At 38.1% G+C, this 72089-nt stretch overlaps 2 protein-coding genes across 3 annotated transcripts; both read left to right on the top strand.

The window, feature by feature from the left end:
- The first annotated feature begins 22708 nt into the window (after positions 1–22708).
- LOC121316128 (galectin-related protein A-like) lies at positions 22709–30762 on the top strand. The gene is made up of 5 exons (XM_041250926.1): positions 22709–22969; positions 23561–23641; positions 23761–23849; positions 24470–24647; positions 26523–30762. Exons 1-5 carry the CDS (start codon positions 22937–22939, stop codon positions 26664–26666), a joined length of 525 nt encoding a protein of 174 aa, XP_041106860.1. The 5' UTR covers positions 22709–22936; the 3' UTR covers positions 26667–30762.
- A 7856-nt stretch (positions 30763–38618) lies between these two features.
- Positions 38619–69290, top strand: LOC121316127 (aftiphilin-like). Of its 2 annotated transcripts, XM_041250924.1 has the most exons (10): positions 38619–38827; positions 44688–46587; positions 57803–57954; positions 58770–58896; positions 59172–59228; positions 60645–60767; positions 61090–61150; positions 63546–63629; positions 67065–67188; positions 68167–69290. In XM_041250924.1, the coding sequence occupies exons 2-10, from the start codon at positions 44710–44712 to the stop codon at positions 68309–68311; spliced, it is 2751 nt and encodes a 916-aa protein (XP_041106858.1). In that variant the 5' UTR covers positions 38619–38827; positions 44688–44709; the 3' UTR covers positions 68312–69290. The 2 variants fall into 2 exon arrangements, with proteins under 2 accessions (XP_041106858.1, XP_041106859.1); XM_041250925.1 differs by lacking the exon at positions 63546–63629.
- Positions 69291–72089: the final 2799 nt, after the last annotated feature.

Below are 72089 nucleotides of genomic sequence, written 5' to 3'. Positions count from 1 at the left end.
GCCACCTGAACATAATAAACCCAGGCAGGTAGGGGAAGTTAACCCCATCCCTGCCAATTTAAAGGGCAGAGCTTTGCTCTGCCACACGTAATTACTGTATTCAAACACATTTTGTCAGGCTTAAAAGCATTAGTTCATCTAGTGACTTGTTTAATGTATGCACGTGCCATTCATTTTATAGCTAGGGATTGGTTTTCTAGTGAATGCAATTACAGCCTCTCTAGGGAGGCACACAATGTAAAAGACCAGAGCAATGCTGTATCAGTGCCTCACAATTAGGGGCAGGAAGTATACAGAGTACAATACTGTAGCGATAAACAACAGTCGGTATCAATGTAAAGCCTGTGATTGGTGACTTTGCCAGCATTGTCTGGTGTTTCATATTCCCAACAGACTTTGGAAAGAACTCCCCAGCTAAACCAATAGCTGTTTCCCTTGTGACTCGCATGCTTCCAGTCTGTGGCAGCAGGCTGTTAAATGATCTCCTCAATCAGGAATTGTCAGAGAATTCAAGTAAGAAAAAAAATAAACAAAACACCTTCTGGATGAAAGTTGCTCAGAATATAGCAGCCTCCTGTGGAAAACCAACTGCAACGCAAACAATATATAGAGCGCAGTGCCAGAGCACTGTGAACACTTCAGCACCGACTCGTAATGCAGGCAAGCTTGTGTTTGCATCAGTATAGCTAAAACGTGTCTCACACAATTAGTCACGTTATGCTAAAATGGTGTTTAATGAATTTTCTGAGTAGAATTTTGTTGAAAGCAATTTTAGCCAGAACCGTTGTACTAAATGCGCACGCGTTTAACTCTTAAAGCTGAAGCTGGTAACACACTTTAATAACAGCCCCAAGTGAATATTGACTGTAACCATGATGTGCACGTCTTTCCTATAGAAAGATGGGAGACATATGTAGGAAATGGCAACATATTAGAGCATGGCATTTCTGCAGTTTTTTTTTTTTTTCCATGCTTATACTATGTAATTATTTTGCCTTGTCAAGGTTTACCGTATATATATATATATATATATATATATATATATATATATATATATATATATATATATATATATATATTTATATTTATTTATTTATCATGTTTTCTGTTTGATGTAATGTGAATGCTTGTATTTTACCATACTTAGACTCAATGATATGCCTTTTCCACATATACCACAATGGTCTGTTTGATACATTCCCAGTATACCACTGTGAGAACTGTTCTTAATGAAAAATAGGTCGGATTAAATCAAAATGATGTAGGTGTGTGGCAAAGTGTTAGGGTTAACAGATCACTTTCACTATGTCCCTATTTATACCCTCCCTCACGACCCCTTGGTTAAAGAGCACATCTGCTCCTCCAATCCGCTGATGCCACGCCGTTTCTAGTCCAGGTCATTGAGTTCAGGTACCGTAGCTTCGCCCCTTTTCTAGATGGCCGACTTCCACCTAAGCCTGGGAATAAACTGTCATGCCATTTAGTCCAGGGTACTCTGTTCCCTTTACACAGTGCCCTCGCAGGTCATGAGGGAGATGTAACACCAAGAATCATTCAAGGTCTGTCACAAGGTGTCATAGTCATTGTACAGCTGTGGATGCATCATAAACTTTGATTTATGTCAGGTCTGAGACAAATGTTTAGACAATGTTTTGTCTTTAATTGTCTTTAATAACACTTCATTTTTTGGAATCACTGAGACAGATGTATGCTACCACTGAGTGTTTTATACTTACGCAAGAGCTGTTTTTACAGCTGATCATGAGGTCTGGAGAGAAGATCCCAAAGGAAGCCTGGTTTGCTGATTGTTCGTCGATGGCTGCGGACAGCACCAGCCCCACTGGAATGCCAGTTACACCTTGGAGAAAGATGAGGGTCACTAGAAGCACCAGGGACCCTTCACAGGGAAACTAAAACAGAATAAACAAAAACATGGAGGCATCATACAACAGGTGTTCATGTTGGGACTATCATTGTCTTTAAAGAGATTTCAAGATTTGAAAATGTGGTCATGTTTTAATAAACTAAAAATGGGGTTCATTTTTACTTTATTAACTATTAACAATATTTTACAAATATATGAACAAATGTTAATGTCTTGGTTAGTTAATATAATAACCTACTTTTACATACACACACACTCACACACACACACACACACACACAGAGTGTACAAAACATTAGGAACACCTTCCTAATATTGAATTGCACCCCTTTTGCCCTCAGAACAGCCTCAATTCGTCGGGGCATGGACTCTAAAAGGTGTCAAAAGTGTTCCACAGGGATGCTGGCCCAAGTTGACTCCAGTGTTTCCCACAGTTGTGTCAGTTGGCTGGTAGTGGATCTCTGAGTAGCTCGTTCCATATCATCCCACAGATGCTCAATTGGATTGAGATCTGGTGACTGGACAGGCCTCTGCAGTAAGCTGAATTCACTGTCATGTTTTGGAACCATTTCTGGACAATCCTAGCCTTGTGGCATGGGGCATTATCCTGCTGAAAAAATCCATTAGCAGACTGATACACTGCTGCCATGAAGGGATGCACCTGATTGGCAATGATGTTCAGATATTCTAGGGCATTCAGACCTTGCTCCACTTTTATCAAGGGGCCCAATGTGTTCCATGAAAACACACCCCACACCATCACACCACCACCAGCCTGCAATGTTGACACGTGGCATGATGGATGCATGTACTTATGTGGTTTTCTCCACACCCTAGTCCTCCCATCAGTGCGAAACAGCAGGAACCGGGATTCATCAGACCAGGCAATGTTTATCCAATCCTCCAGTGTCCAGTGTTTTCATTCCTTAGTCCACTGCAGCTGCAGTTTCTTTTGTTTTGCTGAAAGAATTGGAACTCTGTTAGGTCGTCGTCTGCCATACCCCATTTGTGTCAAGGTACGACGAGTTGTGCATTCTGTTATCGGTCTTTCGGCACCAGTGTTGTACTGGACTGTCAGTTGACTAACTGTAGCCTGTCTGTTGTTCTGCACAATTCATGTCAGCCTCCTTTGGCCTCTTTCATCAATGAGTCGTTTTTGACCACTGGCCTGCCGTTGGCTGGATGTCCTTTGGGTGGTGGACCATCCTTGATACACACAGGAAACTGTTAAGCATGAAAAATCCAGCAGGGTTGCAGTTCTTGACACACACAAACTGGCGCGCCTGGCACCTACTACCATACCCCGTTCAAAAGCACTTAAATCTTTTGTCTTGCCCATTTACTCTCTGAATGGCAAACAAACACAATTGTGTCAAGGCTTAAAAATCCTTCTTTAACCTGTCTCCCCTTCATCTACACTGACTGAAGTGGATTTAACAGGTTACATCAATAAGGGATCATAGCTTTCACCTGGATTCACCTCGTCAGTCTATTTCTTGGAAAGAGCAGGTGTTCCTAATGTTTTGTACACTCAGTGTATATAAAGGCTTAATACCACAGCAGTGATGTAAAAATGGTATATTCCTCTAGAACCCTGGTCCTAGAGAGCTACTAGGGCTTCTGGTTTTCGTTTCAACCAATTTTTCAGTTACTTAATTGAACCAATTATTGGCTTAATTAGTCAAGATTAACATGTGTTCCAGATCTTTAGCCACTGATGATGTAAAGACACCTAGAAAACCTGCTGGATAGGGACTCTCCGGGACCAGGGTTGGAGACCCCTGCTCTAGAAGAATATACTTGACCTTTGACTCATATTTGACTCCTGTGCTCCCCGAGACCACTTTCAAACACAAAATGTCTTGTTTTCATCACTCGACAACACCCACAGTTCATGTTTTTTTGGCACTTTTAACAAATCTGAGATCAGGTTCTCTTATTTTTACCTTTGTAAGTATATAAATAGCTTAATGAATGTGAAGACATGAGTACACATCCCTGAATTTTAGACAGCCTCTATAATAAGACTTTGTAACTATTGTTTTGTGTACTGTTGCTGCATGCTAGTCATTGAATAGCCGTGTTTAAATATTTAAAGTGGAACTGGAGTAGAGAAAGCAGTACCGGTAGACATTGGCACAACTTATAAATTATGTGCAAGAAGTTGAATTGGAGTTCTATTAATATAATGAAACAAGGCTTTTGCATTAAACAGAGCACCTGAAACAATGTGTGTGCCAACTTTATGGCTGTCACGCTGACTGTTGCTGCTTATTTAGCCCAAAGGATCGTGAGCCATTTTGCAATTTCTGCTGATTGGACCAGAGTAATTGAGGCTGTTGGGTAAACTGGAAATGGAAATCTTATCTTTGTCTGCTGGGCTCAAGGTTGCAGGGTCGTTTCTAACAGTGGTTGCTAGTGATGAATATCTAATTGTGGGCCTGTGTGTGAAATAAGATCTGGTGGTCTCAGCGTAGCTTCTTGTGAACAGTTACATCACAAAACACAGAATGGCACCACCAGTGACGTAGCCAGGATTTTGTTTTGGGGGGGGGAGATTTTTGCAGATGGGTAATAATTTAGCTACACTCCAAACCTGCAATGAACTTGAAATCACCCTGAACTGTGATGTTTCACCTCATAATAACATTTAGAACCACTACTATGCAGTTATCAAACACACAAATGAAATAACAGAAAAAATAACCTACCTTACCTGATGTTTCGATCCCCATCCTACTGTTGTTCATTGCAAACTTATCGAGTACTTATAGGTCAAAGTTTTACAACAGCCATTTAAAGCATGGTTCGCACGGGACTAAAAACCAGGTGTCCTCAGAGTTGGTCAAAAGCAAGAGGATGTCTAGTAATCTCCCAGACGTGGATTACTTTTTATCAAGAAAGGTCGGTACATTCAAAATGAAATGCCATGTTGTGGCCAGTGAAGGCGCTTTTGTGCACAATTTGTAAACAATAAACCAGGTTTAAATAACTAATTATGTTGCATCTTCGTTTCCAGAGGCTGCAATAACAATTTCATTCTTTTTTTTAATTAATTTTTTTAAATATAAATTTAGTAGTCGCCAATTGATTTTTACCCCGCTTTTCTCCCAGTTTGAAATAATGTATTATTTTAGGCTAAGCTCACGGCTACCACCCCCACGCTGACTTGGGAGTGACAAAGACGAACACACGTGTGCCGTCAGCCAACCGCTGCTTTTCACTCTGCAGACCTGCCATGCAGCCACCTCAGAGTTAGAGCATCGGAGGACAACACAGCTCAGAGCAACTTACAGGCAAGTCTGTAGGCGCCTGGCCAGTCTACAGAGGTTGCTGGTGGGCGGTGAGCTAAGTACACCCTGGCCGACCTAAGCTCTCCCCACCCGGGTGATGCTCTGTGTGGTGCCCCTTGGGAGCTGTCGTCAACAGTCGGCAGTGGAATAGCCTGGCCTTTACCGCATGCGCCACTCTGGAGCCCCCTTCCATCCATATCTTGAAGTCTGCCCAATCTGCACTGTGAAACTGCTGCATTTCCCACTATCCTTGATCTAATACTCTTTTGGCAGCTGCTGCTGCTCAACAGGAACATTATGTTGTGGCAGTATAACCTCCACGAATCATCAATTGGCTGCTCCTTGCCTTCACTAATGGTAAGGAATCTTTCCAACAAAGGAAAGCAGAACACAGGCCTAGCAGAAGAACTTGTGATGGGCTTAGTAGTTCTAGCTTGTTGGCTATAAGGTGCTGGTTGGCAACCTTTGCTTGTAAAGTTTTGGTTGTGGTCTGAGTCATTTTGAAGAATACATTTTCAGCAAATTCAGTTCAGACATCTGAACTTTACCTTGCTGAAGATTTGCCTTTACTTTCTTCATGTACACTATGCCAAGGTAAACAGACTGAGCAGGATCTTCTGTGACACATCCTTTTGCCAGAGGTCAGCTCTTCAGCGTACCAGGGGAGACTACGCTTATCAGAGTATGCAGAAGATCTTGTTTTGCACGGAAACTGACTAGCTCTACAGTCAACCTTCATATTATGTGTATTTATTATATATATATATATATATATATATATATATATATATATATATATATATATATATATATATATATATATATATATAACTAGAGAGAGAAAATGTAGTTTGTGATGGTGTATTTCAACTGTTTCCTTTGCTCCATGATTGCTCCAAGGCTCCAACAGACTTTTCCCAAATTTGAGCACGGAGCAGCAATCTGGGAACACTGTTTCGACGTCTCATCTCATGTCGGTTTGAACAGTACGTGCACAGGCTTTATCCAATCAAAGGAGTCAAAGGCTGAATCTGGTGTAAGAATGACAGAACTCTGCCCAATCACAACTAGATATGTGTTTGACTCTATTTATTTTTATTTTTGTAAGTGTGCTTAGACGGGTAGCGAAGCAAACCGCTCACGGGTCAGAGCTTACATTGGTTGGGACGGGTTTACAGTGTCGCAGGTAGCTGCCATTTTTTTCTCTATCCCACGTCGTTGAATAATGAATAAAAACTACCCCCTAGCTACGCCACTGGGCACCCCTTATCTATTTGGCAGCATTCACAATCAGGTAAGAACAGAGCTGAAAACAGACGCGGATAGATAACTTGACTAGCAAAGTACTATATACCATATATATATATATATATATATATAAAATTCTATGCCTTTTAGGAACATTCAATTCTTGTTTCATAATAGTAACATCAATCAATCTTTATTTTATATAGCGCCTTTCATAGTGGATCACCATCAAAAAACAGAAGTGATAACAGTTCTTAAGACGGTTTTCTTGTGAGAAGTTGATTCCACTGCCCAAAATCAAGGTGAGAACAGACTGAACCCTTTGGTTCCAACAGTAGTTTGCCAGACTGCTGTGGAGAAAAGCCCAACACTGCATGCGACTACTTGTGTTGAACCTGCTATTGGTTACAAGGAGACCTTTAGTTTCCAATAGTTTATTTGAAGAAACACAGTGAGCGCTAAGGGCCTGCTACCCTGGGCAGCAATAGGTTATTCTTCACACTTGTATGTATCTTTTTTAATATGATCTGTTTACACAAGGGAAAGCCAACATTGTGCTATGCGACACAGAAAGAGCGACATTTGGAATGTTATTTGTTCCCATTATTCCTTTGTTATTACCTTATTGAACTGACAAATCCTGACTTCTTATTGTTCAAGTAAAACATTTAGAAACAAAAGGGTTCTTCCATTCATATTTAAGTTATACCACATATCACATCTTGAAGACGATGAAGATGAAGACCAGGAGTAGTGTTATCTGCACAGCCAGTGTGCAGAGTTGGGAAAACAGGTGAGCCAGCATAGTTTCTAGGGAACTGACACCTGCAAAACACACAAGTCACCCAAATTCCATTCCTGCACTGGCCGCCATGTATTGTACATACATATAAACTATAACAAACTATAGACACATTCCAAGTGCTGTATAGACTGCACACCACCTGCTGGCCATTTAATATACTGCATTTATATAACCCATGTGGCGAGATGGCTCAAAACAATGAAACAATAATTAAACTTCTCTGACCTACAAATATGTTATTTAAAAATTATTTCTTAGTATGTTCATATTATATTAGTTGTTTTTGTTGTGTCTCTTTTTAATAAAAAGATTATAATAAACATTTTCACTTGATTACGATCTACTTTTTTGTAGTATATTGAATACACTATTTGAATGTCACAAAGTTTGCCTAATTTTTTTTTTTTAAAAAACATAAACCATTTGGATTTTTATGTTTGAGCTGGTGAGAAACATAAAAAAAAAAAAAAAGATTTTGGCACTAATACCCCTAGAGGAAGCTGTAATACTGTTTTTACTAAAGTGATCTGATTACACTATGTAACACAATTTTTGTTCCTGGGTAGTAAGTGTTATTTCTTAATTGCTTATGCCTCAAAAGTATAGAAAATGGCTATTATTCCCCACAAACTTTGCTTTTGTGACCAGGACAGTGATATTTCAAAATATCACTATTTCCAATGGGAAAACGGGCAAATATGTGTCTTTTCGTTCACATAAAGTCAGAAAAAAACAAAAATCCAAATTAACATGTATTTATACTAAAGTAATACAAAAATGACTACAAAAGATTTAGAAGTGAATAGTTTTTCGAGATTTACGATTATACTGTAAATCACTTTCACGAATCAGCCCCCAAAGGTAGTCTCCCATCATGTTCTCGTTATCCTGCCCTTGGTAGCAGTGTTCAAAGTCCAGTATATCCTGGTGGAAGCGCTCACCTTGCTCCTCCGAGTACGCTCCCATGTTCTCCTTGAATTTATCAAGATGAGCATCAAGGATATGGACTTTGAGGGACATCCTACAGCCCATTGTGCCGTAGTTCTTCACCAGAGTCTCAACCAGCTCCACATAGTTTTCGGCCTTGTGATTGCCCAGGAAGCCCCGAACCACTGCGACAAAGCTGTAGAAGGGAGTAGTTTTTCGAGATTTATGATTATACAGTATAATCATAAATCTCGAAAAACTACTCACTTCTAAATCTTTTGTAGTCATTTTTATATTACTTTAGTATAAATACATGTTAATTTGGATTCATATGTTGTTTTTTTCTGACTTTATGTGAACGAAAAGACACACATTTGCCTGTTTTCCTATTGGAAATAGTGATATTTTGAAATATCACTCTCCTGGTCACAAAAGCAAAGTTTGTGGGGAATAAAAGCCATTTTCTATACTTTTGAGGCATAAGCAATTAGGAAATAACACTTACTACCCAGGAACAAAAAAATAAAAATAAAACATTTGTTACATGGTGTAATATACAAAGCAACAACATGTATTTGTTATCAAGTTTACAGTATTAACTTGTAGGCGTTGGACATAAAATGTATTTATATTAAGGAAATTCTGGACCAATATGTAAAGGTTTTTAAATGATTTAATCGATGGTGTTTACAGATGTTGTTTTATGTTTATTAATTTTGTCTATTGAATGATTGTATGTAAAGTATCAATTTTGAAATTTCCTGCATGATTCCGAATCCTCACCAACTCACGTCTGTAAATGAGAAGTTGCACATTAGGTATCTTTTACCTTGTTAGTAACGTGTTTTTTTGTTTTTTTTTAAATGATTACGATTTTAAGTCAATAAAGTTTATAATATAGTCATCTGTCTGCCTGGTGATGTCAAACATTGACTTACTCCTACTAGGAAAGGAAATGGCGGAAAAGCCAACGGAATTGCACATGAAAAAAAAAAAAAAAAAACATCATACCAACCTCACCCAGCCCTTGTTTACGCTGCGTTAGAAAGGACAAGACCGTCAAAGAACGTGATACTGTTAACAGAGAAGGGCGTTTTATTTATGGAATAACAGCTTCTACTACTGATTGCAAACCATGTATTTATTCGTGCATTTAATTGCTTTTGCACAGTATTTGTGTGTCTTTTTGCTAATTGTGCAATATAATAATCTAATTTTGTGTTTTAAAAAAAAAATAAAAAAGCTGTTGATACGAAAGGGTTTACAGTACTGTGTATATCACTTGGGGTCACAAATATTACCACCATGTTATACATATACACAATTAAGTTAAACGAAACATATACAAATAAAAAATAAATATAAAAATACAACAATCAAAATACATATGTTGTTATTAGTTTTAGATTTTTCTGTAGTTTCTTTCAAATATCTCTGCCATGATTGAAGTAACTTACAAAAAATGATGGTGATTAAGACTGAACAGATTCAAGCCTGTCTGAAAATGCACAGAGTCCTTTTCTTTTCAATCAGTTGCCAGGTTTACAGTTTAACATTACTTCCCTTGAAATATGCAGGGAGTCTGGTCCCAGGTACAGGTTCCCTAAGTCAGTTTTCATAGGTGTTCCTTCTCCAATTTCATCTCTCCCATATGTATTTATAATGTATTTATTTCCTGCTTGCAGTCCTCCCTTTTCTCTATTAACATGCTCATTGCCATGTGTCCTGCCCCAGTTTCTGAATCTTGTATGCTAGATCAATTTTGAATGACCGTTTGGCTGCTGCCACCGTGTATTGCCACGTCCGTCCTCTTTTTCATAATCACTCATCATTACAATGTTTGCATGACATTAAATACCCTTCTGTATAGATGGTCCACCTCCCCTTTCTCTGACACTTAACCAATTGCAAAGGTACAACACATTATTCTGTTAATTTAGTGTGTGTGTGTGTGTGTGTGTGGTCTTGTGTGACAACCTCTGAACTCAGTGCATTCTTCACACTCCTGGAGAAAAAAGGTCCATAAATCTGCCCCTTTGATCCCAGTGGCATTATCTCTTTCGATCTCTCTGAGAACCTCTGGGTCCAATGCCAGTCCCTGGGAGCCTTTTAGCCCCTTTATGCTTTGCATTCCAAAAGTCTTACAGCCTGACCCCTTCTAGTCCACAGCATTGTTATCTTTTTAGCTTGCAGTCAATGCTGGGCAAGAAACTTGTAGACACAACGTCTCTATCAATTTTAAGCAGTACATGCAATTTGAACCAAACAGTCTGCTATCTGCAATATTAGTCTCTTTTCAGAAAAGAACACCAGCATAGCTCTGCCAGTCCACATGCGTAGCAAACTGCTAATCAATTCTCAATCCATGTTTTCCAACAATGATAAAAACACTACATAGCAAAGCAACAAGTTACAACCTAAAATTAGAAACCAATTGTAAACCATCAATATTACATAATAATGTTTTATAAAAGATGTTACAAACAATATTAGACATTATTATTATTATTATTATTATTATTATTATTATTATTATTATTATTTATTATTATTATTATTATTATTATTAGTAGTAGTAGTAGTAGTAATGTAATTTAAAAAAAAGTTTTATATACGTCTGTAAAAATAAGCAATTACTATAATAATTTTGTTGATATTGCCTTGTAGTACAGGTTTTACTTATCAATACTAACTATTCTGAATATACATACTAACTATTCTTCAGTAGCACAGGGCAGTGGAGTCGCAAAGTAATCTGTATTAGAGCCATTGTGAGGGAGAATGAGCAGTCAGCATCTGAGGGACATCTCACTACAGCCATTTAGTGTTGGTGTAGTGAGCGTGCAAACTCAAGGACCTTAGTGTCTATTAAAGGCATAGAGGGATCTATGACATTAAGTCGGTAGAACCTGGTAAACATATGCTTGGTAGTCCAGCTAGCTGCAGAACATACATCATTCAAAGAGGCACCTTTGAAGAGGATCCATGATGTAGCCACACCTCTGGTTGAGTGCACTGCCACCCTCCCAGGTGGTGGTAGGCCAACATTAGTATACACAGTCGAAACTGTGTCCACAGTCGCAGCTTAGAGAGGGCTTGACCTCGGGTTCGTTCACCATGACAAACGAACAGCTGGTCAGACTGATGCAGCGCTCTTGTTCTATCTAGTTCCACTGATTGATTCAAGTGAAACGCTGTAATCACCTTAGGGAGGAAAGCAGGGTTTGTGCGCAATGAAACCATGTTTCCATCATCCTGAATGCACATAAAGGAACTGTGTATGGACATTGCCTGTAGCTCACTGATCCGCTTAGTGGAGGTGATAGCTAAAAGAAAGGCTGTTTTCACAGAGAGATATTTCAGCTCTATGGTATCTATGGGCTCAAACAGGGCCTTCGTGAGAGCCTCCAGTACCACGTCTAGACTCCATTTGGGGAGGACGTCTTTTATAGAAGGTCGTAACTGCTGAGCACCCTTTAGAAAATTGGTCACCAAAATATGAGCGCCCAGTGATACTGAGTCGATGGAAACATGGCAATCAGATATGGCTGATAGGCACACTTTCAATGTAGAGGGGGATTTACCCACCTCTAATAGATCTTGCAGAAATTGTACTAACTGCTATAGGGCAATACACGGGATCATGGCCTCTGGCCATGCACCAGTTTTTAAAATATTTCCACTTATAGGTGTATAATGCTGTTGTGGAAGAAGCCCTAGCGTTCTGCAGTGTACTCACTACTGTGTCTGAGAGCCCCAGGGCAGACAGACGGTCCCATTCAGGGGCCAGACCCACAGTTGGAGTCTGTCCGGTTCTGGGTGCTAGAGTGTGCTTTTCATCTGGAGATCCATGAGCGGCGGGATCTCCCAAGGCTCGCCTTGCAGCAGCTGGTACAGGTTTGAAAAATTGGGGGCCACCAGGAGGACAGTCGCTCGTTCTCTCCTGACCTTCTTGAGGGCGGCAGGGAGCAGTATAGGCAGGAAAGCATATAAAGGCACTTTGGGCCATTCGTGTAATGGGTCGTCTCTACTGTGGCAAAGAGATCAACCTGGGCTTCCCCGAAGCGTTCCCAAATGTGCTGCACAACCTCAGTCGTCATTCTGACAGGTGAAGACCCTCCCTCAAGGAGGTCTGCCGCCCAATTCACCACTCCCAGTAGATGTACAGCCCGGTGAAACAGGAGATGCCTCTGTGCCCAGATCAGTAGTCAAAAGACTGTGCATGTAACCCCAGGGACTGAAGCCCTCAGTGGTTCACGTACACAACCACTGACATGTTGTCTATGCGGACAGGAACATATCTGTCGTGGAGCACATGGAGAAAATGTTTGAGTGCGAGGTGGACTGTTGTCAGCTCTAGTGCGTTTATATACAGGGATGTCCAGCGGCCCAACCAGGATCCACGGACTCCTCTTCCTGCCCAGACCACCCCCCTACCAGAGTTGGCTGTGTCTGTCATCACCACTTGAAGGTTGTAAATGACTCCCATCCTTACACTTTCACTCAGGTGAGGGGCTTGCCGCCACCAGCGTAGCGCTTTCCAGCACAAATGAGACACTGTCAGGTGACAGTGTCTGTCGCGCTTGGGGTGTTGCCGAAAGGACGCTATGGTGGAGTTTACCGGCAGGAACTGTGCCAGCCCTACTACCTCTGCACCTTCCATTGAGGCGATTGCGGCTGCGCTCTTGGACACTGAGGCCGGGTGTTGCCAAGAGGATTTGACTTCCTCCAGGAAGTACGGAAACGGCAGAAAGGGCTGGGGGGTCGAAGTCTGCGCTTGCCTTCCAGGGTACCTGGAGGAAGTTGGCGGCCCTTTCCATCAGTGCCCGAACCGAGTTCGAGGGCGCTGGAATCTCAGGTTCTGAGGCGAGCTTGGAGCTGGAGGCTGTTACCTGAGTCAGGTCAGGGTCCTGAGTCTCCGTTCACAAGAAGGACTAGGGAGAGCACATCGTGTTCCTCCTCGCTCATCACCATGTCTTGTTGCTCAACCTCTGTGACAACCACTGACAAAGCGAGGGTATGCTCTGGGGCAGGCATTGGTGAAACTGGGACAGGTGCAGGAGAGATCTGTTGCCTGCTTAAGTGCTCGAGTGTATGGGCCATTTGGCCTTTTAACTCAGCAATATCCCTCACCTGGTCTGCATTTCTAACTCTCTTTCTACCCCTCGAGGGAGATCTAGAGTGACTGTGGTGGTGCTGTGGAGCCTGCGCACAAGGAATACCTTGCGTAGGGCTAGGAGGGTGGGGATGGGTGGCCTCGGTTCCCGAGACCTCATAGGCTGGCTGCAGGGTTCTCATCTGAGAAAAGCGGCAATCTTTTTTGTAGGGTGCTCTCCTTGGACCTGTCACAAAAAGAGCATGACGACCTGTCTGCCAAGGCAGCAGAGGCATGCTCAATGACCAGGCACCTCGCACACAGGGTGTGTTTGTCCTGTGGAGGCATTTTCCACCTGCAGGAGGTGCATCGGTGGAAATTAGACAGTTTAGTCAACAGCATTTTGCAGTGTAGTGGAGCACTCAAAATGGCGCCTGGACCACATGGAGCCCTCAATCGATGCAGCGTGTAGCTTTCAGCGGGGTATGCAGTCATGAACCTGGAGAAGGGAGAGAGACAGAAAAAAGAAAAAAAAAAACACCTGCTTCTCTCTTTTTTTTTTTAACACACTAACATACCACTTTATGGGTGAGTGGTGATGCTCACAGTCTGCTCAACATTAAGGCCAAGGCCTAATGGAGGTAGTGCGTGGTTGTTTATTTATTTTTAAAACTGCAATGCAGTAGAAGAGAGATGCGCAACAGCAAGCTGGAGTGTTGTCCCTTTTTAAAATTTTTTTTTTTACTGTGACAGTAAAATCAATAGTAAATCAGTGGTCTGTAGGTGCGCTAGGCCACGCACACCGAGTGGGCATACTGAGGTCGCCAAAGCCCTCGAGTCAACAATGGTTGCAGAGCAAGGCTGGACTAGCTGGAGGATGTGGGTCAACTAGCTATGCTTGAGAGAGACAAAATGCATGACGGTGGACGAAATAAACAGTCTGTGTGAAGGTTTCACTTCCGCAAGGAACGTTTTTCTTTATTTTGTTTAGTCATCTTATTTTTGTTTATTGAGACACCCCATGAGCCAGATTGCAGCAGCAATGAAGAAATGTTTGCTGTAATCAACATTTGGGCTGATGGTTCAATCTAGAAAAGCTTGAATGGAAGCTTCAATAACAAGCTGCTTTGCGTATTCTTTACGTGCGTCTGTCACCCAGGTCAAAAGCATTGTGAAATCACGTGGCCGACCTGCATGACACCGGGTCCTGACCTGGGTAGAGCAAGCCAGTGTGAAAGGGGCTTAGACTTTCCTGCAGAATACTTTGCAAAATGTGAGTCTTTGAACATGTCTACTAGAGTTGCTGAACTAGTCACAACATGTAAAGGTCTGCATATTTTCTTGATCTCCGTTTTTCCTTTGACAATAAAAGATATTTCTGAAGTGCTGGTTTTCTGAGCATCACTGCCTCTCCTACTGAAATCTGAAATGGCACACCTGGCATGGTGGCTGCCATGCCTGAATAATATTAGTTTTATTTTGAAGCCAAAACATGCCAACTTTTGTAGTGGACTATAAAACGGAATCTCAATCCTTGAGTTTGGGCGGCACCAAGAGCACCAGGAATTTAAACCCTGTTTTGTATAACTTTTGTAAGCATAACAACATTCTTACAAGTTCTTTATTATGTTGCTCCAGACTTTTCAATTGATGATAATGTATCCTGTCATCACACTATGAAGTCACCTCACATGCTGCATATACGAGCCTCACTTTCATGGTCACTGTATGCGTTAGCAAGGTCAGATGATGAGATTTGTGATATTCTGTTCAAATGTATATTTATTTATTTTCTATTAGCTGGGAGACTGAATGTCCGGGTTAGGTGGGGTCCTAATACCTGTGTGTTTTGTTCACTATGTGTGTGTGTGTGTGTGTGTGTGTGTGTGTGTGTGTGTGTGTGTATATATATACACTACCGGTCAATAGTTTTAGAACACCCCAATTTTTCCAGTTTTTATTGAAATTTAAGCAGTTCAAGTCCAGTGAATAACCTGAAATGGTACAAAGGTAAGCGGTAAACTGCCAGAAGTTAAAAAAAAGTTTAGGTTACCAAAAACTGAAAAATAATGTACATTTCGGAGTTATACAAAAATGCCTTTTTCAGGGAACAAGTAATGGGTTAACAACTTACAGCTGTTCTGCAGCAATGGAAGGAAATTAAGCCTTGAAAGTTGATGCTAACAATTCCTACAGGTGTCCCAACTTTTGCTGATAACTTACAAACCCTCGGTCTGTATAAAAGCAGTGTTGGAACAGACTGTGTTACTACACCTTCTTAAGCATTATTTGGACAGTACTGCACTGAAGGAAGTAGTATATTGCTATCATAATGGTGAGACAAAGCCAATTAACAAAGGAAGACAGATAGACCATTATAACCCTTAAAAGTGTAGGTATTTCCTTTACAGTTTCCTACACCATCAAAAGGCACTTGGAAACTGGAGGAAACTCTGACAGGAAGAGGTCTGGCAGACCCAAAGCCACAACAGAATCAGAAGACAAGTTTCTGAGAGTCAACAGCTTGCGTGATAGGCGGCTCACAGGACAACAGCTTCAAGCACAGCTTAACACTGGTCGAAGTAAGCAAGTCTAAGTTTCAACTGTGAAGAGAAGACTTCGAGCTGCAGGTTTGACAGGTCAATTGGCAATAAGAAAGCCATTGCTAAGATGGCAAAATAAGAAAAAGAGGCTTGCCTGGGCCATGAAGCAGCGCTAGTGGACTATTGAAGAATGGAAGAAGTTCTTATGGACCGCTGAATCAAAATTTGAAATCTTCGGTTCATCACGCAGGGTTTTTGTACACCGTCGAGTAGGCGAAAGGATGGTTCCTCAGTGTGTGACACCAACTGTCAAACATGGAGGAGGAAGCGTGATGGTCTGGGGCTCTTTTGCTGGATCCAGAGTCGGCGACTTACACAGAGTGAGTGGCACCCTGAACCAAAACGGCTACCACAGCATTTTGCAGCGCCATGCAATACCCTCTGGTATACGCCTAGTTGGTCAGGGGTTCATCCTACAGCAAGATAATGACCCAAAACATACCTGCTATGTCAGAACTACCTTAGAAGAAAAGAACAAGACGGTAGGCTTCAAATCATGAAATGGCCAGCACAGTCTCCAGACTTAAACCCCATCGAGCTGGTTTGGGATGAACTGGACAGAAGAGTGAAAGCAAAGCAACCTATAAGTGCAACATATTCGTGGGAACTTCTGCAACAATGTTGGGAAGAACTTTCCAAACAATATTTGATTTTCATTGTAGAAAGAATGTCACGAGTGTATTAGGCTGTTATATCTGCAAAAGGTGGCTACTTTGATGAGTCAAAAATTTAGATTAAATTTTGTTAAACAAAACGATTCCATGATTTCTTTTTTATCTCTAATTGTTTCTTTGTTCTATGCTTTAATTTCAGAGTACTATGAGACTGCGTAAATATCAATAAAAACTGGAAAAATTGAGGTGTTCTAAAACTTTTGACTGGTTGTGTGTGTGTGTGTGTCTGTGTGTGTGTGTGTCTGTGTATATATATATATATATATATATATTATATATTATATATATTTATATATAATATATCTATATATCTGTGGCTGTATCTATAGTATGTACTGCAGTATGCAGTATAGTACTCTATAGTGGTTGTGGATGGTATTATAGTATTTTTTTTTTTAATTACATAATACATTTTCTAGCACATCGACCATATCTGAGATATAATAATGAGCCTAGAGTCAGTTGACCAGATTTACACAAAGTAAAATATTAAATAAAATGTGCTGCGACATCATGAACTATTCTTTATATAATACATAATAATAATACAGTAATGTGGTTCAACCACCTGAAATTTCTTAGTTTCAGAAAGTTATTATCAGTTGACTTGTATCAGAGAAAATTGCATCACATTAAGATTAGCTGTTTAATTATTGTCATGTAATAATATTAATATTATAAGTATGGTGCTGTAAAGGAGGGGGGGGGGGGGATACATGCTACATTTCACCCCAGTCAAGTTCAGAGCAGTCAGAAAGCCCACTCTACATTCTCTGCACAGAAACTCTGAAGTCTACCTCACATTTTCCAAGCTCTATTAATTTATTGTGTTATATCATGCTTTACCATTCTGCCCGTGATTCATAATGTTTTCACTATTCTTTTATAGTGTCCTACTATGCTTTTCTATGCTTTTACCATGCAGAGTAGAACATTTTTGTAAGGGTTAAAATCCACTGAACTAGACTGTTACTTGCTCACATGCAATATCATCATTCACCAGCAGCAGGCTCAGTTAGCACAAATGATTTAACGTTTAATCAATTCAATGTATTACCTCTCATTAGATTTTACCAAGATATAAAGCGGTACACTTTTAACGGTTTAGCTAAATGTGAACAAGGCTGTTAGTTGTCATATGCAATATCACCAGCAGAGGGCTCTCTTGGCTTTAAAACTGCAGACATGTATACATTCCATGAAAGATAACTCCACTGAGAAATGCAATTTCTCTGGCCACAGCGCCGAGTTAGCGGGGGCAAAGAGGCATTTGCCCCTCTAACATTCATTTTGAAGGGGCACCCCCCCCCCCCCCCCCTCCCCCACCAATGTAGAGCCTATGTACATGAAGTGTATGCTACTGTACTAATAGTCGTATAAACAAAACAATGTCATAAACTCGTGGGTAGGGTGATAATGTGATTATTTCAAATGAAAACGTTACCCTGTGAAGAGCCATAACCGGGGAGTAAGCTATAGGTTAACTCGTGAACCTCGTCGAAAAGCGAATGACTGTAATGAAGCAGGTCAGTTTCTTCCATGCACTAGCGCGATAATGTTTCTTAAATTAAAAAAACCTTAAGAAAAAAAAAAACTCAGACGCAACCCCATTAAAAATTCATAAAAAGATGCTACGGTGGGAAAAATACATTTCCGAGAGGAATGGGTTAAAACATACTGTTGCATCTTTGATGAATGGAACAAATAAAGTAAATTGTAAATTGTTTTCTTTGAGCGAGAGATGTTTACATGTTCAACTATTTTATGATTCATGGCTTATCATGAAAAAAAGACTAAATAAGGAGACCTTCTGTGTGCAGGGCTACAGCCAGGAATTTTGGGGCCAGGACAAGTCCTATGATTAATAATAATAATCCTGTTTGAGAACAATGTTGATGATCAAAAGTTTACTGAAAGCTTTCTTCCTCAGCAACAGTCACAGGCACTGTGCAAAAGATCATATTTTCCCCAAAAAAGTTTGCAGTATAATTTTGTAGCTTGCATTCAGTAGGTCGACAACCTTTCTCTATGTGAAAGCGCCTTGTTTTTCTCTTTATTTACATCACTTACAAAATACTTTAATATAGGGTTCCTGCTTCTCAGCTCCGACTCGCTTTTATCTCTCCTTTCTCTATTTTGCTTTCGCGAGCCGGATTTATGAAGATACACTGAATCAGCCAAAAAATCACACTTTTATGCACGAGCATAGTGCATGCTAAGAATCTGTTTGCTACGGAATAACACGGGAAAACACAGATTTTCAATGCTTTTGGGGAATTTTTAGTTTTAAACTTGGGGCTGGGCAAAAGGCATGCAAGGCTTTTTGTTTGTTTGATAAGGACAGTGATATTTTGAAATTTACCTATTTTCCAGAACATTCCAGATAGATTCAGTGCTGAGTAAACTTGGAGTAACTTCTAGAACTTTCCAGTAATATAAATAGTAGTATAAATACAGGGGCCTTAAGCCCACCAGTTCAGTTTAGTTCCAGCTGCCTAAGCGGATACATATCTGCATTTTTCTGAGATGGCATCAAGAGGCTGCAATGGTGGCATTCCTGATGGGTCTCCAAGGCGGTTTTACCAAGTTTCCCTGCTATCTTTGCCATTGGGACAGCAGGGACACCAAGGCGCACTACCACAGGCGGGACTGGCCACAGCGGACCGAGTTCTCTGTGGGGAGGAACAACATCAAGTGGGAGCCGCTGGTGGACCCCCGGAAGGTGCTGATGCCACCACTGCACATCAAATTGGGCGTTATGAAACAATTTGTCAGAGCTCTAGATAAGGAGTCGGCAGCCTTCAAGTACCTTCAAGACTTCTTCCCTAAGCTGTCTGAGGCAAAGGTCAAAGCCGGTGTCTTCGTCGGACCACAGATAAAGAAGATCCTGGAGTGCAATGAATTCCCCAAGAAGCTCACTAGTAAGGAGAAAGCGGCTTGGAACAGCTTTGTCGCAGTGGTTCGGGGCTTCCTGGGCAATCACAAGGCCGAAAACTATGTGGAGCTGGTTGAGACTCTGGTGAAGAACTACGGCACAATGGGCTGTAGGATGTCCCTCAAAGTCCATATCCTTGATGCTCATCTTGATAAATTCAAGGAGAACATGGGAGCGTACTCGGAGGAGCAAGGTGAGCGCTTCCACCAGAATATACTGGACTTTGAACGCTGCTACCAAGGGCAGGATAACGAGAACATGATGGGAGACTACATTTGGGGGCTGATTTGTGAAAGTGATTTACAGTATAATCGTAAATCTTGAAAAACTACTCACTTCTAAATCTTTTGTAGTCATTTTTGTATTACTTTAGTATAAATACATGTTAATTTGGATTTTTGTTTTTTTCTGACTTTATGTGAACGAAAAGACAAAAAATTTGCCTGTTTTCTCATTGGAAATAGTTAAATTTTAAAATATCACTGTCCTGGTCACAAAAGCAAAGTTTGTGGGGAATAATAGCCATTTTCTATACGTTTGAGGCATAAGCAATTAGGAAATAACATTTACTACCCAGGAACAAAAATTGTGTTACATAGTGTAATCAAATCAATACACGTATCATATATAATCATAAATACAGGCAATTTTGATTTAAATTTGCGTAAGCATACTTGTTCAGCAAAACTGCTTCTGGTGTAAATTATTTAAAGCTTATTGTATGATTTGAATACAAACATTATTTGAAAATATTTTCAGGACATAACGAAATGTGTTTTGGCAATACAATTAAAACAATAAACAATAAAAAAAAATATACGTTTGATAAAAAAAAAAATAATCTAAATTAAAAATGTTTAGCTCATTGCTTGAAATTATTATTTTTTTTTTTACTAAGCTTTGTGTCTTCTGTATTAAAACAGTTTTCTCTTCCCGCTGGCATTTACTGTTCATTGCTTGTACATGCGCGTTGCGTCCGGTGTGAACGGCCCTTTAGGCTTCTTCAGCTGTGATCAGCGGCAGTGGGGTTGATCATCGCTGGGTGTAGGATGAGAGACGAAGAGCAACGAGCGGCGCCCGCGTCGAGAGTGATGGACTGTGGCCGAGGCACAGCACAGAAGCAGAGCAAGGGAGATACTGTATATGCGGGTTAAAGACACTGAAAAGGGAGACCCAGCCTCTGGGTGTGTGTGTGTGTGAAATAATAAGTAACCCACTCACCTGTGCTGGACCCTGAAGGTCTTCACGGTTTTGCCCGCTCCCACTGTTTTGATCTCCCGCCCCAGTTTCGGTTCGGACGCTTGAGGAGGCCTTCATCCTCGGTGACGTCACTTCATGACCCCGCCCTCGGACGACAACTATACCAGAAGCATTAACAGACATTTACGTGTATGACAATACGAGCTCAATTCTACCAGTTAAGCAGAGACTTTTGTGAAGGATGTTTTAAATAGTAATTAAAGCAAAACTTGTGCTCCGTCTTTCGGATGAGAAGTAAAACAAACAAGGTCCTATTGTAAGTGACTCTGGAGCGGCAGTGATGCATTCACCCCCAAGTCTCTGTAAGACATTTTGGATAAAAGCCTGTGCTAAATGCAAAATAACCATTTACTTTTAAGTTACTTAGGTTTTCTTTTTTTTTTTTTTTTTTTTTTTTTTTTTTTTTTGTCAGTTTAGTAAGGAATTCTAAAGATTATAACTGTTTTGAAATTGACCTTCATTTTGGTATGTTATATTAATTTATACGCTAGGGATAAAGAAAGTTCAAGAAGTAGCCCAAAGTTCTTGACAAGCTGATGCCTTTGGCACTGGCTGTAGAGTAAAGATAAGGCTATTCAAAACAGCAGACCAGTAAAAATGAGTCTAACATGGTATAATATATGTCTATACTCATACATTTTTTAACACTACAAGAAACTGAAACTAATAAATAAGTTATACTGGGGTTATGTCAGTAAATTAACTTGTAGTATTCAGAGAATGCTCATGTAACTGTATTACTGCATTGTATTAGTGCAGTAAGCTCAGAATTAAAGTGTTCAGCCACTGGGCAGTTCCTGTGTGAAGATTAGTGCTTATTAACCCTGAAGAGCTATAGCTTAACCCATTCATTGCAAATTCCACTTTTCCCAAAAGAACAATCACTGGTCACTTTTCAAATGTCATATAAGAACCACAAAATACATTGATCTCAATAACATACATATTGAGTGTAGGTGTTGTTGGGTGGCGCCAGTGAAAATATTAATTTCTCTAATGAAACCTCTTTGAGATAAATGGTTTCACATATTAAGTAGTTAATGCTAGTTTATTTTATAGGCGTTCCTGTACAAGCCCTTTATGACCAGTGGTGAGCGTTACTGAAATTGTTGCCCATTATTTTGGTGACTCCTCCTGGTGAGTCTCTTTGCTCTATGGTGAATAGTTTTTTTTCATCACTGACAACGCTACTGTACCAGCTGTAGCTAGACACAAATCATATTCCCAAAGGAAAAAAAAAAGAATTATTATCTGGTAAGAGGCTCGATGTAACATATTATTCTACTAGAAACTGGGTTTAGTTTCTATTTTACATGAACTTGTCACTTTTCAGTAAATGTATTCCAGCTCAAGCTCTCTTATAAATGAATGCCAGTTGTATGTATGTATTTTTTAATTTAACTACACATTAGTTTTACCCAAATAATAGCAAAATACAAATATTGGTTACATGTAAACATTTTAGATATGCCTGAATATACTGAACAGAAGGGCGGCTGGATTAGGCTTAACCTGCGCTATTTTAACACCCCGCACAATTAGTAAGGATGAATGGGAAGTCTTTTATTTGTCTGATATGGCTCTATGTAACCAAAGCACACGAAGAGCATTGCATTCCCTATGATTTACATTGATTATGCATTTAACTTGGAACACAATTGTTTTTACAAGAATATATATATATATATATATATATATATATATATATATATATATATATATTATATCTACTCATATATATATTATATATAAATATATTTATGTTACCATATATACACACTTCTCTGAATTTTATTATTATTATTTAAAAAAAAAAAAAGTATATTGCAACAGAATTTCCGAACCCTACATTGTTCAGATTGTTCTGCATGTAACACTGAGGTCTTTAAACAATCCCTTACAATTTTTTTTTTTTTTTTTTTTTTTTTTTGTACACATCTGTTGTTTGTAGTGTGGATCGCGCTTTTCATTGCAAGAAGGGCGATGACGATTGTGTGTCCAGACAGGGATTAAGGTTTGTAACACGTCACCGTTTGTCATTTTCTAAATTAAGAGTACAGCAGGTTGCTTTCTGCTATACTACATCTTCGCCTTAAAATAAGACACCTTAGCTTTCATACGCGCAGCGTTTTTTCCATTGACACAGTCTGGATTTGACCTGCCTCCCTGCTCAGCTGATCAATCGATTTCTCCTATGGTACACTGTACAAGATGGCGGTATCGGGCACAGAAATGGATGGAATAGTAAGTGCAAACTGAACGATATCGGTATTCAAGAGGTTTTTTTTTTTTCATTCATTTATGTATTGAACCGGTTTAACGTTATTCTGTTAGGTGCCTTCCCTCTCTGAGATGCAATGCGGTGACCGGTTTAGTTAATGCAAATACTCGCGACCCGGTTTATTTGAATGCTGCTGACTGTACTGGTATAAAAATATCAAAGTGTTTTTAATGCAGTGTACGCCGGGAGAAAGGCCCTAGATACATGTAAATTCTTCATTGTCGTACTGTCATTTTGATTGATTTATTTGGAAATGTTTGAATTTGAGTCTGTCGGTGTTTTAAAAGATGACAGGTGTTTCAATAGGCCGGTGCTATAGCAGGTCAGCAATTTCTGCATGATGAGATTCATCCCAGAACATTAAAGCCATTCTCAGATTATTTTTAATAGTTCAGAATACAGGTAGATGCCTAAATTTTGATGGGTTTGAAACCGGCATTGTATTTTACGGTTACTGTAATAATGAAAATGCATACATGTACTTACATATTATTATTATTATTATTATTATTATTATTATTATTATTATTATTATTATTATTATGCATTTTTAGAATATTGATGGATTCCTGAACAACTCATTCGGGTCATCTGGACTAGGGTCTCCAGACCTTGAAGACTTTACACGCCTGTTGGTAATATAAATATTATGGTTATTAAATATAATATGTTGCAATAAAGGCTTTATTTGATCGTTTTTAAAACAATAACACAAAACTGACACAGCAACACGCCTCTCGCTTTCTTTGACTAGACTGTTCCTTTTAGTGGCCGAATAAAGGGAGGAATGAAACCAGGCAAAAAAATTATCGTGATGGGGATTGTGGACCCTGAGCCTGAAAGGTAAATTATTATTTATTATTTTTATATGCTAATAATGCATTTGATGTTGGATATACATAACACAACCCATTCAATGGTACCATGCATATAGTTCAGGTAATATTTACAAAGCAAAAAAAATGCCACTCCTAGTTTTACCCTTTGTGTACCGATTAACTTGGTGCAAGGTTGAGCAGACAGTATTAAAGCTAAAGGGAGCAATACGTGTACAGACAAAGATTACTTCATCAGAGCTGTTTGCCACACGAAGGGTTTGGTAACATTTTTATAATGGGGATAAGGTTGCCAACTGTTTACTTTATACCACATAGTTCCAGCAAGTACGAGTTTAGGATAACATCATATTTAATCGATTATTCCAAAAACTCGTTGAAACAAGTTCAACATGCGTTTTTTTTTTTTTTTTTTTTTTTTTTTTTTTTTTGTGCCTGCAATTGTTTGTCACAAAACCAATTTATATTTGAAAAAATATAAAGCATGTCATTTTAATTATATTACTGAAGCAAGTTCATTAGACACTATTTAAAATTGAAATAATTCAAATTAATAAACAATAATAAAAACGACCCGGTTGTGAATTGGTTTATGTAATATCTGAATGGATCCTTTGTTTTGTCAAGTTTTGACATCAGCCTCACTTGCGGTGACACGGACGATTCTCGTGCTGATGTGGCTATCGAGCTGAGTGCCAGGTTCCCTGACAAGCAATTCCTCAGAAAGGCGTGTGTGTCGGGAGAATGGAGTGCTGAAGAAACGCCAATCCCCTACTTCCCGTTCATTCAGGACCAGCCATTTAGGGTAATTACCAAGAAATACTGTCAAACTCAAGCAGCAAGTGGTTTAGTTTAAAAGGGATCACTCATAATGTGACAATAATAGTGTTTGCAACATAATAACATTCCTATAAAAAAAATCAAAAGATACTTAATAACGGGGTTGTGTGAGACATACGTGCACAGAGACATTACAACATGAAACAAAAATGAAACAATAAACAGTGGAAAACAGAATTTAGTAGTTTTTATTATACTGTAATAAAAATAAAAATATACCACCTGTTAAGCAACAATGCAAATACTAACAGGTAGTGGAAAGTGCCAACATTTACAGCACTTTTTAGAGTTCTCCATGCTATGTACAACTGAATAATTAGGCTTTTGTTGGTAAGGAAAGTGCAGCTGTACCTGCTTGTAACCTTTAAGTAGAGATAGATAGCAATAGATTTAAGAATTAAAATGTGCATTCCTGAAATGTATAACAAATGATAGGACTAGTTTAGTATTGAATCAGCGGAGCTTTCCGTTACAGGGTCAATATGGCATGGTAATGGTATCTACATTGTAAGCACTTTTGTTTTGTGGAAACTAATGGTGCTGTTGTTGAATTAAGGTGTAATGAAACCTGCTTTCAGTTAAAAGGCACATTTAACTGAACATTACTATAGAACAGTTGTTACTGTGCTATTACCACTTCAAGGCATGATAAACTCAATTTTAAGTGGTATCATTTTTCTCGTATTGAGTAGCCTTTGGTCTTTGCTTTTTTTTTAAAAAACTGGGATATGTATAGACAGCGCTATACGGTTTTAATGTCTTGTTTCTGGGTACCATTTTCCTCCCACTGTCTGTCAATCTCTGTCCATTGGCCTAGCTGGAATCAGGAAGCAACAATACAATGCTTTTTATGATCAAGCAACAAATCAACAGATTTTCCACAATGAAAGGGACCATTGATAAGGTTGCTAATGCTAATAAGAACTAATACAATTACCAAATAAACTCCTTTAATACCATATTATGTGTGTTGAATAAGTAGGAGACAGAAACGCAACTGTGTGCACTTCATACTCTTCTGCAGTCCCAGAATGCAGTGGTGGAAAATTCCTTGTCCACCAACCATACTTTATAACTAGCTTGTTGAAATGGGTCACTAAAATTACCAAGTGTCAGTGATTACTCATATTAAATCAGGTTTCTGGTACACCTGCATGGCTTCCTGTTCTTTCTTTTTCAGCTTAAACTCAGTTAGACGTCTTTCTGATATTTTTGAGGAGGTCTTTGCTGCTATTACCCACAGGGTAGTGTTTTCATTGCTATATCTTTTGCAAAATGAAGTGTTCAGTTTTGTGTTGGTTTTATGCCCAAGCTGGATTTAAACTCAGGCCTTAAGAGGTGAAAGAAATGAGAAGCTAGTGAATAAGCTAGCTCCCCCACCCAGTTATTTGACTTCCTGAATGGCTAAACTACATTTAACAGATTTAATTGAAAGGCTGCATGCATTACAGTTCTAGACACCATTTCAGGTTATATACTTTAACATATTTTCATGAGGCGGCAAGGTGGCGTGGTGGTTAGCGCTGCTGCCTCACAGCTCCAGGGTCCTGGGTTTGATTCCGGCCTAGGGGTCTGTCTGTGTGGAGTTTGCATGTTCTCCCCGTGTCTTTTTCTCCAGGTACTCTGGTTTCCTCCCACAGTCCAAAGACATGCTGTTCAGGTTGATTGGTCATTCTAAATTGCCCTGTGTGTGTGTGGTGCCCTGCAATGGACTGGCATCCCATCCTTTACAGGCTCACCGCAACCCTGTAAAGGATTAAGTGGTTAATGATAATGGATGGATGGATTGATAACAGTCATATTTGCAGGTTTTGAAAATGTGTGTTTTTGTATTTTGTAGATTGAAATCCATTGTGAGCACCAGCGCTTCAGAATATTTGTGGATGGACACCAGCTCTTTGACTTTTTCCACCGTGTTGAGTCTCTACCGGCCATTGACACAATAAAGATTAAAGGGAGCCTACAGATAACTAAACTGGGCTAGGCTGGCCATCAGAATGAGGGGCTTCTTTGGGTCCATGCTAGTGGGAGAGTCATTCTTCAAAAACTACAGTCCTACAATAGTAGCACAGCTGGGTCTGTTTACACACTGACAATGCCTTTTTTTGAGTGAGCTTTGTCAGGTGAATGAACCCGCTGTTTGACTTTAACAAATATAGTGAGAGGACAATTTGCCACTAAATAGCGTGTGGATTCTTGGTGGCAATTTAAACAAACTAATGTTTGGTCTATCTTAAGGAAGTCTCTAACAAATACAGTCCTTCTTCTTATAGGGATATCACAATATAACGTTTGCAGTAACAGCAAATACATATTACAGAGATGACTATATTATTATGATAGATATGACTAAATTCTAAAATAAACAAATACATTTTTTCAATTCATGAAAATAGGCTCTCAGGAAAAGAAGTGATATGTATTTGTCTTCAGTGTAATAATATTATGGTAAGTTGCTACCTGACAAGCCGTTTTGAAATCCGGGCGAAGTTTTGCGTGACCAATAAATTATGTTATCTTTAGCCTAATTAGTAAAAATGAATTTGCAATGTGATTAATTCTAATATATTGTGATGTCTCTAATTAAAATGTAGCAGCTTATTATTATCCACTAATTTGTGAGAATGCTAACAAGTGCTAATAATGTCAAAATGAAGTGTTCTCTTTTTGCAGACAAGATATGTTGTTGTGGGTTTTTTTTTTTGTCAGTATTTTTATGCACTGAAATAAAGAAGCACAACAATAAGAATAATATATTCTAACCAGGGTGATGTCCAGAATAGAAATGTTTTGATTGCAGTGTATGTATGTAATTTGAATGACATACCGTATGTGCTCTGTCTCACTGCAAAAGTGCTTTACTTTTTATTGTAATAATCTGTGATAGTAATATTAATAGGAGGACCTGAATTTTTTGAATGTATACATTTTTTTCTTGTAGAGTGGTGCAAAGAATTCAGATTTGACTTCCCATTTTTATAGCCACATTGAAATTGTCTTTACCAATAGATATTTAAATGATTATCCACTGGGTGCTTCTCTTCTGTTGACTGAAAACAATGAGATAAGAATCAATCTGAATCCTTAAAGGGAGTTGATTTTAAGTACAAGGTCTGGATTTTTTGCAACTCTGTATGTTTTAGGCTAGTCGTGTACATTTGGCTTGTCGTTTTAAATCTAAATAGCTTATTTGTTGTCGCTAAGAGGAACATCATGTCACGGCCAGTGTATGGGATCCTCTTACATCACCAACACATCAGCCAGTCCTCATGTTAGGAGTGTTTCAACACTAGCTTTATTATAAGCTTTAACATTTTTGTGACTTAAAGATAGCAATGAAAATAGGTGAAAAAAATGTTAATTGAACATAGTCTATATATAACATTAATGTGAACCTGTCTTTTGTTGTATGTGTGAAATCAGACAGTTTCACTCTGATGCTTTTAAGGCAGCATTAAATTCAGCTCCCAGGTACATGATGATTGGAAGAATGTATACCCCACAGGGCCAATGGCCAAATTCAGAAATCATTAGTATACCTGTATATATGCATTGCAGTTTTATGCATTTCTTGGCTGACTAATGTTATTGTGAATAACATTAGTATTATTTGTGAGTTTTTTATGAAGTTTATTTGATAGAAATGCAACAGGATATTTTTGAGGTCAACAGGGTATTGTTTTTGTAGATGAGATATGTAAGTTAAAATGGATTGTCCCTGAATTTTTATGCCAACATTGAATATGAATCTTGAAAACCTATGTTCAGCTTTTTTGTACTTGAGAATTGGCAGTTAGTAAGCAATAAGCCCCCCAAAATAGGGCATTTCCCAGAACTTATTTGTGTTTGATAATCGGGGGGGGGGGGATACTTTAAAATTGACTAGATGTGCTAGATGAATGTGCTTTTTGCTTTAGAAATATACATGCTGATATGGTTGGGAAAGTAATGTGATGCAGCTGGCTGTATAGGCTACAATGATATGGATAGATATAATTGAATTGATAATGTTATGTTTCAATGTTTTGTTTTTTTTAAGATCTTCTTTCTCAATGAAAACAATATCTGTGTTTACTGATATGAAATGTTTGTGAATAATTATTCAAATAGCATAGCAAAGATGTTACGGTCAGGGTGTAACTCCTTCCCGGTTTTGTAGCTGTGCACCGTGTTGTAGTAAGTGTAAAAAAATGCCTTTGTCTTATGTGGATCCAGAACTGGGGGTGGATATGGGTTGCGATGTTGTGATTTTGGGAAACAGCTTTTTGTAGTTTTTCCTAATGCCTAGATTGGTGGCACAGTTGTGGATCCAAACCAGGACTTTGTGGTTCTAACCAGATCTATAATTACTTACTAGAACACCAAGGTTTAAATAAACAATTAGAACCTCAATGGGACTAAGTATTGGTGCTCAATTCAGTACTTACTGACCTGGCTGGAAGAAGTTCCTGGATTGGAAGAACCACAACAGAGTACCATTTGCCTAGATGGTATTCCTTTGTATGGCAGGAGAGTTTTTAAGTGCTGCTAATCATTAACCTAAAGCTGTAGAAATGATAGAGGCATATCTCCTGAAAGAAGGACACACAAAAACAAACACTAATAAAAAAAGTGTATGTCACAATGCAGGAACAGGGTAGTCTTGCACTTTTTGTAAAGTTCTATATTGTTTTCATCAATGTTGCTCTTCTAATCCTGGTATTCCTGGCAAATGCCTGTTCTATCAACTTTGTACAGTACCAACCAGCATTACTGAGATGATCAGAAAGCCTGTTACAATTACCACCTCCTGTTCTTCCACCTGGATCCACATTAGCTTCTACTTGTTTCTACTGTAATGAAATGCAACTTAGACTGGTTTTGAAAGCTTTTTGCTCCAGAGCACATTTCTGCCATTTGTTTATTCTCTGAAAGTAAATGAACTGGGAAAATTACAAAAACCACTAAGAACCACTTAAGGTATTCCATTCCGTTTGACAATGCCTGAAGAATTTTGAATAACAGGAAAAAAAAAAAAAAAAGTGCTAATTGTGAACTGGAGCAAAAAGCTTAGAAAACTTGATAATGTCAAACTGATTATAACTAGCTGTGGCTGTTAATGTATTAGTCTTTATGGTAGAGGACAATTATATATTATTTGGCAACTGCAATGTAATTAATGTTAACTATTAGGTAATTATTTTACCATTACTAATTTACATAATGAATTACTGTTATACCACATTGTAAGTTAATTGATCATTTTGAAGGGGGTAGTTAGAGTAAATAAACACAAACATGTACATTTTATAAACAATATATAAATAATAAGATACTGGCATGAATGCTAAAATAATTACCCAATCATTCAAAGTATAATGACCCTTATAACTGTAGTTGACAAACAATTAACTGTATTATATAATTACCTGTGCCCTGTAACTGGAAGCATTACAAGAAAACACATCCCAAGTAGACATTTTTTTTTTTCTCAAACCTAGCGCTGCTCTAATAAAGATAATGGTTTTACAAAGTACAGGAAACTGTGTAAAGTGTGTTAAACTGCTAACACAAAGCAATGTATTGTATGTACAATCATGTTTTGCTGGCTGTGGAAGACCTGTTATCAGAGTTCAAAAGCAGTCCCTTCCTGTTTTGGCATTTGTCCAGTGTGCATAGGTCTAATGTATGCAGAAGACAAGTAATCTGTTATCTAAAAAGAGCAGTCATTGAATGACCCTCTTTTAGACCAAAAAACCTTGTCAACAACTGTCTTATTTGAAAGCACTTTAAACATCAGAATTTTTTAATGAAACAAGAGCACATGGACTTGGTATTACAATGTCTTTAGTTTAAATAAATATTCTTTTAGTGCTTCCATTGCCATTATAATTTTGTACATGCACTGTGAGTTCCTGGCACTTTTTTTTTCCACAACTGGTGTTAATGCAGTGTCAAATACTGCCTAAGGCTACCAGATGCCAGTCTGAAGTTGGCATGCTTAAAAAGTGTATTTTAAATGTGTTGTGTTTACTTCTGTTTTTGTTTTTGTCAGTAAATCATTTCCTTGTTATCTCATGACAGGTATCATTCCAAATAAACTGGAGTTGTGAAAAGTATTGGTGTTTTTCTTTTTTTTTTTTTTTTTTTTTTTTCAGTGTTTCCAAGAGTTAACGTTTCGCTACATTGGTCTTTTTTACAAGCTTATAAAAATGTGTCCTGTTGATTTGGTGCCAGTGATTTCTTTCTCTCCATGAAATGATGGTACTGCCTTTGTCGACCAGCAAAAGAGCTTATGGTTTTGTCAGATTTGCTGTTTTTTGGGGAGATCATGTGGTAACTGGGTCACATCCTTTTGAGTGATGTTTCAAATGTAGTTATTATGTTTTTCGTTCCATTTACTATTTTGTACTTACATTGCTGCAATGCTGAGTAATTGTCATTTTCTCTAAATATACCTTTGCTTGACTTTGAGTTGCTTTGATCTTATCTTCTGGAGTAACCCTAAATTCTGAGAGGAACAGACAAGGTCAACTCTGACAATTAGGTTAGGTGGGGCAGGCAGAATCAACTGATTACACACATAATAACATAGTAAAGGCAACGTAAAAAATAAATTAAAATGTAATTTATTATTTATTTCTTTATTTAACCAGGAGAGTTACCGAATGAAACCAAGGCCTCATTTAAGGGTGTCCTAGCAACAATAAAAAGACAAATGCAAGTACATTTGAAGCTACTTTACATGCAGTTGGCTCAGGAGAAGGAATTCACTGCCAAGCCACAGTAGGAGAGGCCTCACACCAAGCTTTATTGCAGGAGTCCTGGAGATTTAAAAGAACAAATATTGGCTAAAGGATCACTTGCACGATTGAAAAGGAGGGTCACCTCTTTCATGCATGTTGATTCAAAGAAGTTAAAAAGGGGATTTGTACTCGAGAAACTTTGTCCGGTGTTTTTCTTTTCAAACCCTAATACAGTGGACCACCGTTCTGTACTATTCAGATTTTACCATTGACTGTTTCAAGTTATGAAAAAAACAAACAAACAAACAAACAAAAAAACAAGATTTGTAATATGCAAACATGTTTTATGAAACTAAAAAGCTGTGTTTTAACAGACCCTGTATGAAGCTAGTGCAATTCAAACAGTGTAAAACTAGTATGAACCATGTCTGAGCTATTCAGCAAACTTGTAGAATATACAGTAAAAGGATATAAAAAATGCATAACTCCCTTATAAGCCCTTAATTAAAAACACATGCATAAGCATGCAAGCATACAGGTAATAAAGCTGCAATGTATTTGTTTATACCGAATATGTATATTAGTTAAATATATATTGAGCTTTGAGCTAATATATATATATATATATATATATATATATATATATATATATATATATATATATATATATATATATATATATATATATATTTTAATTAATGATGTTAGTTGATGTGTGTTTCAGGGGTCAATGTGGGACGAGTTTACCCACTTCACCCTCCACGAATCATAATACAACAAACATATCATAACATGATATTAGTTGAAACCTAATAGAGTTAAATATTGTTTTCATCATTTAAACAGCATTCAGATGAATTTCCTTTGAAAACAACACACCACGTGGTAACCCTACCTCCAAATTGCAGTGTTATGTGAACGAATACACATTCCCTTTCACGTGGAATGAAAACCAGTACCGAATGGGAAGAGCCTCTCTGACCAGTTAATCACTGAGCATATATAAAAAGCTGCCCTATCAGGGCCCTGCTGTGAGGGGGAAGTCCTTCCCACCTTCTGCTGAAGAGGTACATCCTCACCATAGCATATCGCCATTTTCTCTCTCACCTCACTGAGACAACACCTAGATTGCCTCGTGCTCTCTTTGTGCTAGAAATTGGCTCATTTGTACGGTTTTTACCTGCAAATTGAATTCGTTATGATAAGCTACAATATTACAAGTGTTTTTGAGATTGCTAGTTGCCCTAGTCTTGCTTTGGTAGACACTACTCATTAGAGTTGGTTTTGACCCCTCTACAGAGATTGGCGCTAAGCTTTTATTCTCTCTCTCTTATTGCCTCGTGTAGTTATACTGTTTCTGAGCTCTTCCTCGTCGCCGACCCCATCCACCTTCACCAGAGGGGATAAAGACCCTACCTGCCCATCCAACCCATGCACGACGACTGATACAATGCTAAAGAAAGCATATGCTTCAGCAGCGTTGTCGGTGAGAGTGGCAAACACCATGTCCATCTTGGTGTTCTACCAGTCACAGCTAGCGACAAGACAGCAGGAGTGGGAAATGGAAACGGACACGGGGGAGCTTCAAGTGGTGACGGGAGCGATGACTGACCTGATGGGGGAGCTAGGTCAGGCATCAGGGAGGTCTCTGGCGGTGCTGGTGGCCTCTCGCCGACATCTTTGGCTGACCCAAGCCAAGATGGTGGAGACAGAGAAGGCTGCATTGCTGGATGCCCCTATAACACCGGGGCAGACATTCGGAGCGACTGTTGATGTGAGCCTTGAGAGGTCCCACAAGTCAACAGAGGTTGCTTCAAAGTTTTTGTGCCTTCTAGCCTATCGCCAGCGCCCTAGGTGGCCTTCCCAGCCTGCCGGGACAGCTGGGCCTGAACGCCGCCCTCCATCCCAGGCCAAACAAGCAGGCAGAGGAAAAGCCGGTGGTAAGGGACCACCACCGGCCAGGGGTAACTGGTTTTCCATCTGCAGACTGAGTCCAGGGTCTAAAAAAGATGTGCCCCCTCCCAAGCCAAAGGGAGGCCGCCCGATCCGTCCCCCACACAGAAAATATTTACACTTCGCCTTTCAAAGAAACGCATATGAATTCTGTGTGCTGCTGTTTGGCCTCTCGCTGGCGCCCAGCACATTTTCAAAGTGCATGGATGCAGCACTGGCTCCACTCAGGCTGCAGGGTATTCGGATCTTGAACCATCTGGACGATTGGCTAGTTTGCACACATTCCAAAGCACGTGCCGAGGCGCACACCAGACAGGTCATAGATCATGTGACAAGGTTAGGGCTCTCCATACATCAACAGAAAAGCAACTTCATACCGTCTCAGTCCACAGTGTTCCTGGGGATCAAATTGAACTCTGTGAGCATGCTTGCCTCACTGTCGGAAGACAGGATTCGGTCACTGGAAGTCACACTCTCCCAATTCAGAGAGGATGCTCTTCTACAGGTCAGAATGTTTCAAAGGTTGTTTTCAAAGGTCAAGAATCCTTCCCCTAGGGCTGCTGAGAATGCGCTTGGTACAAGCTTGGGTGAATACGCTCAAGGTGCACCCAGTCCGCAATCGACACCGGGACTGTCCAGATAATGCCAGAAGACATTGGAGTGGTGGCTCCACCCTGGCAATCTGCGCCTCAGATCTCCCCTGGGCTGGGGGTGGTCTGGAATGGGAGGGGAATACGAGGTCAGTGGAAGGGATATTGGCAGCAAGCGGATAGAAATGCCCAAGAACTGCAAGCAGTAGCCCTGGTGCTATCTCATTTTTGCCAGCAGTTAGCACACAAACAAGTGTTGGTCCGGACAGACAACAAGACAGTGGTAGTCTATATAAACCACCAAGGTGGCCTGTGCTCACCTGGCCTTCAACATGCAGCGCAAAGACTCCTGTCTTGGATGCACAGAAACTTACGTTCGATCAGGGCGGTTCACCTCCCTGGTGTAGACAACAGAGCATAATGGAGATATGCTACTGTGAGGACGTCCCTCATCAGCAGGAGGTGGGAGGGACTTCCCCCTCACAGCAGGGCCCTGGTAGGGCAGCTTTTTTATATATGCTCAGTGATTGACAGTCAGAGAGGCTCTTCCCATTCAGTAATGGCTGTCATTCTTTTCAGGGAGCCAGGGTTATGGTAATAACCTAATGTTCTCCACTGTATTTGAAAGGAGAGAGAGAGATGTTGCTGGTATACCTTGTATTGTTAACTGAGTGTGAACATGGGCTGCTACTGTCTTTCAGAACCTTAAATGAAATGAAAATCTCGTGGGTCCTGGCAAAAAAAAAAAAAAGAAAAAAGGCTTAATGGCCCTGAATATCAAAGCTTTTCCAACTGTCTGGGAGAGCTTTTGTGGCATTGTTTTAACTTTCTGACAGTATGAGGAATGTTTTTTAAGTGGGTACCTAATTAACATACCTCTGTGCAAAAATCAAGTGTTGATGTGGTCGGTGTATTTTCTGTTTCTCCCTATCTCCTGAAATCTGTTTTGTTTTTCTCCATCTTTACGACCTTTCAATCCCACCTTTCCATTGATTGAAATCGTGAAATTAAATAAAAACTGTCATTTGCATTGTCACGGTGAATTTGGTGCCCCATGAAAATTGGTACTCCCGGACAAATTTTCATAGATTGTCCTATGTAAAATGGTCCCCCCCCCCAGACATATTTTCACACATTACAATTAAGATTAGAACTGCCCCAGTACCAGTACCAAACACTTAAGGAATTACTGGAAGAAGCAGGTTTAGTTAAAAAAAAATGCATCAAACAGCCATTTTGGTTTCAGGTCAACACCATTTTTTTTAAAAGTCAGTTGAATTACTACAGTGTCAAGGATGATGCTTGTGAAGTTTGGAGTTAGTCAAGTAAATTGTTTGTCAACTGACGCAGGTTTAAATTTCAAATGTAAACGTATAACTGGTGGCCATCTTGTTTTATAAAACATCACCATTTTCACATATTTGTATCCCATTGTTACTAGGACGATAACTACCAAGTTTGGAGTTTGTTCGAGAACGGTTTTCAAACAGCAACAGTTTGTTGTTGGGGCAGCCATTTTGCAAACCTGATGCGGGTTTGGATGCTGATGATACATGCCAAGTTTCAGATCAATCGCTTCACCGGTTCCCAAGATGAAGATTTCGAAAGGTTTTATTGAAAAATGCGTCATGGCGCCAATTGCAAGGACCCAGCAGTAAAAAAATTTCAGCATCTGACAGGCAGTGTATCCAGCTTGTTAACTGCCAAGTCACAACCTGATCAGTCACACAGCTTTGAAGCAGCAGCAGTTTAAAGTTTTGGAAATAGTAGTAATAATAATAATAATAATAATAATAATAATAATAATAATAATAATAATAATAATTACAAATATGTGAGTAGGGGGGTGCTGAGCAGTTCCTATTTAGTTCTGCAGGGTGCGTAGTTTGGCTGGAGAGGTTGGGCTCTTTACCCCAGCGCATTTATGCTCTGGGGGCCGGGCCGTGTCTCATTTTTATAAATTTTTCAATATTTGGGGGGTGCGTTAATCATTTATTTCCATTCATAGTTTGGCGACCTCGTCTTTTTGAGGGGAGGTGGCCCATAGCCCAGGGTTAGAAACTCCCGCTCGCCCGAGGCGAACTAAATCTGATGAGGACAAGTTGATGTCTGTGTCTCAGTAGTACTCTGGACAAGTACTTAAAACAAATGTACACATACACTCTCACGTTCAGTGTTGCGTTAAAAATGCACAGAAGTCAATTTTCTAATGGGGTGTAGCAGTGATGACTAAGCATTCACAAACAATGCTTAGAAAACAGCCACTCAGAACTGAAACCTTCCTTCATCTACCTTTAAATACCAACCCGATATATCGACGTTTTAAGTTTGTGTTCTCCCTGTAAGCGGGATGTGAAGTTTATTGTTTCAATTTACTGAAACACGTTGCATCTTTTGAAGTAAGTGTAAAGTCATTTTACAAAAATGTGGAGAGTTGTACTAACCAAGTCAAAAAGGCCAAATTTCCACTAAACATTTTAAAACAAATAAACAAACAACTACCATAATAAACATTATCATAGTATGTTGCTTAAAACATATAACACGATATATTCATAATAAAGCTGAGTCCTTATCTATAAACTGTAACACGTTTATAGGACTCACTGTCTGTAGATTGGTGTTGTTTACATTATTGTCAGCATATTTTAAGTGATTGAAAGCTGAAATGACTTTTTCAAAACACACTTTTCTTATACGATTACAGTACTGATGAGCAATAATCAGTTTGTTTGAAAACCAGGCTTTAATCACTGATAATATGTGCACAGGGGGTGATTCCGCGACTCTCCGGGGCTCAAGCACCAATGGGGGAAAATAAGGTTTACATAGTGCAAATAAATCACCTGTTCTGTCAAATTATAGTGTGGATGCTTCACAAGCGGAACTGTTATTGCAGCGTTTAAAAATATAAAATCCATTTATACAAAGTCTCTCAGCTTTCTTCAAAAGATCTGCGTTTCCCTCATTTTTCTTTTGTATTTGTTATGCTCTCATTAGTATCTAAACCTAGTAGATACAGCGTCTGTCAGTTCTGGCAGATTCTATTGTACTTGCTAAAGTGGTTTTCACCCACTGCTAATTTAAAAAATAAATAAATAAATAAAAATAGCCACCTAGCTAACAATTTCATCCCGAGCGCTACAGTGAAACATATTGTCTTTAAAGACTGCATGTGTACGCGAGTACATTAATTATTGTAGATAGTAATTCATAGCCAGACAGCATTTTTGTAAATAGTAACATATGTAATGTACAATAAAAATAAACATTTTATTTGTGTCATCGATGTCAATTTCAGGCGGCGCTTCATGGTCGGCAAGGTGACACCGCCGAGAGACTTTTTTCCTCTGTCATCCCGTCTGGTGCTGTCAGTGTCAGTTTCTCAGCAAAATAAAATCTATGCCTGTTGTTGTTGATTCCAACTTAGGCACTTCACATAAGGACTAACAAGTTTACATCAGGACTAGCACGTTTCAAAAGGTACTAGTTCTTTGGACTAGTAGCACACTATTCTTAGTTTCTAACCCTGCCATAGCCACTTCCTATCTGCAGCACTGGGATGCATGTAACTGTCCATACTTTTCCAGCCAGCCTTGCGCAGGTAGCCATCGAGCACCCACGGACAAGGTCTCTGGCCAAATGTATCTTTCACTCGGGCCCTGAGCGCCCATCACAGTTCATAAATCATCTGCAACTGCAATCAATAAATCATTCATTCATTCATTGCGAATTCTCTGCTGAATTGTAAACTTGGTTGTTTTTTTCTGAAAGGAGAATCTGCCACTAACCCACACGTTATCAGCAAGCTCATTAAAGGCTCTGTGTGTTATTCTCCCATGTCACTTCTTTTTTTTCAGCCTTCTCCTCCCCAGCCACCACCAAATCAACTACCATTGCTTTTGCTCAAATACTGCTAATAACAGACTTCATCGACAAATAATTGAAAGAACACCACCGGGATTATTTATTTAGTTGCATGAATGCACTCATACTCAGGAAACTATGCAATTGTACGTGTATAAAGTTTATACAAATACAAAAATGAGGTCTATAAGTTGTTAATGGCTGTGATTGCAGCAGAACAAAATTGTCATACTGTACATGCAATATGTATTTGTGAATATTACATTATATCACTTAATAAAAAAGGGCTTCTGTTTAATATTTTTTTTTTTTTACAGTGAGTTCCCTGGAGCAGGTTCCAGTTTTCAAGAACAACCCGAGAAGCAAGTCAACAGCACTAACAAATCCTGCGCAGGAAATGGTCTAAATCATGTTACTTCACCGCTTAGGTCCTGTAGGAAGCCTAATTAAAAAATGGGCAACAGTGCAAAGACACAATGACTGTAAATTAAATTCCAACCATCTAAATACATTAGCATAGAATAAAATATATACGTGCAAGTATTAGATTTGTTATTATTATTATTATTATTATTATTATTATTATTATTATTATTATTATTATTATTATTTTATTATTTATTTATTTAATTTGTTAATAATAATAATAATAATAATAATAATAATAATAATAATAATAATAATAATAATTACCACGTTGTACTAATACACTCACAAGAAAACACATTAATGTGCCCAGTCCTCTCGGAAGTGACGCAAAGGGTCAGCCTCGACTGCTTTTCTAGTAGTAGCTGCTGAGCGCTCATGTTGCATGCTGGGAGTTATAGAGTGTACGAGCGAGAGACAGGGATCTGAAGGGATAGGAAACCTGCGACTGCAAGCCGACTGTTAACCTTCATTTACAACACATACAAGCGAAGGAGTCCTACAATCTAGTTTCTGTTTGAAGATCAGCCCAGGAAAGGACCTGCAGCATCTGAACCATGAGAATTCACCGCCGAAGTTTGAAGGTACGCTAATTGTGTGTTGACAGCAAACCAGGATATGGAGGGCTACTAGTAGTACTGGTACTGTGCAAACACACAGGGACACCAGAGAGGGGTGGTAAACTGACCCGCAGATCTTGTTAAAAATTAAAGCCTGGCTCTTCTGTTTTGAATGACAAGTGTATACAAGAGAAGGGGATCCGGTGCGATTTAAGTAATTATTATTTCCCTTTTCATTTTTTTTTTTTTTTTGTAACGCGTTAATGTTTCACACCCCCCCCCCCATAAAAAAGGTCTAGGTTAGGGCCTGCAACTGAGTCACTCGCGGCAATACTGAGGGAAGCTTCCACTTTTCTTGTTTATTTATTAGTGTGGTTATTGGAAATAAGTAACCCATTCAAAATCCCGTTGATGTCGAATTGTTGGAAATTTTGTATTATGTAGCACGATAATCATTTTACATCTGCAATGAAAGCGACTGTTGTTGGATAACGTAACGTACAACACAGGTATGTGACAGCTGTCAAAGGTGCAACCTGTTTCTGCCACAGAATATGCTATAGCTGGCTATATCCATTACAGCCTTTGTTTCGGCAACAAGACATCCACCCCATCTAATTAAAAAAAAAAACATTAAATTATACCAGCCACCGATCGGTAGTATAGTTATAAACAACAACATTATTTGAAACGTATTCTATGGCTTCATTACGGTAACAGCAGGAACATTTTTTAAATAACTTGAAACTTCATATGCATGTTTTTTTTTTTGTTGTTGTTTTTTTTTTTTTTTTTAAACTGAAATGTATATATTACGTGTGAATGTGAATTAAAAGCATGTTGGACGAAATTTAGGCAATATCATTTCCCAGATACAGTATTGTAGTAGTATTTACTATTTTTATGTACACAATGAATTATTCTCATTCGTGCTTTTTGAAATGCCTTTATAATGGTGATTGATTTGTCTCAATTTAACCCAGCTAATTTAATGATGTAAAGACGTTGAGTCCCTTAAATAATTTAGGGAACCACAATCCAATGTCGGTAGATTTTAATAGTTACGAAATTAAGTGAAAGTGGGTTATTTCTCAGAATTGATCGTTTATGTGGTTTTAATGCTCATAACATGAAGGGCTGACAACACCAGCAGTGCCTTGCATTTGCTGTAAGCACCTTTTTGCTGTGTTTCATGACATGTAATATGTGTTTTTTTCAATGTGACTTTTGAAGGAAACAGGTAAAAAAAAAAAAAAAAAAATACTAAAGGCAATATACAGTAACACTAACTGTTAACCAATGTGTTCTCCTGTTCCACTAAGCATTCATAAGTCTTGGCTACCAGGGAAGTGTTGATTACACGTTGTAGGCCATCCTTCTCCAGTGATGTTACCTGCACTTAATGTAGAGGTGATTGTTTTATTTTATTTAACTTTTGATTGTGTTCTCTGTGAGGCATGGACATATCTTCCTCTGGATAGTACCAGGTTGTACTGCGAGTTCATGACCTTCATGGCTTTCTGTGTTGGCTAAAGGTGCAGCCGCTCAATACTGCACATGTATTGAATCAGTGTTTGTAAAGCAGTCTTGTGTGGGAATGCAGGTGTAGTAGGTGTGCACACTGCAAATAGGTGAAGTATCTCAACATACCTTAAGTTCACAATAGATCCACGGTTGTCTCAAACTGCTATGTTGTGGTAGTCACATTTTCACCTGTACTTTGTGCTACGTGTTTAGTTGGTCCCTGGAAATTTCAGTGCTTTGTTTATTCTTACTACTACCCTATTTGCAAGACCACTGCCTGTAATATAATATAAGTTCATATATAGTGTAGAAGTGGTCTGTTATTGTTTGAGAGATATCAAATCATGTAGTCTGGTTAAGGGAACTGCAAACCAAACTAGCGCGTCTGGCTGCAAAGCGATGCCCAGCTTTAATACTCGGTTCTTCAACAACAGGAAACTTTAAACGGATACATAGTGCGATCTAGAACAATGGAATGTAGAAAACAAAGTGTCTCCTGTCCACGCCTTTTTTTTTTTTTTTTTTTTTTGTAATGATCGCATCTTAAAAATTAAGCACTTGTAGTTTTTTGCACTTGTAGTTTGTATTGTGCAAGGCTGCTGCTAAGCATCTCCATTGCTGTCACAGTTGCCCAAAATTAAATTACTGGTACAAGCGCTTACCTTTTTGACTGTAGGTTGTTGTACAAAAAAAGTTAAGTATGAGAGATCCACTGCAAATGTTTTGTAGATGTAGAAACATTTCGAAGTGCATTTCAAAACAACAAGCCGTTTTTCAGACGGGGAATGGTTGTTCTCAAGTTCTCTTGAGTTTTTAGTTAAAAAGGCTCCCCAGGTTCCCAGTGGTATAGTGAGTGAACTAAAAAGAACAAAACACTTGTACCAAACAACAAACCAAGGATGAAAATAATAACATTTTTACAGACTAAGACTAGCATGTCCAAAATGCCTTCTGGCAGATGAAATTGCAAGTTGTTGCATTACTCTTTGAGTAACCTATTTGTGAAATGCCAGGGGGGTGGGGTCGGGGGTGGTGGTGGTGGGGGTTAATATTAAATGCTGTTTTTGTTATAAAGAGCTGAGAATATATATGGGTCATTTTGTATGGGTTTGACCTGTAGTGACCCATGCACAATCTATGGGGGACTGAATAACTTATTAATTATTTTTAACTTATCACTTAAAAATAAATACAGCAAACGATTGCCTTATTGACGCACCACCTGTTACGCTGCATTTAGGAATTTGGCAGCCGGTTTAGTTTGCTTTCGGTAAATGATTGAACACACTTCATAGAACGGCACGATTTCTTTTAAAATATCTTGAACGAAAAAGACACCAGCAGCATCAAAGATTAAAAATATTTCTGCTAAAGATCACTCTGCCCAGGATAAGAAGGGGACATTTCATGTGTCTGTTATTTTTACATTTATTTTGTTTGATAATTCACTGATGTCTTTTAAAAGGTGGACATAAAAAACAAAATATTCTACAGTTTAGATTTTACTGTTTTTTCAGATAAGCATTTAAATACAGTTCTCCCCCTTTATAATGCTGTAGTTGGGAGCCATAGTTAAGAGACTGTGTTTTTTTGTGTTCCGCCTTATAACGAGAATACTAGTGTTAGTGTAATGGCATTATGGGGGAAATGGGAGCCATGACAGTACTGCCTTATAACCTGTTCCACAGTATAAAGGGTCGCATTATAAAGGGGGGGGGGGGGGGGGTGGACATTTGTTGTATAACTCTAGAGAAAATTATCAATTCTGCTTGAAATACCTATTTTTAGACTGTGAAATAAGCAATTTTTTACTGTGAAGAAAATCCAGCTCAAATTATAGTAGTCTGCATGTATATATTGTATTGCCCTTGCCTAATTACATTTTGTGGAACCTAGAATCTTTTTATGGACAAGTCCTATATCAGGACGCCTCGGGAGAAGGAAAAATATCCTAAGTAAGCAGCTTTCCCAATTAAACAAGAAGCAGTTGAGACTACCTTCGTCACACTTTTTTGATTCTTAATGAAAAGAAAAAGAATGAGATCACATTATGATTAAATGTTAAATATATCATTTAAAATAAGTCAGTGGTTTTTTAATTTTTTTTATTCCTAAACAAAATGAATCGCACCTGTGACGTTGACACGCCAACTTTCTTTGCAACAGCAGCCTGAGAAACCACAGGAGACTCCTCCTTATTCAATTGTTCAACGTGGTTTACCAAGTCACAGGGTAATTGCATACTCACTACGCTGCTACGCAAACCTGCCTTGCTCTGAAAAGCAATCTCTGTTCATCATTTGAAAATACTGCATCCCAGTTAAATGAAGTGACGTCCCAGTTTAACAACATAAATTGCATTGGAAGAACCGCCTCCCAGAGTTGTATGCATTTAAGCAGCAATCCCAATTATCTGTACCCCGATTAAGTGGAAAAAAAGAGGTTCAACATTGGGCACAGTGGTGCTTATCCTTTTTAGCTTTAGCTTTTGGCAGATAATGCATTTATTAATGATAATCCAGCCACAACCCAGCTTGTCTGGATCTATGTGCTAACCACACACTGTATTGAATGACCAGGCACTCAGTTACTTTATTTAACTATTTTATACTTGGTGAATAATGTGGTCATTTCAGTGTCTCTCCCCACGTCCATATGCATGTAACACTTTTATCAGTATCTTCAGAATATTATTAAATATGGATTCAAATTTCTGCACATTTTTTTGGAGGTTCTCAGCATCTCATGGAGACCAAAGGTACTTGTTGTATAATTATTTAAATATCTGCCCAGCTTGCAAATACTTTTTTGAATAAATTCTGCAGTTAATTTGTTTGCAGTTTGTGTTTGTTGGTAGTAGTGCCTCTTCAGAGATTTGGCTCTTTCATTAAGCACCCAAGTCTCAAGTATAGCGAGATTGGGATAACACAAAGCCACTCCCAGGAATTAACCTTTTAGCTAAACAGTTAAACAGGCTAAACAGGTTAGCTAGAGTTAAACAGGCTAGCTAGAGTGGGGGTAGTCAAAGCTACACAAAGGGCAATGCCTTTATTTGTATTCTTGTAAATAGCTGTCATTGCTTTGCAAACAAAAAATAAAAAGGATATAACTGATTCAGGCTGGATTGAAGTCAGAAGTTTGTGGTGATGCTACTGATTTGGTTGCAGTAACACATGTTTCTTTAATCACTGCACAGAGAAACATTAAAAAACATTAAATAAACTGTACATTTGTGTTACTTAGTTTTCAGTCAACCTAATCAAAATCACAAACTCAAGAGCTGAGTTTGAAGAAGTGCTGAAGATCTTTACAAGGAACTTCATGATTCCTAGTATTGGAACTAGAAGACATTTATACCCAGTGTGGCAAATTTAGCAAGCAGTATCTTTGGTAATTTACTGACTGAAAACAAAAACAAAAAGGTATTGCTTGTTTTTGGTATTTATAGTAGAATTCCTAATTATTTCTTAGTATATGAATGGAATTGTAATAGTCATTTTTCAAAGTTAAAAGTTCAATGCAAACTTCAGCTCAATAAGTGTTGCAAGAGAACAACCATGCAAAACTTTTTGGAACATCAATGTCAGAAAATGGACCTGGGAAATCATTGTGGAAAACCTCTTTGGGGATTTTTACATTTGAAAGCCGTTGGTCAAACCGCAGAATTAAAATAACTGTTATCCAAAAATGTATTGCTTATAGTAAGTAAATTTATAAATAAAACAGTGCACAGGGAGTTGCCCAGAAAGGATTTTCATCAGGGTGTGGCTGTATTATTAGGAACACTCCACCCCACTTATTTGCTCAAGTATCTGTACCCAGTAGGTTTTATTGTATGAAAAGGGCTGTCAGTAATGTACTGTGTAAAGGGTTGCTGGTAGGCATATTCAGTAGTTAACCTGAGGGTGGCATTTTATTTAATGAATAAGCCCCCTTGTAAAATCTCATTGCTTGATCTGCACAATATAACGTTGCCTTTATTGAAATGGGGTGAATTTAAATCTGTTCTAATTTGAAACACAAATTTGTATTTCTGAGATAAATGGTCCGTCGGTCCTATGTACCTATGTCACACTTTACATTTTTCCATATATCTGAAAACCCACTCATCAATTTGTGATGAATCTTGCAGTTTAATGTTTTTTAGGGTAAGTTATTTAGAGTTTTAGTCTAGGATATACTGGAGTGTCTTTCAGTTTGATCATTTGTGTCTTACATTTTGACATACTTAACAGCACAAAAAGTTGTTCCACGGGGTGGGATATGACTGACAATTTTTTTTTATGAGTGATGAGTTTAAACAACTGTTACTATGAACATTCCAAACCTACATATTAATTGTTTGATTTTTGCTACATAGGTGTGACTTTGACCACAGGACCATGGATCCAGAGGTGATCCGGATGTACTCGTCTTCCCCACCCCCTCTGGATGATAGGGCTGAAGAGGAAGACGATGAATTTGGAGAGTTTGGAGGCTTCTCAGGGATCACCTCCAGTGTCAGCTTGACAGAGTTCGACACGCCTGGCTTCAGCACACAGAGAGAGGACTTTGTACCACAGAACCACTTCATGCCTGACAAGGACTATTCCAGCAACATTGATGGTCTTGCTGATTTGGACTCAGTTAGCATCAGCAAAGACCGGGGCTTTATTGCAGAGATTTCTAAACAGGCTGACGGAACCCTTAAGTTTGTAGAAACCCGTACCAGCATTAAAATCTCTCCAACATCTAAACCTGCCTCCTTCAGCATTGATGGTCCTTCTGGCAAGGAGGGATTTAAAAAGCTAGTGGACCAGACTGAATCAGCCACTAGTTCAAACTCTTCTATAGCACTGGTCAGCAGTAGAACTGATGTTAAAATTCAGTCACTGCAAACTCAGAGCTGCAATGGCACTGTAGTTCCAGGTGCGGAGGTTCTAACAAATGGGTTTGCAGCATTTGACATGCCGGGCCCTGAAATTAGAAAAGGGAAGCAGGCCAGTGTAATTAACTCAAAGGGACAGAAAGTGATCAGCGAGGAGCTAAGTTTAGATTCTACTCCTAGCTCTGCAAATGAATTTGCTGACTTCTCTGCCTTCCTAAAACCTGATGCTTCTGATAATTGCATTCAGACAGTGAAACACTCAAGTGAAGGAAAAACACTGACTTGTTTGGACAGCTTTGTGATAAACAGTGTTAATGAACTGAACATCCCAGAGAAAGAGCTTGCTGAGGTAAGCTTGGAAAATGAAGGCGTAATAGACACTGACAGCACTGGGTCGGATGAAGTTGTTGATGACATTAGCAATGGGGAGAGGGACTTGGAAACAGTGGTGGAACCTAAACCAGTTACTTCTAGAATGCAGCTAATGGAAACTGCAACTGTACATCCGGACAAGGAAGTTACAGATCAGCCTGCAGCACAGAATGGCCAAGAAGAATCAGGAGCTGTAGAATCAGGTGTTTGCAAAAATAGTGTTTTACCCTCTGTGGAGGGCAGTACAGAAGCCGAGCAGGACCAGCCAGTGGACAATGAAGTGGGGGAGAATGGGGAGTTGGGAGACTCTGCCCCCCCTAACACCAGTGTTTCTGTGAGTGAAGACTTTGCTTCTTTCTGTCAAGCGGCCTCTCCAGACGACCAAGATGGCTTTGGAGACTTCGGCACAACCAGCAGCACATCATCTCAGCCTATGTCAGAGGATGTGCCGTCCTTGAGCTTCAATCCAGAAGAGCATTTTGCCAAGTTTGAAGAACTGAGTGCTGATGAAGACTTTGGGGATTTTAGTGAGGTTAGGGACTCCAAAAAGCAGAGTTTTGCTGAATTTAACCAGCCCAAAGCGGACACTGCTTCACTGGACAAGCCTGTCGACTCTAAAAGCGAAAATGAGTTTGCTGATTTTCCACCCCGGGAGGAATTGAAAGACGACAGCGAAGAAGATTTTGGTGATTTCGATTCTGCCCTGAAACCAAAAGAAAGCGAGTTTGCCGACTTCCCCGGCAGCGACAGTTCTGCAGACTTTAGTTCAGCTGCAGGGAGCCAAGAATGGAACGCTTTTGGGGACCAACAGAGTGCGAGCGAAAGTACAGCCTGGGCTGCTTTTGGGGAGGTACAGACTGCATCCTCCATTGAAGGAGATGCGTGGCAGACCAGCACTGCGGTCACTGCACCCTCTGCAGGTAGCCCACAGATCAGTCGGAAGGAAGATGCTGCTTTCGCTTCATTTCAGGGTACAACAGACACCTGCTCAAATCTGAAAACGCAGCCTGCTCTGCAACAGGTTAGTGTTGTCCTATAATGATAGATGTAATGGGTTCATCCAGAACTGCTGTTCCACAAACACAGTTTACATAAGTTGTATAACAACTTGACTTGCTCTGCAGGTATTTGGTGTAATTATTGATTACAGCAAGTGGAATAGATTTACATTCATAGAGAATAGCATAGTTGCAAACAGGTTTCAAGGAAGACTGAAGGGTTTTTTTTCCCTTGTAAGTAAAACTGTAGGAATGTAAACCAGCACACCTTTGAAGAATGCACAGTAGTAAACACATAGGAATTCTATTGTAATGTATAGAACTGACTCACAGTTTAACAAGCCAGAGTGTGGAATGCAGTACCTGGTACAGTATGTTTTACACTTCATACAGGGGAGCAGGTGTTGCAGAAAAATGCAGTGTCAATTGCAGTATTGATCAGATAAAAAAAAAAAAAAACAGAAAAAACCTGCAGACAGTGGAATGTCTCTGGTATCAAGTTCAAATACTTGTAGTGCAAGCCCGCTGACTGCCTGCACACACTACTGGGGTTGTTTTCAGAATGTCTTAGTTGAGCAGGATCCACTCTCTGTTCTCATTATTGGCCAGACAAAATTAATAATATATACATAATTTTGTCATCATTTAAATTCTCTTACTGTATATCCTAATTAAAACAATCTGAAAGTTCAGTGCCCCTGGTTTCCATCACTGGTTACCCATACAGACAGGATCCAGAATGTGTGGCAGAATGTATTTAGAGTAGAGGATTTTTTTCCTGGTAAGAAGTGCCCTTCAGTTTCTCTACCTGCACCAGGTGAATCTACTGTAGCATAAAAGTTTCCTGAAAGCATAAACCCAACTGTGTCTAACAAGCTGATTATTAATTATGGGAGATTAGAAACAGGGATAAGGTAACAGGCTGCAATGAGTGTATACAGTTTGAGAAGTGTGGGGGTAAAAAGCTAAAGGAGCTGGTATGAGCAGACACAGTCCGCTGCGCATTTATAGTCTTTGCTGCTTACTGCTAGGATTATCCGAAATGCACTTGTCAAAGGTGTTCATCTTCAATGGATTATTCCTAATTTGCACACATGTCTCTGCAGTGTTGGCTTGCTAAAACAGCTGGAGTTTCTAGAATTAATAAAGAGCAGCCTTTTCTACTTCTGCAAGCTTGCTTAATTTTTATTGTTAGCCGTCATACCTTTACTGTTGTTCATTCTCCATTTTTTCACTTTTTCTATTATATACCCTTATAAATGTTTACCACAGTTAAGCATTGTAAAGCCCATAGAGCAGAGGTCAAACCGCAGCTTCCTGGCAGGTCCAGTGCGGCTCCTGGTGAAATGCTGGCTGACGCACACTTTGTGGCTCGAATGAACTAAAGAAAGAATAAAACTGCTTGCACAAATTGACACAATTACTACATCCATCTAATTTAAATTTGTATTATTATTAATGATGATGATAATAATAATAATAATAATAATAATAATAATAATAATAATAATATCCTTAACTGTAAATAGTCGTTTAAAATGTATTTATTTAACCAGGAAATGTACCCATTGAGACTGTCACCAAAATTTACTAGGAGCAATAATTTAGAAATTACAAATACAACCAGCACAATAAAACATGCGTTTCAAGCTTGATCAGCAGCACACAGAGATCAGAAAACAGAATACATAGGATATCTATTTTGAACTGTGATTGTGGACTGAAAGAAATTCGTTTTTTTTAAATAAAATTATAAATATGTAGCTACAGTAAGCACTTCTAGGCAATTAACTGTTAATTGTGAAGAAAACGTGTAAAAAAAAAAAAAAACTGCCATCATATCCAAAAACTGCAAACTAACTAGAAAAATTGGTAGGCTTTACATACTACATGCAAAAAAATAATAAATAAATAAATAAATAAGTCTTATTGTCATACTTAATACATTAGCTGAATTCAAAAGTTCTTAACATAAACGCTAAAACTATTTTAATTATACTTTCCGGATCTATTCAAAGTTCTTAATATAAATACAAAAAATGTCATTTCAGGGTTATTTCAAAGTACAGTGCACTCTGTTTATAAGAATCACATCCGTCCCGGATGATTTGATTCTTATAAGTGCTTGATTCTTAAACGTGGACCAGTGTGATTACTGTGGCGCAGAATCAAACTTACTATGAGAATGAAAGAGCCCGTTTCCTGGCTGCAGTGTAATGGGTTGACCACTAGATGTCACGAGTTCCCGCATGTGTGCACACCCATGAAAAATCCACAGCTACTTTCCTTAACAAATTTAAGGATAATTGTCAGTTGGTTAATTGTCTGCTTGTTAAATTTAATGACACCTCGATAGAAAGGGCTTAGCCAACAGCTTTGTGATGGGGGTATAGATCAGTAAGGAAGCAGAAGAAAGAGAAAGAAACCAAAACATACGTAAGAGAGCTAATGTTTGTTCCACACAAAGTATTGTTTACTTAGTGCTGCAAGTGAGAGCTAGGTTTATTTAGGTTGTTTTATTAGCGGTTGTTTCGACACCACAATATAAGCAAAATAAAACCAACAGCGGTTTAAAACTGTAATTAAGACTCCAGCCTGATAATTTACACTATCCTCAGCCACTCTGTCACATTACAATTAGCAAAAGCGAGCCATCAACAGTTTAAATACAGTATACAGATGTCAAATGTGCTCAATCACTGAGGACAATACATCAAAACGAGTCCTCGTGGGTATCAGCTTGTTATATGATCACTGTTCTCAAGGCTGAAAATCTTTTACTACAGTATACTTGAGAAGCGATCGTCTTGTGAGGGTGCCTAGTTTAACTGCTGTGTGGTGTTACGTGTAATGGCCTTTGAATTAAAATGACATTACAGTACAGAATTTTACTGTCAGGACTACCACTGCATTTTAGTATCTGTCGCTGTCACAAAGACGGCTGTAGTGGGTGACGTCAGACCAGAAACAGAATAGACAGAGACGTGGAGTTTGGTGAAGCTGAGCGCTTACTTGCGCGCCGCATTTAATGGTTGAACAAAAACAGCACACGGCACTTGAGGCCAAAATAAACAGACAAACAAAACGAATTAACACTAAACGAAACAGATACTGACAAACAGTGGACGAACAGACAAACACGGTGAGTTAAGTTAATTATTTACTTCTCTTTTTGTTTTCTCCTTTTCCCAACCTGTTCTCCACTCACTGAACACACAACCCCGAGTGACAACATGCTGCTTTTATGCCGCTGTACGGAGACTCGATTGCTAATCAATCATTCAATTGGAGTCTCGGTACAATTGCACGTAAATTTATTTAGTGCAATTCCCCCGTGCTCACATATTATTACATTTTACCTGCAAATCTCAGTTTTTCATTTTATTAATTTTTTTTAATTTGGTCGTTGCCGATGATTTTCAGCCCAGTTTTCTCCCCAAATTGGAATCGCCGATTGTGTTATTATTAATCCTGGTTTACCACTGCAACCCCCCGGCGACTGGGGAAACGGGCTGAAACACGCGTCCTCCGAAATGTGTTCCTGCCAAGCCATCATTTTTCACACTGTGGATCCACAGCGAAACCACCAGACCTATGGTGCCGGAGGACAACAAGATCTGAATGGCTCCACTGCAGACCTGCAGGCGCCCTATCAGCCACAGGGGTCGCTGGTGCACGGTGAACCATGGATTGCCCGGGACACAATTAAAAATAGAAAACTTTTTATTTAAGGAATGCAAAAGGTTCTAAAAATATTTACAAAAATATAAGAATAATCTTTAGTGTCAAAGTTTCATTTAAAACCACTTATTTGCTAAACAGTTAGACCATTAAGGAATGTAAAAGATTATCAGAAATGTTTATAAAGATGAATAGTTCAAAATAATCTTCATAGTATCAGTAGTCTTCAAATAAATCCAAAACAATTTCTATTCATAGCTATTTAAAACTGTTATGGAATGTCTTATGAAATAACTTAAATAATTGTAATAACTTTATCGAATTAACTTAAACTATCACGAGGTGGTGCAGAGGGTGACACGTGAGGATTGGGATTTGTAAGCACTTGTGCTGTGCTTTGCTGTGATTTAAAATAAACTCCAAAAACTCCCTTCACCCACAAAACAATTGGAACCAGATTTGTTTGTATTAAATAATGCCCTTGCCCCTTCCCCAGTTACATATGACTCAGGTAATTAAATAATTACCTTACCTTCAATTATCAAGCCCTGAGTCAGACTTGCCGTGGAGCTTTGCATTTTAAGTACTCCCACCCTGACAACAAAGACTGTACAGAAAGATGGGCTTACAACCCGTGCCTGCAAAGGGAGCAGAGGTATCACTGCCCCAGCTACCCCGGCTGTAGTTATGATCCCGCTGCTACAACTTTTTTTACAGGTTTTTTTTTTTTTTGCCAAAAACACAAGTCTGTCAACTGCGTCAGGTTTTAGTTTCGTACGTGTGTAGGTAATCATGTTACTGAAAACTCTTTCAGATGGAGAACTTGTAGCTGGTATGCACAAATAGTTTTGTGCAAGTTTGCTAAGTCTAGGTAAGTTGAGCTTTCCACCAGATCAATAGATCTGATTCGCTGTCAGCCAAAGCAGTATGCATGTAATGATTTACTTCAAGTAATATTTTGTCTTTTTCAAGAACTACGGCGGCATTAGTAGCTCCTGACATGCTTCACTTAAAAAAAGCTGACCAAGGTCTTAAGTTTTTTAGCAGGTGCCCCTTTATTTGCTGCTTCTCCTACTCCCTGAGATTCGGTTTCAGTGTTACTGGCTGTGCCAGTGAAGTGCTTTTCCTGATGTAGCAGAGATTCCAACTCTGACACCACTCTTGTTTTGATTGATGCAACCTTGTCCTCACTGATGCACTTTGAATCTAGGGTCGGTAAAAGATGAAATGTCAAGTAGATCTTGGGTGTGTGAGTCGGAGTATCAGAATCTTCTCTTTGATTGACTTTGTGAGTTCTGTCACCTTCCTCAACGGCCAACTTGCTGCTGTTAAGCAGATGCAAAACAGGCTCGAGGTAGGAGACACTGACATAGTTTTCACCTGACAAAACGTCTGTGGAATCCACCAGTGGGCTCAAAGACTTATTTAATGAATCAAGCACATCAGTGTCCTGCTATTACTAAGTGCCTGGCTTTTTTTATCTGCAGCTAGGACTTGTGCGATTGCTTTTTCCTGTTCCAGCACCCTTTGAATCATTTGCTGACGTGATCCCCAGTGATAAGGTGTTCCTGTTATCAGCTGGTTCTGAGGTAGATTGAGCTCAGCTTGTGCCAAATTCAGCGCTTTTCTTTTCTTCCAGCTGTAAGAGAAAGAGCTCACCAGCCTCTTACACAGACCAACGGCACGATCAATGCGCTTATCACCTTTCTCAGTGTTTTCTATTAAAAAAAAAAAAAAAAAAAGAACACACATGTAAGGAATAATTGATATATAAATATAAAGCTGTAATCTTGCTCAGTTTTAATTTAATGTCACCATAAAGCATATACTGCTGTATGCAAGCGAAAGATAAAACAAATGGCAACCAGCTAGTACATTACTACATATCAGCTTTTTATAGAAATGGATACTTTGATATTCATTTTATCCCATTATTCAAAATAATTGCTGGCAAAGCTGTTGGTAAAAAAAATACTTGGGAGTTGGTATTTCTTGTCAATTGTTTTCAACAACTTTCTAAAGCCTTTTTCTACAGTGTATATAGAAACCATATCTTTCACAACGTGATGCGTTACTGCGGCAGTATTTTGTTTCCACCGTTTACTGTCTGGTTCATAGGGCACACAAACCTTTGAAAATGATTCAGAGAGAAATGTTTTTTGTTTTGATGGCCGATTGGCTTGTCGTACTATCGTTTTTCACAAAAAGTGACGTCCTTTCCTCATGAGATGTCGTTTACAGGTAATAAAATAGGTTTGATCCAAACTACCTCCTGGACCTGGCACAGCTTTTCGAACTTATTTTACAAAGTATGGTACTTTGCTCGGTATCTGTTTGATTTGAATCCAGAAAAACCTAAACTATTGAAGATCTTTTTTCTTACGTATCGGCTCCTCTCCCTCATTTGAAATGAGATGAAGTTAAAACTTTGCCGCTTGCACTGTTTCACTTTTGCTGCTCACAGCCATTGTGAAGTGACTAACTCATAACCACTTCACTGATTATTTGGTCCCGCGATAAAATAATAATAAAAAAATGAAAATCTAATTTCAAATAAAAGGCTAAAACGGAGTGCCCCCCGTGTCACAGTGTGTAATATACTACAAACAGTACTATTGAATAACAGTTTGTTTTTTGCAAGAAGTATTTATTGTTTAAACTTTCCAATTTGAAGGGTCTCAAGCTGATCAGAGTGCCATTCAATCAATACTATAATAAAAAACGTACCATTTGCTTACTTTACACATTACGAATGCTTTCTGTGTACATGAATATAATAAAAATAGTAGTTTATATTAGTTTATCTCAAGTTAGTCTTTTGTCACCTGGATAGTTAGTGCCAACTCATTGACCTGATATTTAGGGGTGAAGTTTTAGCGTTTTCAGCATGAAAGTGACAGAATAACTTTTTATTAACAAGTATTTTTTAGTAAATTTACATACCTGTGTTGATGATTATACATAATTGTAATTGATTTGGTTATCAAACAACCACAAAAAAGCCTTGCATTTTTTTGGCAAGTGTAAAACCAAGAATTCTCCGAAACTCGTTGAGACATTTTGCTTGTTTCACCATGGCCTATTGCCATGTCCTACTGGGCTCGCTCATAACTGACAAAGATGGCGCGAAGACCCTAACTCCCTAAGTTTATATATATTGGGGAGAGTTCATGGAATGTAGTTTAAACAAATCCTTTTAAAAGTTTAACTTGACCTGATTGATTAAATGGATCCGTGTATAGTATTAGTTCAGTAATTCAAAGTTGAAATAATATAATGTAATAAAAATAATACCAATCTGTACTTTTCTGAGACCTCCCTGTGAAGTTCAAATGGATGAGTCCAATGCGCACAGGACAGGGACTGAGCAGGGGAATCAAATTGAAACATATCTTCAGAATAGAGATTTTGTGCATTCGCTTCCCCTGCTGTTTACACATAGATAGGTTTAATTTTGCTTCTAGACATAATGTTCAGTTTTTTTTGCTCAGTTTGCACCTGGTGTGCACTGGCTGTAAAGAAGCCAGTTGAGTTCACTTAATGCCGGGTTGATTTTCAAGCAGTGTAGATTTCCAACGAAGTCCATTCAGTGTAGGTATCTGAAACTACCTGTACTTATAGCAAGCAGTTTATTCAGGTGTGCAATTAAATAAATGTTATTTGTTTGTTTAAAACACAGCGTTTCCCAGTTTGACAGAGTTTGGCTTGTTACAAGAAGAGGAAGCAGTTTCTTCAAGTTGCAGTCGAATGTGGTAGGGTTAGAATTATGAGATACTCAAGATGCGCGTCTGAGTTTTTATAGACAGTTAATAGGAGTGGCCCCCAGGTTACTGTCAATCCTTTGGTTGACTTTTTTGGTCCTTGATTGGTAAATTACCACCCGGACGTTCTCTTCAGAATGAGGGCCCGATTTATTTTTCCAAGTGTAGTGTTACATGGCTTGCATTTATAAACATTTTGTACCAAACATGTATTTATTCTTTCAACATCTGTCAAGTTATATTTAATGTTTTAAGTTTTAAACATTTTATTAATTTCAATTCCATTCTTTTTTAGAGATTCTTCTATTGTACAAATTATACAATGTTTGTAAATTTAAGTAGTCACAAGCATATTCCTGATTTTTATTAAAATGGAGCTCTCATGCATTACCTCCATTATCCACAACAGGGCACAATTACACAAGATTGGATAGTTTTCAAAAAGAAACATTGCTTGGTGACTCGCAGTCTGATACATATATTTGAATGGCCATCGGTTGATCGCAATCAATCCTTTTATTGTTCCAAGTGTGAAGAATACTTTTTGAAGCGCGGCACATCAGTGGGGGTCCTAGCCATATGTTTGGAATAGAAATTCCTGTGGTACAGACAAAAAGTCTGTTGTTTTAACTGGTCTCCACTAGATTGTAATCTAATTAACTCAATTCTTTCAGAAGGTATCATACTCTTCAGAATGGGTCTGTAGTCCGGTGGAGTGGGGGATTTTGAAACCACAAACCCCCCACACAGACGGAAGTTTAGAATAGACCCACGTATATTAAAGAAAAAGGAATTGTATTAATAATTATACATTTCCTCCACAGTGTTACAGGGATGTAAAAGTGTACGTTTTATGGTTCAAATAGTAAAAATACAGCCTGACCAAGGAATGACAAAAAGCCATTGAATTTCCTCATTCCAAAAGAGAAATTTTAACTTGACTTTGGCGTTCTCCTTTTTAATTGACTTACTAATTTTTATTAAATGTGTTTTAATATTTTGGTGTTTTTAAAGTGGGCTTATTTCAATGACATTATTGTATGAGCAAAGTAAATGTTACGACCTGGCTTGCTACTATTCAATTTTCTTTTTTTTTTTTTTTTTTTTTTTTTTTTTTTGACAAATCGACAATTAATATCGGCATTTATTTTTTGAAAGAATTGACTGTTTTTTGTTCTTTTTTCCAGTCTTTATTTTTCAGAGAATGGGTGAAATCGACCTTTTATGCTTTAAAAAGCCCAGTCTTTTTATGCCATTGAGAAACACCTCATTTAGTGAAGCCCCTTTATCATACTCAACATTCAACAAAACCATGGTTACCAACATTCGAATTGAAATAACATTTGGTCGCAGCAGAGTTATACCTTAAAATCCTACACAAATTTAAAAATGGTCTCAAATAAACCGTAGAAAACGCAGCATATAAAAGTGTATTACACAGTCTATTATGGCATAAATTTACTAGTAAAAATAACATGCAACAAAACATTAGGTAGTTGAACAGAATTAACTTGCACTTATTGTTAGGAGTCTGACCTCCGCCCTCTCCTGCTTCAGCACAGCTGGACTCAAGAGTCACTGGAAGGTAAGGTAGACGGGCCTGGCTGTCAAATGAAAGTGCACTGTCAGTGCAGGTTTTAATGATTGACAGTCATTTAAACGAATGAGAGCATTCTAGTGCTGCTTCAGTCTTCGAGACCTGTCAGAACAGGGTGAAACTACAGTACTAACGCACAACTGAGATGACTGACAGCGACCCCCAGCAAATCAGAGTGGAACGGAGACGGGACAGACAGGAAGTATACAAACTACACAGATTAGAGATGACTTCAAAATTATTATTTTTGCTAAGAAAAAAAAAATAGCTAGTGGTTTTACCGACCTTTATCTGTACATTTTTCAATCAAACTCATATTCAGCATTTAACAAGCTTTCCATATTTAATATAGAAAAGTAGACTCGTTATCACTCCATTATGTGTGACCCCATGCTTGTTGTTTATTTGGTTGTTTGTTTAGTAGAAAAGCTTGTGAGGCGTTACGCATTTTGAAAGCCTTGTTCAATTTATGTGAAAATTTGCATATGACTTCATAATGGTGTGAGAACAAAAAAGTTGCACCTTTTCAAACCAAACTCTTCTGCCAAAACACCCCACAACCCACCCACTGGTTATAATTATAAATATAAGAGCATAATAATTTGTGCACGCACATTTGTGTGATTTGCCGTGGCTTCCAATTGTAGGTCATTTGAACCTGGTGTTGAATCAACCAATTCACTTAGTTATTCTAATGAGATGACTAGTGCTAGATATCTATTCTTGGACAGACACACATTTAAGACTGCCTTGGGAGCATTTCAAACTACCGAAATTCATGTTCATCGAAGCATCTTTAAAAAATGACACTGCTGATATCCAACAATTCTTTTCTTCAAGCTACAGCTTTATTAACCAATTATGCCGTTATGCTCATCTGAGCAGAGGCTACTTTGTCATTTTTGGAGCATTTTTAACTGGCTGTCTGTCTACCTGTAACTATATTGTTATGATAACTTACTGTAATTGTGTTAACTGCAAAAGGTAGTCTAAATAATGTGTCAAGTTACATAAATATAGCTTATATAATTTGGTACTTAAGGGGCTAATTAGATTGGAGATGGTTCTAAAAGTGCATTTAAACAGCAGATTCGTTTAATCTGTCCACCGAGCACTGTCCATTTGTTCTCATGTTTTTTGAGTTTACTTTCAATGCAGACAGCTTTTTCATTCCTCCATGGTTCAAATTGTTTTAGAAAAATACATATCTGGCAATATTTTAAACTAGAGGTTTGTTTCACCTTTCCATTCAATGATTCAAATAGTTTGTTTACTGCTTGCTGATTTGACCTCTAAACTTGGCAATCCCTAATATTTTATTTTAGTTCTCCTTGAAGTGACAGTACTCCACAGAACTTTTCTAGCAAGTCAAAAAAAAAAAAAGAAAAATATAGTATATATTTTGAAAACTACAAATACTTATGTATTTGCCTTTGTATCCATTAATTATATAATTTATTTTTTAATATTTTGCAGTGCTCAACATTTAAAAAAAAAAAAAAAAAAAAATTGTAAACAAAATAATTATTCTTGGTAACGTTCCTAGAAGTGAATGTTTTACTTTGGTTATGGAAACACTGATCAAATATATAATCGCTTTAGAAAATGATTTATTTCATTATTGTCTCTTAAAAAACAACAACTTTAAAACCTATATTTACCTTGAACTTCTGACCGGGTAACCTTCCACTGAGGAAGAAAGTCCCTAACGTAATTAGAATAGAAAAACGACACACACGTAGTGAACATTTGATTATTATTATTATTATTATTATTATTTGGATAACATATGTATTTACTCTTTCTTATTGTAATTTATCTGTAGTATTTGTTACTGCGATGTTAAATGGCATGTCCGTTTTTCGTTTTACATTATCTAGAATATTAATTGTAAAATGTACTAACTTAACTGCTTTATTTATTTATTTATTTTAAATCTTCGCAGGGTGTAAATGAATGCCTATCTCTATTGCAGATTGATCATCAGAATTTTGCAGAGTTTCTTTTGTTTTTCCATTAGATTTTTTCTGCAGTGTTTGACATCTGTTAAAATCAACGGCCTGCATTGTAAGCTGCTCAGAGGCCTGAGTTCAGTGCAAGGGCATACTGTCAGCTACATCACATGATTCAAAAGCATATTCAACAAATTCAGCTTAGGACAAAGTAAAGAAACAATAAGGCCTTGTCTGTTTTGTTCAGGCATCTTTGGTGAGTCGCCTGGAGCTGGTGTTCCAGACCTGCTTTCCTTCAGCCCCAGTCCCCAGTGCAGATGAGGAGATCTCATCCCTAAAGGTATTTCTGGAGCCAGGAGAGCATCGGTTGAAAAAAGCGCAAGCCTTGGCACAGCATGGGTAAGGATACCCTTGCTCACTTTGATTCTAAATAAATATTCATAATAATATGCTTATATGTAAGTGAAGTTTCAATATTGAGGTAACATGCAGTCTGAAATAAAAAGTACTGCTGTGACCTGCTCTCAATTAAGATCCCTGTCTGCAAGATCTCCCTATTACACACGCTCTGTTGGGATCAATTTGTACGAGTCTATCTGGTGGTTAGAATCAAGGAATTGCAGTGTACAAAGGAACACTTGTGAAGATTAGCAAAACATTATAAGTAAGATTACTATTTGTAATACTGGACTACAAGATATTCATATATCTTGCATGGTATGTAAGTGTTTTTTTTAATTATTATTATTACATAAACTTGTGAAACTCTTCCCAGTACATTTAACCCTTTCCTGATGGTAAACCTCTTTTTGTGCAAGTACTGTATATGGTTACTTTCCCCTATGTATAGATCTAATCAAATCTACAATAAAACCTTTTTGCTTTGGCAGCTGAAATCATCTGGAAGTTTATAAGGTGTGGGTCACTTGTGGTGTAGTGAGCCCTTAAGAATTGAAAACCCACAGAAAGAGCCAGGCTCCTCACACTTTGAGGCATGTAGAACTGTGTCAGTCTGGCACTTGGACCGGCTATTAATCTCCTGTCCTAAACCACTGTAGTAATTTTGAATCCCCGTGGCAGCAGTGATTGGATATTCTAAAGCCTGATGGTGCTGCTTAGTGTAGCTTGGTCACTGAGGGTTGTGGTTGTGCTTGCTTGATCACATGCCTTTCTGTTTTGATGATGTGTTCTGTGTTCCGTGATGGGCTGTGCAGGGAGCTGCTTGAAGTGTGGACGGAGCTGCAAGATATCCAGGATGCCTATGGTCTGAGATACCAGTGGGGTGGCTCCCACAGCAACAAAAAGCTGCTCTGCTCATTGGGGATTGATATCAGGAACATTGTAAGTCATGTGCATTTTATAACCCCCGAACAAACAGTGTTCCTACAGCATACTTTTAAATTCTTTTTAAAGTTTAGTAATATGCATTGCTTTATTGATAGTGTAATTTTGCAGATTTCTTTAAACTTTTTTTATTTATTTATTGTGGCCATTTAAGCTTTTGTTAGGGTGGGTGTCTGTCACTCTGCAGTTGTTGTTTTGCTAGCTTGGAAAACACAGTGTACTTTCTTAATTTCAGTTTTAAATGGTACGATGAAAGATTTGTTTTTTTGCAGCTGTTCACAGGCCAAAAGAAGCACCCTGTTATAGTTCCCATGTACGCAGCTAGTCTGGTGAGTCATCCAATTTTCTTTTCACATCTGTGCCTGCTGTTTTTAAAAGGCATATCAATTGTAAATGTGTATTAATCACTTAATCAGTGCATTTATTGGTAAACTGGATGCTCTTTAGTTCCAGACGGGGAGTGTTATATACATGATACCCAGTTAGATGTCTTGATTAGCCTGCTTTAGGTTTTCGGTAAAAAGTAGCATTTTTTGTTTGTTTGTTTTTTGCTTAAGTGCAAATGCACACGGGACGGCAAAGGAATAAAAAAGGGCTCTCTACAGAAGGAAGACACGTAGTTTGCATCGTTTTTGTTGTGCAGTAGTTCTTTTAATCAAAGTTTCTTTTTTTTCTCTCCATACTTGTCTGGTATGCATTGGCCCCTAACAGGTGAATTTCGTGGTAACTCCTCAATTTCACGATTTCCGCAAAAACCGCGAAATCACGATTTAGGTAGACCCCTAATTATCACTGTCCACAGCAGTTTATTAATACGAGTGCTGTCCATGGCTTATATTTTAAGGAACATTTTGTTTTCATTGAAGCGATGACTAGCACTTGCTTGCAATCTGCCCAGCATTACTGACTACCTGCTCACTGACATTGCCAGGACGCTTAGTACTTCTGACCAAAGGTACAACTTTTGGAACAATCTTTGTTGTTTTTCTTCATTTTTACTCTGAGGTAGTTCAGATGAATAAATGCTGATTTTGTTTGAAAGTTTGTAGGGTGCCATCTCATTAAATGGTCACCCAGATTAGTTGTGTTACTGGAGTATACCAAACAATGCGTTCTTTACTTTTCTTTCTTACCGTCTTACTTTAGAAAATAATTGTCAGATATCAAAAGGCATAGTAGCCCGGTTGATACAGTATTTTGTAATTCTAGCACAATGCTCTTAACCTGCTCTGTTACTTTGAACACTCCTACATAGATCCAGTCACATCAGTAAACACTCACAGGGGGCGAGGCAGGGGGGAGAAAGTGAGCTCAGTCGCATGCAGAGCTATAGGTGGAACTATAGGAGGAACTTTTATAGGTTGTGGTCAGGAATTTTGCAGAAGGTAAAGGGGTTAAAGTTCATGGCAGTGCTAATTGCAAGATCAAAGTGCACTTGTATTGTAAAGACACATTGCCACCACTGTACATTCTGTAATGAAAATATCCATTTAAGTACACACTTTTTATATTTGTAGATTTATAATTAATTTAATAATCTACTAACATAAACATGTCTGCACTTTTTATTCCAATATCAATCTTTTTTTTGTGGTTTGCACAAAGCAGTGTGGTTATTTTCCTTCTTAAATTGGTACCTTCTAGGGTAGGTCCAAAAAAACACATCTAGTGTTAAAAAAAAAAAAAAAAAAAAAAAAAAAAAAAGGATTGCAACTTTCACTTGTTGTCTCATGCTTGGTTTTCAGGGTATGCTAGAGCCCACCAAAGAGCCGGTGAAACCAGTGTCGGCTGCAGAGAAGATAGCTTCAATAGCACAAGCCCCTCCTGTGTCCCCAGAAATGAGCACTTGTACACAAGATCAAACCCAGGTAAAGAACACCCCAGATATCTGATAGAAAACAGGGGCTGGTAAATGCACTAGCCTTTTGTCTCTGGGTTGTGTGTGTGTGTGTGTGTGTGCGTCTATATATATATATATTTCTTTTTTTAATGGAAGTGCTTGAAAGAATATTCAAGTTACATTGTGTAATTCATATCCTTCTCTGGGTTTAATAGCATCTGTTGTTCATCAGGTGGCTAAACTCTGCCAATTCTACAAAAAGTGCACTTAGTGTAGATGGTTAAAACTGTTATAAAAGCATCCCACAGCTTTAAAAAAATATATTTTAACACTGTCGATCTTCCTTTCAGGAAAACCTCCCTCCTGTCCAGTTTGACTGGAGTAGCAGTGGCCTTACTAACCCTCTAGATGGTACGTCTCTCCCTAGCGCCTCTAGCACCAGCTAGAGTTAAGAAACAGACTTCTCCCTGCTGACTTTTCATTTTCATATTCTTTTACTTTGTAAATGCAGGCTTTCTTTCTTAGGCGAGGATGCCTCTTGCACCTTTTAACAAAACAAAACATTTTAACAAAACAGTGGCATGCCTGTGCTGTACCAGCACTTACTGAGCGAGTACAAACATTATTACGTTTGTTCTGGTTAAGTGTGACCTAGGGGTAACTCATTAGGACCGTACTGTGAACTGAAATTCAAACTCTTTACTACAGACTAAATAATAATAATAATTCTAATTTCACAGTTGTGATCAGAACTATGAATTACGACTGATTGACAGCAGTGGAATAGACTAACAAAACTCTCGCCTCAGCAGTTACATTTGAAAAAAAACTATTAAAATAAAAAATAAACCGCAAGCGATGCATTTACTTAGACATCTTTGCTGTGTTATTATATTACTGTTTGCAAAGCTCTGGAAACTTTTAGTACTGGTGTCACAGGAAATAAGTTGATCATGCAAGCACAGTAATGCAAAACTAGGCAGAAGTAAGGTGGGGCAACAGTGTGATTAAAGGGGAGGTTCACTGCATGGCTTTTTATTTTTACCTGAGTGTTCTATTTGTTGGTGTGTGTTTGTGCCACTGTCTTTTCATATGAACTTTAAAACGTGTGATCGACGACTCTTTATATGTTATTTTTTTTTAAACCTGCCTTTCTGTGTTTCTATAACAGCGTTGTCAATCAGATGTAGTTTATTTGTGATCATAGAGATTTATTTATAGATTAAATTAATTTACACGTCAAAATGTTGTCAATCTTTAATCAAAAATAAAATGACTGATGCTTTAACTTTTGGAAAATCGCTCGCATACCTGTCCATACAGTAGTGCTTCCCAAAACAAGAACACCTCCAGAAATGCGAAATAACGTTAAATATGTAACACATTTTGCTAATTAACGTTTGTTACACAAACAGAAATACACCTTAATATCACTGGCTACTTACAAATTTCATTTAAAATTATGTAGTTGTTGCTAATATATATTATAGCGATAGTCACATTCCCTTATCTAGCGTCATACCGTCAAATATATCTGATCTACTTTACTAATATAAATTATACTTACAAAATTAATTTTAAATTATTTAATGTTTGTTAATATATCCGATCAACTTATTTCCTGGGCTCGATCCACTTATTTCCCAGCCTAAGCTCATAGACATTAGAAACAATGGAACTTCCCCTTTAAATTCTAGAGTGTGATCAACTTATTTCCCGATCACTTATTTCCTAGGACACCGGTGTTACTTCAGTGTTTAAAACTGGCAGAAAGTACACATTTTATGTATGACTAGACTAACAAAGGGCATTGTTGAATTCATTTACATAAATACTACAAAGATTAACTGGAATTCCTAGAATAAAAAGTGTTTTTTACATACACCTATGCAACAGTTGTTTAATATCAGTAAACAATAAGACTAGTTTATTGTATTTCTCTTTTATTGTCTAGCATAGCTTTTGTAATCCTTTAGAAAAAAGTTCAAAAGCACATTTTTCCTGTTTACTTTCAGTATTTAATCCAACAGCAAAGTTTGAGCACTAATTTAGAGCTGTTTATCTCACTAAAGTTATTTAGTTAACTGGAACTTTTCAGGTTATAGATACTTGTATAAGTTTTTCATCATTTTCAGCTCTATGTACTAAAAGATATTGTCGATATCACTGTCTTCAGTTTCCTCATTGAAACTGAAATGGGGGGACCCTAGAAAAAATAAGGTGAGCTAAGTCAAGAGCGAAAGCCTGGATGCACTTTTTGCTGTTGTCTTGTGTCTTATAACTACTTGAATACATTTTGTGTGTCTTTTCTTTTAACATACTGCTTTTTAACTTTTGAGATTAAAGGGAATCTGTAGATTAATAAATATTCAATTGTTGCATGGACACACACACAAAAGTGTGTAAAGTTTTAAATATTGTATGCCATTAGAATATGTCGGTGTAGGTATGTTTATTTTTCAAAGTTTCCCTTTTAATGAGAGAAACTATCTTTAATCCTTTCATGGAAATACTATATGCCTGATTGCAATAAATCTACTTTCTTCTAAAACCAAGTTAATTATAAGTGTTAAATCATAGCTTTGTAAATTAAAAAAGGTTGAGCTACCCTATTAGTAATTTACTGAAGCATAGCTCGCTAACAGCTTGAGCTTTGATCTCAATGTACAGTATATTTGTTTAGTTGCTGATTTTCTACTAATAACCTGCATGTTAAAGTATGTGTCTTACCACTTTTTACACATAACCTCCTTCCGTGGCTTATCTTCTCTATGGCTGCCTACCAACATGGTTACTGAATTTCAAGCTAGCGGTGGGTCGACTCTTCTGAACCTTGATTTCTTTGGGCCCGTGGATGACACTAGTTCTAGCGGCACCACCAGCATCCCAGGTCAGCAGAGTGTTTTAACCATAGACTTTCTCAACTGCTAACAGACTACTAACACATGATCTGTTCACATGGCTGCTTACCTAAAAAAACAAACTGCGATAAAGACTCAGAAGAAAACAGCTGTTAGAAGCAATTGCATTGTTCGATGTATTTCATGCATTTGACACTGTGACCCTTAAGTCTGTTATTTTTTTAAATTTATTTATTTTTATCCCTGGCCTAAATATTAATTTTAAATAAGATTGGATTATTTTAAGCGAAGCATGGCTTGGCCTGTTTATTACTTTGATGGGATACCTTTAAGGAGATGTGGGGGAACTGATGTCGACCCCTTAAGGGGCATAATATATATAAAAACCTTGCCATTTTGTTAGGAGGCACTGCGCTGACCAGCATGTAATGCCCACTGGCTAATTTAATTTATAGGTCCCAAATCTCAGTAAATTGGTATATAACTGTTGCATCCCAGCAGTACTAAAAAACTCTTAAGTGGTGTAAATACTTGGTTTAAACAAACCCCTGGGTTTTTGTTTTTTTAAATAGACTTCAGCTTATAGAGGGTTTTTGTGAAGGTATTTATTTTTTTAGATACGCCATGTCCTTCTTCAGTCATTTCTTGTCTGTTTTTGTGCGTGTGCGTCATTTATTCTCCAACACATGGCTTGAGTCTTTTAGATTAGACTGCAGTTGTTTTCCCACATAGACCCCATTTCAGATTCTTCAAGTTCATCATTCATTTTTAAAAACAGATCTTCTAAAACTGGCAGAATAGGGGGAAGGAGTCCAAATGTTTATTAAACCCCTGTAAAACTCTATTCCTTATTCACCAACATTATCCATAGTTTGGAAACTGTAACAAACTACTTTTTACAAGAAACCAAATTTGATTACCAGAAAAAAACACATGCAACCTTTCATCTTGGTTCAGGGCAGTTTTCTAAATTGAGAAATCGCCCTTTAGTTGTAAGAACCTTACAGAGATTGTTCATTATTTTAAAGCTCAAAAAATAACTACCTGTTACGTAATAATAATAATCTTTATATAGCATCTTTCATAGTGGACCACCATCACAAAGCACTTTACAAGATACAAACCAGAAAACTGCATCAGCTGCAGAGTCACTTACAACAGTGTCTCACCTGAAAGATAGAAGCACAAGGAGATTAAGTGGCTTGCTTAGGGTCACATAATGAGTCAGTGGCTGAGCGGGGATTTGAACCGGGTAACTCCTCGTTACAAGCTTGTTTCTTTAACCACTGGACCATACAGTTTCCTATGAATGTGTGAGATGAGCAGGGGTAGCTAGGTAGTCCCTGAATTCCACCAGTAAAAACCTCAAAATGTTGAGCTGGTGTATATTACTTGTTATATCCATCTGCGAGGCTGAATGAGAGCATACATGTTTTCATTCTCCTCGTTATGCATGCTGATGCATTTTAAAATGCATCTTACTACTTCAATGTATGCTCCAACATGTATTTTAGTAACGCTGGTATACAAAATACATCAAAACACTATAAATAGGGTCTATTTTAAAGTTATAGTGGTTGAAATGTAGAACTCCACAGTAATCAACAATTTCGTATTTTAATGTCCCCTTTTTTGTAATCTAGAACTGCATGCATATTGTTCTGTAAACATCTGTCATGTTTAAGTGCAAATGTTAAAACGGAATAAGGCATGTCCTTTGACCTGTTGAGGAATTATCAGGGCTTTCCAGAACTAAATCTTGCCAACAAATATATACTGTGCATTATTTACTGGGGTTATCAGTTTTGATTTCTCTGTTTTAGTAAGGGTCATTTTGGTGCTGTCCACTAGAAAGCCTACACAAACTCTTAAGAGCAAATCTCTCTTCACATAATACAACTTTTCCAAATTTAGAGTAGCAATTTTATTGTGCATCGCCTTGATTTTCATCTTGCAAATTAGCGTCAAATTACTTTATGGATAATTTTGTAAAAGTTATATAAACTGGAGCAAATGGGTCTTTCATATTTTGTGGTGGTCTGAAAGTTTGCCCATTTCACCTCCAAATCCATGGTAGAAAACCTCACTATAATAAGTACATCTTACATTTTCATTATTATTATTAGAAATACACACCATTGTAACATTGAGCTTAACTGTACAGTGAGGTTAACTGTACATAAATGTTTATGATCTATCAGCAGAAATCAGGTTTAACTGCACGCTATGTGATGTCATTGAGGAAACAGATTGCCATGTCCAAAGTCCACATAAGCCCCTTTCACACTAGCATGCTGTACCCGGGTCAGGGCCCGGTGTCATGCGGGTCGGCTATGTGATTTCACAGTGCTTTTGATAAAGCAGAGTTGACCTGGGTGACAGACTCAAGTAAACAAGTCATGTATCAATGCTCCGGAAGCAGCTTGTTATAGATGCCTCCTTCCAAGCTTCTCTGGATCGAACTGTTGACCCAAATGTTTCTTCATCCCTGCTGCAATCTGGCTCATGCTGTGTCTCAAGCAACACAAATATGACTAAACAGAATAAACGAAAACGTTTATTTAAAACAATTGGTCAAGCGCTGCCAGGCGGAGTAGGGGTTAGGTTGGTTGGGGAGTCCTTGGCTTACCGTACACCAGCGACCCCTGTGGCTGGCTGGGCTCATCCAGGCCGGCCTGTACACAGTTCCACGTTGTTCTCAGACGCTGTAAGTTCTAAATATGGCTGCACAGCGGGCTTGTAGAGGAAAAAAAAGGGGACGGCTGATGGCGCTCGTTTCGGAGGATGCGAGTGCTTGTCTTCATTTCTCCTGAGTTAGTTTGGGGGTTGCAGCAGTGAGCCAGGTTGAATAAAAATTGGATGTTACAAAATTTGGGAGAAAAAAAATGGGAAAATGAATAAAAATCATTGTTAAAAAAAAAAAAAAAAAAGGTAAATGGAGCAGTAAAACAAAAACAATGTAAATGTAATTTGAAGCTATTGTAATTTGAAATGCACCACCCAGAAGAGGGAACCTACAGGAACTGCTGAATTTATCCTGAAATCATGTGAATCACTACAATTTAACACAGATGGAGGCCACTTAACTTGGTATGTGATTTTGAAGGCGATTGGTTACACCTGATTTAATTTAGGATTGCTATTACAAGGGGGGTGGACAAGCGATTTCAGTTTTTATTTTGAATTAATTTTCTACAAATTTCTAGAATTTTGTTTTCACTTGGAAGTTGTGGGGTAGGATGTGTAGATAAATGAAAAAATTAATTCCGGGCTATAAGACAACAAAAGGTGAACATTTTGAAGTGGGTGTAGACTTTCTGTACGCACTGTATATCCCCAGACTAATCCCTTAAACATTTGTTCAGATGTTTACAGAAATCTTAGCAGTTTTGTTAATTTGAGGTGCTGCTGCTTTGCTTTTTCTGGGTTTGTAATGTTTCATCTGACTCTATCCTATTCTTAAGGTGTGGACCCTGAGCTATATGCATTAACAACCTCTAAACTGGAAAGCTCCAGCACATCCAGCCGTGTGGCTGATGCATTTGCAAGACTCATGTCTACAGTAGAGAAGACAAGCACGTCTGCAAGGTAGATTGGTGTCTGTGGCGGGGGGGGGGGCGGATCACTGCACTGCAGCAGTATGCCTAGTGTGAAATCATTGCATCATTTTGTAGTCTAGAGATCTGTGGTAAGTAACCTAAACAACCCTTTGAGACTCGACAGCTGCTTTCATTTAAATTGAAGGGTATGTGTCCATATAATCATCACCATATCATTCGTTCATCACATTTCCCCCGAAACTTGGTATGAAGTTAGATAAATATTTTTATTGGGCATGAGGGGGAGGCTTTGTATAAAAACTGGCAAAGCTGTCATGCTTCTTAAGAAACGATTTGTGTGTATTTTATATATTTTAATGTAGTCAAGTATACTGTATAAACAAAATGCAGTGAAAAGTAACCATACATTTAAATCTCAATCCTAAAATACAGTAGTAATAAGGTTTTTAAATCCTTCGACAAATTAGTAATATTTAAAGTGTGGTACTAATATTAGTAAAACACAACTGTGAGACTTCAATAGTGCTGTAGTTTAATACCACTAGATGGAGCTGATGACACTATTACTGTTGGCATTTGAATGAAACCTTGATTATGTGTACATATTAACAAAGGTCCATATGTTTTAGTACAGTATATAATTGTACAGCTTTGGCCAAACATTTTGCATCTCCCTAATAGAATTAACACTTTTTGCTTCATAAAATCAAATGAAACCCGCTGAATAATGTTATGTTAACATATTGAATTACATTCCGCTTTGTAGTTCTCCATATACTAAACGAAAAGTGGACACATTGAAAAATGTGACATTTTGAAATCTAACATGATCTACTGTACTACCGGTAGACTTTTGCGATATCATTACATGATATTAAATAAAATATCTAAATTATGTTCGTTTTTTTTTGTCTCGGTCCTAAAATTCTTTTGGCCACAGCTGTAGTACTGCACAACGCTTTTAGCATAATTTAAGTAAAGTGGTTCATTGTTTCTTCTCCAACAGGAAACCTAAAAAGGACGAGAACCTTAGTGAAGAGGCTGCCAAGGTGATCGCCAGCCTGCCTGACCTGTCCTTTATGCAAGCCAAGGTGCTGATGTTTCCCGCCACATTGACCCCTCTGACATGTTCACAAGAGCATGCAGACTAACCACACCGATCTTTACTTTTTTTTTTTTTTTTTTTTAATTAATTTTAAATTAAAAGTACACGTTCAGAGGAATTGTTGTTCAGCAGCTCTGGAAAGGTATAAATACAATAAGAAAATGTATATTTATTTACATACCTGAAGTCCTAAAAGTGCTGTTTATATTAGAAGAATCAATCTGTAAAACAGGGTGAAGTTGTTTTTTTTTTTTTTTTTTTGAAGATCTGGTAATTACTATTCATTTGTTTCTTTCTGCCGTGCTGGGGGTGTAAACACTTCTGTCTTTGTGAGATAACACTGGTTGAGTCCTTCATGGAAGGCATGAAAGTAAAACCAAAATCTCACTCGCTGCCTGTGACTTCCAGGTGAATGTTTTCCTGTTGTGTTAATTGCCTTGTTTTTTTTTTTTTTTTGTTGTTTGTTTGTTTTTTTTTTACTACAAAAACAACACGTTCCGTCTTGTCTTTTTTGTGTGCTTTTTTGTTTTGTTTGAGAGTATTTATAGATGGTGGCAGCCTTTCTTGCCTTCTCCCAAAATTACTAACTACATTATTCAAGATATCCATTTATTGGATACCTTTTTATTTTATGGTTTGAACCACTGATATAGAAAATAATCAAATGTGAATAGTTTTTAGTGATAATCAAATTGAATCAATCACAGAGAATGAGGGACCAATAATATCTTCAAAGTCTTGGGTTAAACAATTGATATGTTACAGGTATTTTTCTGTTCTGTTTTACCACTGTACTTATTTTAATGAGGATTTTGCACATTGTAAAGAAGAGCTGGATGTAATCATAGTTCGCTGTGGTTTTAGACTGTGTACAGTAAAACTATGGACTGTAAATGTATGGGAAAATTCCTATGGAAAAAAGATACACTGTCAAAAGGTTAATATGCATGCCCAGGTTCTTTTGCGACTTTAGTGTGTAAAATTACTTTTAGTGTACACAAAAAAATAAAATTATTTAAGAGAAACCACTGGTTTGTGTGTACTTACTTTCCCTGTGTGTAACCCACTAGGGGAAAAAAAAAAAAAAAAACACATGATCATTTTAGTGCCAGTAAAGGTTACACAAGTAACCTGTTATTCAGTCTTGGGTGATATGAAGAGAAGCGTTTAACAAGTGTAGATAGATTTCAAAATCTCTTTTGCCTTTGGTTTCTATGTTGTAATGAAAAGTGTCATCTGGAATATGAAAATATGGTAAGAGCTTATTAATCCGTTGTAGGATTATATCAGTAATTATTAACGTGGTTGTTGTTGCACTGCCCATTACACAATACTGCACTGAAACTTTGCCCCACTGTATTTGTGTTTGATTAATGTAAGACTTGAGTTGGGTTGCCACAACAGAGAATTCTGGAATGCTACACACTGTAGCAATATTTTATGTTGTTGAAACAAAGAAGTAAAAGAGCACCATGAAACCTCTGTGTACTTGTTAGCAGAAATAACACCCTGTAATAACAAGGTATCTCCCTCACCAGAAACCATGTGATTGTATCAAAAACTGTATTGTGTGTATATGTAGTGGTTGTAAACCTTGTAGGAAAGCTATCCACAGACACAGCAGGGATGTGCAGTTCGGATCACCTGACGCCCGGGACAAGATTTGTGTGACAGACAGCAAGTTTTGCCATTCTACTTTGTCCGTCGGACAAGTCATTTATATGTATCATTTGTCCTATGTTCGTTCTGTTGCTAGAAAGACACTGGGTATATCTGTATAACGGTATTGGGGATTAGAAAAAATCGTGTTTAATTTATAACACAAAAAAACCCTGTAAAGTTTACTGTTTAGAAGCATTTCAAGACAAACTTACCCTGGCACAATTTTTTTTTCTTTTGATTTTAGTGTTGCTAACCTAATTTGCTATTTACCGTATTTACATATTTTGTTTTAGATTTAAATGCTACTTTTTTTCTTTTTTTTTAACTTGATTTGAACAGAAGCGATATTTGTAAAAGTACTAAAACATGAAGATTATAGTAAATAAAATACAGACTGTAAGTCTCTATACAATGTGTTTCTGTAATTTGTGTGTTTATTTTTCAGTGAGAGTCGTGCAGGGTCACCAGGATATGAAACCAGGATCACTGTGTTTCAGTTAGCTTTCACGAGACAAGATGTTAGATGAGGGAATAATAGCTGTAAAATGTTGTACTGTTAAAAAAAATTGTATCACAAAAATAAACAAGAAAAAAATTGTCTTTGCAGAATTTGATGGAGCCTACTGTAAATATTGCATTCATTTTGGTAGAACAGTACAAAAAAAAAATTCCATAGAAACATGACGGCTTATACACAAGTCCTTTGAAAAATCTGGGGTTCAGCAGCAACAAAACTGAAAGACCATCTAGAAAAAATAGAATTCCACAAGCAGCAGTAACAATTGGCAATGATTTTGTATATATGTGATGCAACAAACTAAAACACCTGTGCATCAGGACTTGAATTCAGTTTATAGAGTGGAAAACAGGCAGAAGCTATTTTTATATTTGAATAACTAAATATTGCTTATCATAGTTGTACTCTAAATGTTACTTGAATTTACTACTGTAGCAAATGTGTTTCAAACTGCATTAAAAGGAACATTTTTCTTAAAGTATGTAGTAAATTCGTTGTGGTGAAGTGGGGTCACAAGGAACGTTTGTGGATCTTGAAGAATTTAGTGAATCAGTCAAGCTACAAAGCTTGATCTGCCCCTGTTAATCACTACTTGATTGTGTTCACTGCTAAATAAAACCAAAATCCCACAAGTTATACTCTACTTTTGTGTATGTGTTTTGTGCGACAGGGAGGGGGCAAGTAGATTTTTAAGAAGGACAAGTAGATGTTTCTAGCATTTTGTTTCTTGGACAAGTTTTTTTCAAAAATTGCACACCCTTGCAGAGTAATGACATTTGCCAGGTGGAGGTGCCAAACCACGGACAATAAGATTCAATGACTAACCCCATATAGAGGGTGATGTAGCCAACATCTCTATTTGTTGTTGCATTAAAAGGTCTAAACTGTTGTCAACACTCTAGTGACAGCATTTTCAAAGAAACACAAAGACCCTGTTTCCTTTTTTTCACAGCTGAGGTGCAATATCTAACCGGTTTTGTAATCTTCCTTTACAGTGCTTGCTAGGGAAGTGGGGTTTTTACCTGATTCTTTTCAAGCAGTGTAATAGGAAAACTCCCAAGATGGCTGCCAGTCTGCCATGTTGTATAATATAGAGCAGGGTTTCCCAATCCTGGTCCTGGGGACCCCCTGTGTCTGCTGGTTTTCGTGTTATAGCTAACTTGAAATCTGCAAAGGTTTAAGAGCTGAAAACAAGTAAAAGGGTCTAATTAAGCAAATTATCAGTTCAATTAAGGGTTTAATTAAGTAATTCAGAGCTTAGCTGGAATGAAAACCAGCAGACACACTGGGTCCCCAGGACCAGGATTGGGAAACCCATGTTTCAAGAAAACATAACTGCTATTCTTGAGGAATTTGTTAAAGGATTTCCCAGACGTCTTTTTGGTAGACCAGTGATATTATAAAAGCACACATCACTAATAGGCATTGTAGCTTTTTAAAGCTGATGTCATTTTAAATGTGCTATAAAATTGACCACCCTTAGTTCTGACTTGGAAAACGATGAGGATTTCCCATTTTTGATATCCAAATTGTTTTCATAGAATTGCCTTGGCAGATTAAAATGAACCAGAGTAAAATAAATATTTGAATGAATGTTGAAAAAAGACCACCTTAGCAATATACTTAATGCAGGACTCGTCTCTTG

Source organism: Polyodon spathula, chromosome 5, assembly GCF_017654505.1.
Source record: "Polyodon spathula isolate WHYD16114869_AA chromosome 5, ASM1765450v1, whole genome shotgun sequence".
NCBI lineage: Eukaryota > Metazoa > Chordata > Actinopteri > Acipenseriformes > Polyodontidae > Polyodon > Polyodon spathula.
This window is presented reverse-complemented; position numbering and strand designations above follow the sequence as displayed.

What these genes read in the sequence shown, in the direction of transcription:
- LOC121316127 (XM_041250924.1), top strand. Translation starts at nt 44,710, where the DNA reads ATGGATCCAGAGGTGATCCGGATGTACTCGTCTTCCCCACCCCCTCTG. An exon ending in GTACACAAGATCAAACCCAG is followed by an intron (nt 60,768 to 61,089) that starts GTAAAGAACACC and finishes TCTTCCTTTCAG; the next exon opens with GAAAACCTCCCTCCTGTCCA. An exon ending in CGGCACCACCAGCATCCCAG is followed by an intron (nt 63,630 to 67,064) that starts GTCAGCAGAGTG and finishes CCTATTCTTAAG; the next exon opens with GTGTGGACCCTGAGCTATAT.
- LOC121316128 (XM_041250926.1), top strand. Translation starts at nt 22,937, where the DNA reads ATGGCGGTATCGGGCACAGAAATGGATGGAATA. An exon ending in GCACAGAAATGGATGGAATA is followed by an intron (nt 22,970 to 23,560) that starts GTAAGTGCAAAC and finishes ATGCATTTTTAG; the next exon opens with AATATTGATGGATTCCTGAA. An exon ending in TTCAGGACCAGCCATTTAGG is followed by an intron (nt 24,648 to 26,522) that starts GTAATTACCAAG and finishes TGTATTTTGTAG; the next exon opens with ATTGAAATCCATTGTGAGCA.